Raw genomic sequence first — 72,089 nt, forward strand, 5'->3', positions numbered from 1 at the left:
CATTTAGAAACAGTTTGGCAGTAATTTTTTTGTGTCTTGAATCTAATAAGAAATTGGGACCTACATTTTTTAAAAGATTTCATTCAGATTAAAAATTTCATTGTGTTTTTAAAAATTGACTTGCGTATATGAAATAAAAATTGGTCCTTAGTTTGAGAAGTGTTGATCCAGTTAATCACTGTAATGATTTGTATTAACTGTACATTTTTTTCCATTTTCTTGTTTATGTATATGAATATATTGTTTTTTATATAATATTTGATAGATTGCATAAGACTTAAAAATTCTAAGATCTTGCTAAATTCACATGAAATTCCATTTTAGGGAATAAGGTTTGAGGAACCATGTAATAGAAAGCAGATAGTTTTTTAAGTTGTGGAGAGTTGTTAAGGCAACTAGTTTGTTTTAGTTATTATCAAACATAGCCTCCAGACAGAGAAGACAGGAAAATTGAGGGAAGGGAAGGACTAGAAACAAAATGCATATTTGGTTAATAGGGTTTCATTTTAAAGTTTGTAAGATCACATTAAAATTTGTATTTAGTTTTTTTAGTTGTTAGATTTGCCTTAAATTTTGAGGTCATCTTGCACTTTTAACGGTAAATCATAAACTGTCTTTGGTGATTTCTTAAAATACTGTGACGTCGTTAACTTGTCTGGTGCTTTATTATGAACATCTTTAATGTGTATATAGTTCAGCATGTATAATTCACGACTAAGATTTGTCCTTTTTCTCTTTCTAGGAAGATGATCCATATGATCTTCAAGACCTTTCTGCACAGAAATGAGGGAAATACAAAGAACCAAATGTAGTTCTGAAATGTGGGATCTGTATTTTGAGATGATTTTATTTTCAAAATGAGAAGTATATCTGGTTATCTTTATGAATGTAGAGACATGACAAGAGAGTTATGATGGCAAAAAACAAAGAGCCTCGCCCCCCATCCTATACCATCAGTGTAGTTGGACTCTCTGGGACTGAAAAAGACAAAGGTAACTGTGGAGTTGGAAAGTCTTGTTTGTGCAATAGATTTGTACGCTCAAAAGCTGATGAATATTATCCAGAACATACTTCTGTGCTTAGCACCATTGACTTCGGAGGACGAGTAGTAAACAATGATCATTTTTTGTACTGGGGTGACATAACGCAAAGTGGTGAAGATGGAGTAGAGTGCAAAATTCATGTCATCGAACAAACTGAGTTCATCGATGACCAGACTTTCTTGCCTCATCGGAGTACGAATTTGCAACCATATATAAAGCGTGCAGCTGCCTCTAAATTGCAGTCGGCAGAAAAACTAATGTACATTTGCACTGATCAACTAGGCTTGGAGCAAGACTTCGAACAGAAGCAAATGCCTGAAGGGAAGCTCAATGTAGATGGATTTTTATTGTGCATTGACGTAAGTCAGGGATGCAATAGGAAGTTTGATGATCAGCTTAAATTTGTGAATAACCTTTTTGTCCAGCTATCAAAATCAAAAAAACCTGTAATAATAGCAGCAACTAAATGTGATGAATGTGTGGATCATTATCTTAGAGAAGTTCAGGCATTTGCTTCAAACAAAAAGAACCTTCTTGTAGTGGAAACATCAGCACGATTTAACGTCAACATTGAGACATGTTTCACTGCACTGGTACAAATGTTGGATAAAACTCGTGGCAAGCCTAAAATTATTCCCTATCTGGATGCTTATAAAACACAGAGACAACTTGTTGTCACAGCAACAGATAAGTTTGAGAAACTTGTACAGACTGTGAGAGATTATCATGCAACTTGGAAAACTGTTAGTAACAAATTGAAAAATCATCCTGATTATGAAGAATACATCAACTTAGAGGGAACAAGAAAGGCTAGAAATACATTCTCAAAACACATAGAACAGCTTAAACAGGAACATATAAGAAAAAGGAGAGAAGAATATATAAATACTTTACCGAGAGCTTTTAACACTCTTTTGCCAAATCTGGAAGAGATTGAACATTTGAATTGGTCAGAAGCTTTGAAGTTAATGGAAAAGAGAGCAGATTTTCAGTTATGTTTTGTGGTGCTAGAAAAAACACCTTGGGATGAAACTGACCATATAGACAAAATTAATGATAGACGGATCCCATTTGACCTCCTGAGCACTTTAGAAGCTGAAAAAGTCTATCAGAACCATGTACAGCATCTAATATCAGAGAAGAGGAGGGTAGAAATGAAGGAAAAATTCAAGAAGACTTTGGAAAAAATTCAGTTTATTTCACCTGGGCAACCATGGGAGGAAGTTATGTGCTTTGTAATGGAGGATGAAGCCTTCAAATACATCACTGAGGCTGATAGCAAAGAGGTGTATGGTAGGCATCAGCGAGAAATAGTTGAAAAAGCCAAAGAAGAGTTTCAGGAAATGCTTTTTGAACATTCTGAACTTTTTTATGATTTAGATCTTAATGCAACACCTAGTTCAGATAAAATGAGTGAAATTCATACAGTTTTGAGTGAAGAACCTAGATACAAAGCTTTACAGAAACTTGCACCGGATAGGGAGTCTCTTCTACTTAAGCATATAGGATTTGTTTATCATCCCACTAAAGAAACGTGTCTTAGTGGCCAAAACTGTACAGACATTAAAGTAGAGCAGTTACTTGCCAGTAGTCTTTTGCAGTTGGATCATGGTCGCTTACGGTTGTATCATGATAGCACCAATATAGATAAAGTTAACCTTTTCATTTTAGGGAAAGATGGCCTTGCCCAAGAGCTAGCAAATGAGATAAGGACACAATCCACTGACGATGAGTATGCCTTAGATGGAAAAATTTATGAACTTGATCTTCGGCCTGTTGATGCCAAGTCGCCTTACTTTTTAAGTCAGTTGTGGACTGCTGCCTTTAAACCACATGGGTGCTTTTGTGTATTTAATTCCATTGAGTCACTGAATTTTATTGGGGAATTTATTGGAAAAATAAGAACTGAAGCTTCTCAGATCAGAAAAGATAAGTATATGGCCAACCTTCCATTTACATTAATTCTGGCTAATCAGAGAGATTCTATTAGTAAGAATCTACCAATTCTCAGGCATCAAGGGCAACAGTTGGCAAACAAGTTACAATGTCCTTTTGTAGATGTACCTGGTGGTACATATCCTCGTAAATTTAATGAAACCCAAATAAAGCAAGCTCTAAGAGGAGTATTAGAATCTGTTAAACATAATTTAGATGTGGTGAGCCCAGTTCCCACCAATAAGGATGTATCAGAAGCTGACTTGAGAATTGTCATGTGTGCCATGTGTGGTGATCCATTTAGTGTGGATCTTATTCTTTCACCCTTCCTTGATTCTCATTCTTGTAGTGCTGCCCAAGCTGGACAGAATAATTCCCTAATGCTTGATAAAATCATTGGTGAAAAAAGGAGGCGAATACAGATCACAATATTATCATACCATTCCTCAATTGGAGTAAGGAAAGATGAACTGGTTCATGGTTATATACTAGTGTATTCTGCCAAACGGAAAGCATCAATGGGAATGCTTCGAGCATTTCTGTCAGAGGTTCAGGACACCATCCCTGTACAACTGGTGGCAGTTACTGATAGCCAAGCAGACTTTTTTGAAAATGAGGCCATCAAGGAGTTAATGACTGAAGGAGAACACATTGCAACTGAGATCTCTGCTAAATTTACAGCACTGTATTCTTTATCTCAGTATCATCGGCAAACTGAGGTCTTTACACTGTTTTTCAGTGATGTTCTAGAGAAAAAAAATATGATAGAAAATTCCTATTTATCTGATAGTACAAGGGAATCAACCCATCAGAGTGAAGATGTTTTCCTGCCATCTCCCAGAGACTGTTTTCCCTACAACAACTACCCTGATTCAGATGATGATACAGAAGCACCACCTCCTTATAGTCCAATTGGGGATGATGTACAGCTGCTTCCAACACCTAGTGACCGATCCAGATATAGATTAGATTTGGAAGGAAATGAATACCCTATTCACAGCACCCCGAATTGTCATGACCATGAACGCAACCATAAAGTGCCTCCACCTATTAAACCTAAACCAGTTGCACCGAAGACAAACGTGAAGAAATTGGATCCAAACCTTTTAAAAACAATTGAAGCTGGTATTGGTAAAAATCCAAGAAAACAGACTTCTCGGGTGCCTTTGGCACATCCCGAAGATATGGATCCTTCAGATAACTATTCAGAACCCATGGACACAATTTTCAAACAGAAGGGCTATTCTGATGAGATATACGTTGTCCCAGATGACAGTCAGAATCGTGTTATTAAAATTAGAAACTCATTTGTAAATAACACCCAAGGAGATGAAGAAAATGGATTTTCTGATAGAACCTCGAAAAGTCATGGAGAACGGAGGCCTTCAAAATACAAATATAAATCTAAAACCCTGTTTAGTAAAGCCAAGTCATACTACAGAAGAACACATTCAGATGCAAGTGATGATGAGGCTTTCACTACTTCTAAAACGAAAAGAAAAGGAAGACATCGTGGAAGTGAGGAAGATCCACTTCTTTCTCCTGTTGAAACTTGGAAAGGTGGTATCGATAATCCTGCAATCACTTCAGATCAAGAGTTAGATGATAAGAAAATGAAGAAGAAAACCCACAAAGTGAAAGAAGACAAAAAAGTAAGTTTAATTTATGGTTCATAATGTTTCTAAAGATGTTTGTTTTGACTTTTAAAAAATTATTTTTTTAAGATAACGGATTTGACATCAGTGAGAAGTTAGGCTGTCTGTCATTTAGTAAGTGTAATTGGCAGCTCTTTAATTTTCTGAATATTTTGTGAGGATGATTATTTTTTGTTACTTCATTTTATTTACTTGTGCTTTAACTTATTTATTTCGTAGTCAAACATGACTGGGCAACCGAACAGCAAAAAGCTTATTTGGGGTGGGAGTTTGATTTTGTATTCTTCAGCATAAAAATTCTAGGTGAATATGTAGATTCTGTCTACAGAAATTTAGATATAAAATGCTTTTGTTCATTTTCTCTGTTTGTAAGCATCCTATTTGTCTGTTTTTCCCTTTTGACTTAGCAGTTTTGCAGCTTGATTTGTTGACATAAATATATTAATTTGATGTATTGGCATATTTGATACATTGTTTTCTTGCACTTTGCTTTTTGCGCTTCCCAAATACTGCATTTTTTACAAATTGAAGGTTTGTGATAACCCTGCAATGATCAAGGCTTCATAGCACCATTTTTCCAGTAGCATTTTCTTACTTCTTACTTGCTTTTGTGTTACATTTTGGTAATTCTCAAAATATTCTAAATGTTAAAATTATTATAATATTTGTTACAGTGGTCAGTGATTTTTGATGTTACTATTGCAAAAAGATTACAACTCACTGAAGGCTCAAATAATGATTAACACATTTTAGCTACATTTTAAAGTTGATGTACATACATTGTATTTTTTTAGGCATAATGCTGTTGTACACTTAATAGACTGCCATATAGTGTACATGTAATTTTTACATGCACTGGGAAACCAGAGAATTTGTGTGATTCACTTTATTGTGATATTTGTTTTTAGGCAGTGGTCTGGGACTCAACCTGTATTATCTCCAAGACATGCCTATATAACATTGCTTTAAATTTTAGATTCATTGTGTTACGATACTTGAACTTAAAGAGAATTGGAAAACCTGATATTTTGGAAGTTTTTAGATCTATAAGTGATTTTTTAATCCTTCAGTGTTTAACCTTAAATGTCACTTAAATGTTTGAACCTCTGTTCTTAAAAAGATAAACATAGGTTATAGTGCAGCTTTATATAGTTTCATGCTGCAGTTATACTTTAGGGCTTTGTATTATATGTGTACAGTGAAGTGCCTTGGATGTCTCCAGGGCTATTTATTATCCATGGTATTTTTCCTTTAAGCATTACAGAAAAGCTGGAGCATTTTAGTGCAGCTTTTGTTTGCCTGGAAATTATTTTCATTGTGTAAGCTGGACTTGAGTAAGTTGTCTTCTGTTTCAGTTTAGTGAGCATTCACTAAAAACCTGCTGAATGCTTAAGTCTGTACAAAAAGCTGTTGAAGGATATAAAAGAATTGAAGATGCGCATCCCTAAAAAAGCTTAAATGTTAGTTTGAAAGACAGTACCCTGTTTTTGGAACAGTGGTAGAAGAGTAATACTAGAGCACTGTAGGGAAGCATAGTGTAATAGTTAAGAGCACATGACCTAAAGCCAGACTGCTAGGATTTGAATCAGCTTACTAGCTGTGTAACTTCTGTATACTCCTTTCAAGGAAGATGGAAGTAAACATATTTCCCTATGAGAAATACGTTCATAGTTATTTAAAATAGTGCTTGCTGCTGCTAAGTCACTTCAGTCGTGTCCGACTCTGTGTGACCCCATAGACGGCAGCCCACCAGGCTCCAGGCAGGAACACTGGAATGGGTTGCCATTTCCTTCTCCAGTGCATGAAAGTAAAAAGTGAAAGGGAAGTCGCTCAGTTGTGTCCGACTCTTCGCGACCCCATGAACTGCAGCCTACCAGGCTTCTCGGTCCATGGGATTTTCCAGGCAAGAGTACTGGAGTGGGGTGCCATTGCCTTCTCTGAAATAGTGCTTGGCATGTGGTAAATTGATTAAATAAAAAAGTATATACATTATTTTGTGATAATACTGTCAGATACATATATTAAGTGAACACAAGATGAAAGATCACCATAGGGGTATAGAGTTAGGGTCACAAAACTTCATGAAAAAGGTAAATCACCAGTTTTGAGTATTTTGATTGGTTTTTAGGAAGAAGAAAAGATATTTTAAGAGGGGGAAGTCATTTGTACAGAGGTGTAAGATTGTGTCTAGGCAAATTAAGATACAATAGGAAACTGTCCCAGTTGAAGGTATTGTGCAATATCATTGCCTTTATAGGGAGTTGGTGATGGACAGGGAGGCCTGGTGTGCTGCAGTCCTCGGGGTCACAAAGAGTTGGATACAACTGAGCAACTGAACTGAAACTTATGAGTCTGCTAAACTGAAGAGCTAGTTCAAATCCAAAAGCAGTTAGTTAAGCAGGGCCTAAGCAGTAAGAAAATTGTTTTGTACTTGAGATTCCAGATAGGAGGAAATTGGCATCAGGTAGTCTAGCTAGGAGGCTGATGTACATATTCAGTTTTGAAGTGATGAGTACAGAGACCAAATGAGAAATCAACAAAACTAAAAAGCTTTATTATATGAAAAGACTAGAAACATAGACAAAAATCTGGCAAGATCAGGTAAAAAGAGAAGGTGTAAACCCTGAGAGTGAAAAGGGGAATATAATTACAGATAGATCAGATTAATAAGTGGAGCAAGCAATGGTACCCCACTCCAGTACTCTTGCCTGGAAACTCCCATAGATGGAGGAGCCTGGTGGGCTGCAGTCCATGGGGTTGCTAAGAGTTGGGCACGACTGAGTGACTTCACTTTCACTTTTCACTTTCATGCATTGGAGAAGGAAATGGCAACTCACTCCGGTGTTGTTGCCTGGAGAATCCCAGGGACGGGGGAGCCTGGTGGGCTGCCGTCTATGGAGTCACACAGAGTCAGACACAACTGAAGTGACTTAGCAGCAGCAGCAGATTAGTAAGATAGTAGAAAATACTGTCAACAATTTAGATCAATAAATTTGGAAGTTAAGCAAAGTTGAAGTCCATGACAAGAAAGCTTAGAATAATCCTGTAACTGTTAAATAAGTTGAAGTAGTAGTTACATCTTAGCACAAAAACACCAGGCCCAGGTAATTCTACAGGAGACTTTTTAAGGAACAGGTCATTCCAATGTTCTACAAATCCAGAAAATAGAGTAAGAGAATTCATTCATTCTCTGTGAAGTTATCTATTCTTAGTCCCAGAGCCAGTCAATGATAATATAAGAAAGGAAAATTATAGTCCCGTTTTACTTATGAGTGCACATGCAAAAATTTTAAACTGCAAGTCCACAGACCGTTAACTTCAACTTTGAAATCCATAACCTCTGAAAATCAAAAATTTTTGTAGAAATTTGGCAGCATGATCTGATTTACCCTGTTCTTGGGAAAATCCTACTTGAACTGGTGTGTGAGGCTACATATAATCATTGTTCGTCCTATTTAAAAAAAAATCCATGTAATTCACTGCAGGTATATTCATGTATTTGAACACAGGGTACTGACCCACAGTTTGTTGGGGTTGTTAGATGTATTTAAGAACAAAAAAAATTAATATATAGAAACTACTTGATAAAATTTATTTCATTAGCTCCCTACTAATTTAGTGGAAAGCTACTAAATTATGAACAGATGAGAGCTTACTTGAGAGCAGGTATCTATAAATACGCAAACAAGTGAAATCACTTTAAATAACATCCTCATGAAGGAAATGAATTCCCTTTTCACCCAGAAACAAGATAGAATGTTTATAATATCACCACTTCCAGTCAATATTATACAGAGATCCTAGTTAAAGCAGAAAGATAAGGAAAAAATAATAAAAGCATGAGTATTGGAAAGAAACAAAATTTTTATTAGTGGCTAATGATATGATTGGCCTATGTAAAAGCCAAATAGGATCCACAGATAAATTATAAATAAAAGAGCAGAGTTAGTTCCATATATCATCAGTAATCAAGTCAGTTGCATCTCTATACATCAGCAATAAATAACTAGAAAAAATAATTAGAGAAGACACCATTTACAAAAGCATAGCAGATTATCTAGTGCCTGGGAGTAATTGTAACATGTGCAAACCTCTGTGTTGAAAAGCATGAAACATTATTTTAAGTCATTAAAAAGTATCTAAATAAACGGGGAACGGGGAGCTGTTGCCTTCCTGTCCCTGAATGTGGCTTGTCATAAAGAAGTTATTGTTCTTCAGGCTCTACGTCTCTAGATTGTGTTGTTTCACTCAAAGTGTCAAAAGATTTTTCAAGAAATTTTACACAGATTCTAATACAAATATGGAAGAGTAAATAGTAAATACAAATATTGAGCAGCTAGGACACTTCTGAAGAAGAAAGGCAGAGGTGGAGTGGTGATATATGTGCTTATTCTGTCAAATTGTGTAGAACTTTAGTATTTAACACAGTGTGGTATAGAGACAGTCACATTGACCAGTAAAATAGAAAGCTCCCAAATATACAGACCTCTAACTCAGAACTGTCCTTCCGAGTCACCTAAGGCTGTTGAACACTTGAAATGTGGCTAATCTGAATTAGGATAAACTGGTCTACAGGGTAAGTAAAGGCTTCCCTGAGACTTGTCATTTTTTAGATCTGATAGATGAAGAGAACTTAACTAGGGGAGTGGTTGGGTGGATGGAAGAATATTTAATCCTGAATGAAAAGAACATGTGCATATTCTTAACGGAGCTCACTGTGACTAGTCAGTGATCGAAAACAGTTGTTGACAAACTTTCTGTAAAGAGCTAAATAATAAATATATGAGACTTTGAAGGTGTAGTACATCCTATATCATAACTGCTCAGTTTTACTGTTGCAGTGCAAAAGCAGCCATGGACAATACGTAAATGAGTGAGTATGGCTATTTTCAAAAAACAGGCAACAGGGTAAACTGGTCCGCTAGGCCATAGTTGGCTGATACCTGATCTATGGGAGAGAATGGTACAAGGAGAGATTTGAGAGTGGGGACTGGACTCGGACCTTTTTAGTACTGATGGACATTTTGTTATTGAGCCTAAGAGTAAATTGAAATGAACAGAGTTAGTGAATCTGGAATCACTTGGTTTCAGTGTGTAGTATGGGTTGAGTGATATGGAAGACCAGTAGGCATTTACAGTAGCCCAAGTGAATAATGATGAAAGATTTGAATAGTTGGAGTCGGGAGGGAGAATGGTGGCAACAGATAGAATGGGGTGGATTTGGTGAATATATGGCATATATGAGGGAAGGGTAAAGACGATGAATGAGAGAGGAAAGATACCACCTTGGTTTCTAGCTTGTGCAGCTTAATCAGTGACAGTGCTGTTCCTTACATGAAGTGAAGTGAAGTCGCTCAGTTGTGTCCGACTCTTGCGACCCCATGGACTGTAGCCTACCAGGCTCCTCTGTCCATGGGATTTTCCAGGCAGTAGTACTGGAGTGGATTGCCGTTTCCTTCTCCAGGGGATCTTCCCGACCCAGGGATTGAACCCAGGTCTCCTGCATCCTAGACAGACACTTAACCGTCTGAGCCACCAGGGAAGTTCCTTACATAGAGCTTTGGAAATTTGCCAGGTTTGGAGTTGAGGGGTAGAAGGTAGAGTTCAGGTGGAGGTGTCAAGTAGGCATTTAGATATGCAGATCTTCAGAGAAGAGGTCTGAGTTGGAGATACATATTTAGGAGACAGTGAAGCAGACATGGCAGTAGATGAAATGACATAGGGAGAGTGAATACAGTTGTCTAACACAGCCTTGAAGAGCTACCAATGTTGAATGGCCAGGTAGCAGAGATGATCCTTAAAGGTAGGGAGAGTAAACATAGATCACATACCCTTTCTTAGCTGATGGTCTCACCTGTAAATTCAGAATTAGAATATTTTCCTTGGAATAGTGATAGAAATTGGAACTATGTGTTTCAAATGCTTGACATGTAGCAATGCTCAATGAATGCTATTATAATGTGCTTCATGCCTGAAATATCCCAGTATACTCCATCTGTATTTTAGAATAGTCCTCTATCCCATTTGCTGGATTACTTTCCTGACTCATTTTTAAATTAAATACTCCTAAGTTTTGCACTTAGGTGATTTCTGTGATTTCTGATCCTAAGTTTATGCACTTTTCTTTCTTTTATTTTCTCGCTAAGAGAAAAGTTCATTCTCTTAACCTTTGTTCTTTGATTCCAGCATGGGAGCTATAGTCTAGGAATACTTTCTTAGGTTCCTTGACATCTGGAAAATCATAACATTTGGGCATTAGCGGCATTTAAAAGAGGCTCAAAGACCTGATTCTCCTAATGTGGGCTTTAATTGTCATTTCTGCCAATCAGAGATGGCTTTATGCTTAATCATCTTTTGTTCTGTACCCCAAAAGGAGTTTAGTATTAGTTGTGGGAACAAGAGCTGCAAGCTATTTCTTGATTTGGAAAGATTTGTAAGGATTATTTTCTTAAATCATGGCCCATTATACATATATATCTGTGTAAAGGAAATTTTCTAAAACAATACCTACTTTATAAGTTATTTTGATTTTCTAGCCTATTATAGTGAAAAAATAGGTGCTGGTTGTGATCTATTAAATTGAGTTTGTAACTTACGAGCGCTTGTAAAACAGTGCTTAAGAGAATGAACTAAGTGAGAAATTTTGAGTTGTATTGATAAAATTGCCAGTTTTTCACACGTGCATGCAGTGAAGTGAGGTACTTGTCTTTTCTTCAGTATCCATTTTGGTGCTATCCTCTTGATTCAAATAGTAAATAGTAGAATACTTGGTGAATTTTGTGGTGCATTAGAATAAGCTGGTATTCTAATGATTTTTCATTTTTAGCCTTTTTAAAAGTTGTTTTCCTGTCGTTTCCAGGTTGTGAATCTTTTCATTTACTTATTTTTATTAGTAACTACCAACTGGCATTTTACTTTCAGATGTTCCTTCCAATCCATATTATTATTTTTTTTTCTATTTTATTGCTGTTTTCTTACTAAAACCCCTCTATCAGTATCTTAGAAGATTCTGCTGCTTTAGCTGTTATACTAGGGCTTAGAGCCTGTTAAGGAAAGAATACCAAAGTAGGTATGTTTTCTTAAAAAAAAAAAGGAAGGGTTATCTATATGAGTCAGAAGATGTTAATTTATTATTAGTAAGTAGTGAATTGATACCAAGCTATTACCATGGTAGATCTTTTAGAATAGTAAATCTTAAGTTTAGAATTATTAGACTCCTGACTTCTAGAACCTCAGTCTTTATTAAGTAAAATGCCCAGTTTGAAAAGACTGTCAAGCCAAACAGTGGTAACAAGAATTTTCTCTTGATCTAGAAATTGTTCATCCCAGATACAAAAGTAATGAAATATGTGAAAATATGTCTGTGTTGAACTGCTGTTTGTCTATATCAGAATGTATAAGTTATAGGGTAAGTTCCGTTTTTTTTTTTTTTTTAATGTGTATCACTTTTTTTAGTGTAATCTTCTGACGGTTGCTTAAGTGACTGTTGGTGTTCTCATCTGAGAGAAACTAGAGTCCTGAAAGAATTATATTTAAGGCTAACTGAAACTTGGATGCTTGAAACACTTACTATAGAAAGAGGAGTTCTTAGAGGTCAGATACAGATAATGTAGTTTGTACCTGTTTAATGAACAGGGTCATTTAACCAAGTCTTGAAGTGCTTGACAGTTTCAGATTTTCTATTTTTTACCTATTTTTTTTTTAATCTAAAGATTTCTGGGCAGTTGATATAGGGTGCCCATTGTATCTATTATTACCTTGCAGACACTTCCTTAAGGGAGAGAATAAGGGTCACTTTTGTAAAGGAAGTGTGTTCAGAAGAATGAGAAAGCTGGTTTCCCAGATTCCTCAGTCAGCATCTTTTCCAGTTTCATTGCTGTGAGTTGGGTCCTGTCTCCATTCCTAACCAGTGAAGTCTGGCCAGGAGAGTAGAATTATGCTGCTGAATGTTGACCTGAGCCCTTAGAGCTCTGGGTGAGGTTGGCTTCCCCCAAATTAGGGTAATTTCTAAGGGATGAAAACCAGTGTCTACTGCAGGCTGGATTTATATCTTGTTCATAGTTAATCTCCATGTCCTCGCACAATGTGTTGTACTATGATCAATTGAAGTCAGTGTGAGTATATGACTTTTTTTTGTAGTGATAATAAAACAACCATTTATATATATATTTTAATAATTGCATATATTTGACTCAAGGAAATTGTTTTTTTATCCAGTAAGCCTCTTACTGAATGCTTGCTATGACAGAGGAACGCTGTCCAAAGTTATGACTTGGTCGTGGGCTCTGCTCTCAAGAATTCAGTCTAGTAAATTTGGTTTTGTTGAATATTAAGCATTTTTTATATAATTCATCAAGGTTAGTAAAACTTCTGGTATCTCTCATTTGGAAAGCATTTACTTGGGTGTCTTTAGTAAAAGCTTTTATTGCTTTCATACTGGCTAATTGGCTAAATATGTTCTGCTCTGAATGATTAGTTCTAAAGTGTTTCAGAAATTTCTCATGAAGTTAAAATTGGTTTCTTTAGTAGCATTTCTGGTGCTGGTGACATCAATTAATGGTATGACATAAGTGTTGTTTTTTTACTAATTTAAGAGCAAATGTTAATGTCTTCAGTGTGTTTCTATTCAAACTTCGTGTTTTTTCTTAGCTTTCATAGTAGTATGTTGAATGTTTAGCAAAACCTGGCATAGCACAAATTATTGAAATTACTCTTAGTTCTGTAGCATTATAATTTTTAGAATATGTTTAGTTAATGAAACTGGAGCCTATTACATGAAGTGAAGTAAGTCAAAAAGAATAACACTAATACAGTATATGAACATATATATGGCATTTAGAAAGATGATAACGATGACCCTATATGCAAGACAGCAAAAGAGATGTAGATGTAAAGAACAGACTTTTGAACTCTGTGAGAGAAGGTGAGGGTGGGATGATTCGAGAGAATAGCACTGAAACATGTATATTACCATTTGTGAAACACATGACCAGTGCAAGTCCGATGCATGACGCAGGGCACTCAAAGCTGGTGCTCTGGGACAACCCAGAGGGATGGGGTGGGGGAGATTCAGGATGGGGGGACACATGTACACCCATGGCTTGATTACTGTTGATGTATGGTAAAACCACCACAATATTGTAATTAGTCTCCAATTAAAATAAAGAAATTAATTTAAAAGATAAAAAAGGAGGCACTTAACTCCTATTACACAGAATGTGTGTTCTTACTATAATTTTATATCAGTAGGCAGTTGTTACTCTTCCAAGACTTATGAGTCTAAAGGGTTATCAATTTTATGTGCTCCAAAGTTTTATGTACTGCAAATTGTCCCGCTCAGCCCTAGAAGAGTTATTTCTACAGTAGGTATTGTTTTATTATTTTTAGCTCTTAACTTTTTCTTATCATCATAGTCGGTGTGTTGAAAGAGCCATCAATAGGACTTAATCTGTGACTATGTAAAGAGACGCCTCAGGGGAAGGACAGCTGCTTTTTAAAAGTAGTAATTTCTGATGTTTGTAGTTCTTAGAACAAAATATCAAGGGTATGACAAAAGTGGTTTTGAGAAAGTAACTTTGTCCAAATAAAAGGTACATTTTGCATATGCATGTGTAATTGTTTTGCGCTTTCTGGAAATTGTTCTTAGCCTTTGAAAATCTAAGGAAGGGTTTGGGAAAAAGGAAAAACGCACATTTGCAAAACTTTAGTGGCATTTTAAAGGTTTCTTATGTAGTTACTAAAACTGGACTCAGAACCTTTGTTGATGTAAGAGGAGAACACACTTGAATTTTTCTTCATTTTTTACTGATGTTCTGATTGTTGGATTGGCAAATCACTATAGTACCAGAAAGAACATAACAGATGACATGAAAAGCAAAGGGAGTCGTGGTTTTAAGAATAAAATGCTGGGTATAATATAAAACTTATTTTCCTTTTAATACACTTGAGAATAACTATTTAGGGAAGCTGGGAAGAAATCTACTCATCGTTTACTGGAATAGATTTTGCTAGGTCCCTCTCCTGGTGGTGGTGTTCAGTCGCTGAGTTGTGTTCAGCTTCCTCATCCTTCACTATCTCCTGGAGTTTGCTCAGATTCATGTCCATTGAGTTGATGATGTGACTCCAGATTTATTTTTTTTTGTAATAAAGTTGTTAATGGCATTAATAAAATGCCTGCCAGGTAGATAATATATGTGGAAATGCTTTATAGGAAGATGTCATTTTAGAGATTAATCAATGTGAGAACCATTTTGTCTGATTAGTATATACAAGAACCCAGACCAAATTTTATTTGCTGTCAGTTATTTTCTCTTCCCTCTTGAGGGAGTATTCACAATATCTCTCATTTGTCAAGTATTCAGAGTCTCAGCACCTAACATTTCTTACAGAACTGGTTTTTTTCTAAAGTATTAAGTAGATCTTCACAGAATACTGCTGCTGCTAAGCCGCTTCAGTCGTGTCCGACTGTGCGACCCCATAGACAGCAGCCCACCAGGCTCTGCTGTCCCTGGGATTCTCCAGGCAAGAACACTGGAGTGGGTTGCCATTTCCTTCTCCAGTGCATGAAAGTGAAAAGTGAAAGTGAAGTCGCTCAATCATGTCCAACTCTTCGCGACCCCATGGACTGCAGCCCACCAGACTCCTCTGTCCGTGAGATTTTCCAGGCAAGAATACCCACTAAAGTCTTCTTTCTTATATTGGTGTGTTACGCTATGGGCTTCCCTAATAGCTCAGCTGGTAAAGAATCTGTCTGCAATGTGGGAGACCCAGTTGGATTCCTGGGTCAGGAAGATCCCCTGGAGAAGGGATAGGCTCCCCACTCCAGTATTCTTGGGCTTCCCTGGTGGCTCAGCTGGTAAGAAATCCACCTGTAATGTGGGAGACCTGGATTTGATCCCTGGGTTAGGAAGATACTCTGGAGAAGGAAACAGCTACCCACTCCAGTATTCTTGCCTGAAGGATCCCATGGACAAAGGAGCCTGGTGGGCTACAGTCTATGGGGTCGCAAAGAATTGGACATGACTGAGCGATTAGGCACACACACACATGCTATGGTGTAGTATTCTTCCAGCATAATCACTTTATAGTAGTTTTACTGCTTTGTAGTTCGGTAAGTTTTATTTTTATTATTACATTGTAAGCTTTTTGAGGGCTGTTATGATTATCATTCATCTTTGTGTACCCTATAGTAGTGATTCTCAGTCCTGAATTTAAAAAAAACTCAGAATTCTCAGGGCTGTGTTTATAGCCATCTCCCAAATTTGAATTCTCAGTTCTTGTTATTAGCCTAGCACAATGGTTCTCAACCAGGGTCAGTTTTGACCTGTAGTGAGCATCTGGCAATGCCTGAAGACATTTTTGGCTGTCAGAACTAGGGTGGGGGTTTGCTCCTGATAGCTGTTGGGTAAAGGCCAGGGATGCTGCTAAACACCCTGCAATTCAAAATGTCAATAATACTGAAGTTGAGAAACTCTGTCTAGCTGAATGGGTCTTTAAGGAAATTCCTGTGTGTTCTAGAAGTTGATCATACGAGGCATGTTTGTACCTGCTCATTAGGAGAGGCAGGTTTTTCCTCACAGGTCATAGATATTACTTCCCTATCCTCACCGTGATTGGTTAAGAATGTATTTCCATGAAGGAGGTACTCTGGGTCTAAGCTACATGCTATTGCTATTTATTTTAGTTGGCTGATCTTTATTCTGCCATAAAACATGGTTCCATTTCATTGTCACAGTCTTAGTTGAGGTGGCTGTTAATTCTTCTTGTAGTTTTATGATAGGAATCACTATTTTGTATGAATCTTGATTTTATTAGGTTCAAATACTTAAGTTTAGGTATGAATCTTGATTTTATTAGATTCAAATACTTAAGTTTAGGTACACCTATATATAATGACTCCCATAGGAAAAAAAAATTAGGTATAATGAAACTATTTGCAAAACTGGTAAATAAACCAACAGTACTTTTTCTGTTTATTAACAGAAACATTATATAGTGAATGCTTTTTCAGTCTCCTGTTTATCATTTTGTTTGCTTCTTTTAGTGTTGACTGAGCACCCAGGTGCCAGATACTGTGCTAAGGTATAGGTAATAAAAAGGAAAATTACCCTTTAATAAAAAGGAAATACTCTAGGACAATTTCTAGAGTATTTTGGAAGTCCTACCAATAGGGCTTCTTATGCATTCACTGTAGAGAGTAAGGGAAAATCAAGGTTGGTTATTAATTTATGGTATAAGCAACGGTATAAACAATGGGTAGGTTTAGATTTGCTGGGATAGTGAAGAAGACTAAGCTAAGGGTGAAAAGTTTCAGATCAGAGAGAATCGGGACATCTGTTTTGTGCCTTTTATATTATGTTAAAATATCTGTGTTGACATCCCAGTGGAAGTATAAAGGTTAGATGTATGAATCTGATACTCAGAGGAAAAGTTTTCAAGATAGAAGAACATTGAAAGCCATGAGTTTAGATAAATTCACATAAGGACAGAGAATGGGTGGAGAAGGGAGAACTTAGAACTGACACTGGGTAAACCAGAAAGAGTTACAGTAGATGAAACTGAAAAAGGAATTCTTGGGGAGAAAAGAGGAAAAACTAGTAAAGAGTTGTGACATGGGAGCCAAGAGAGCAAGTGTTTAAGGAAGAAGTGATCAATCAAGAAAGTTGCTGAGAGCTCAAGAGGAATGAAAAGTTTCTTTTTGATTTGATGGTGTAGAGGTATCTGATTTTAACAAGCATTTCAGTGGAACGAGAGAGAAAGCCAGATGGAAGTAGGTTGAAGAGTGAATGGGATGTGGAAAAGTAGAGATTGTAAATGTAGATGACATCTTCAAGCAGTTTTTCTGTGAAGAGGAGCGAGAATTGGGACAGTAGAGCTCAATATGGGATCAAAGGAGGGTTTTGTTTTTTAAAATGAGAGATAGTATATTTGTATATTCATAAGAATGACCCAGGAGAGGGATAGATGGATGAAATGTGAATTGAGGACATGAGGAAGAGAGAGGGTAGGTAGTGCTTGTAGTTACCTGAGTTCTTTAATTGCCCAACTTCTCAATTGTTTAGCATGCTGTGTGATACATTGAGAATCTGTGTGGGACAGAGTATGTAAGAAGGAGAGAAAACACAAATTGGAAGCTACTGGGGAAAAATTTGATTTCCTATCTCTTTCCTTTTTGAAAACAGGATTACAATTTATGTATTGTAGACAGTTTTTTTTCCATAGGCATAATTTTTAAAATCTTTTATTTTTTTTTTTCCTGGTTACACAAGTAATCTTTATCTTCTCAGAAAGCATTTTCTTTACAAAAGGAACTGTACAACTTAGAGTGAAAATTCTGTGTTACCTCATCCCAACCTTTTCTTTCTTTCCTTTTTTACCATCCTCTAAACTTAGAGGATTGTTGTCAGTACTTTAGTATTTGTTTTTTAATTTTTTCTATAATATTAACATAAATGATTTACTTTGGAATGAAATTATACTATTTATCCAGTTCCTAAACTTTAACATATATTAATATATATAAATCTGTTGAAATCAACCTTTTTAATTCATCTTTGTTATCCATAATTTTGGTATACTTGATCTGACAAGAATTAGAGATCATTTAAAATTTTCTGTTTCCTTAGAGGTACATATTTCTGCTATAGTTTGTTGTTGGCTACTTGATGGGTTGAATTCTGGATAATTGTCATGTGAGTCTCTTTTGTATGGTTCACAGCTTTTTGCTTTGAAGACAGCAGCAGAGTTAACATTGCTCTTGTAAAAACAAAAAATCATTCTTTTTTCCATCATTTTGTTTTCAACTTTTAGGAGTGTCAATTAAAATGACATGTGGTTAGTCGCGTTTAGTTTTTTTTTTTTTTTACCAAGTCTGAGAATCTTTTATAACTTACCTGATCTTATTCCATTTAGATATTAAAAAAATTTTTTTTAATCTTCATTTTTGGCTGTGCTAGGTCTTGTTGCTGCGTGGGCTTTTCTCAGTTTGCAGGTGGTGGGGCTACTCTCTAGTTGCAGAGCTTGGGTTTCTTCATTGCATTTGCTTCTCTTGTTGCTGAGCTTGGGCTCTAGGGCACGAGGCCTTCAATAGTTGGCGGCAGTAGTTGTGGTTCCTGGGCTCTATAGAGAACAGACTCAGTAGTTGTGGCGCACGGGCTTAGTTGCTGCGAGTCATGTGGGATCTTCCCGGTCCAGGGATCGAACCTGTGTCTCCTGCATTGGCAGACGGATTCTTTACCACTGAGTTACCAGGGAAACCCTCATTTACATTTATTTTTATGTTTCAGTTTGCTTTTTTCTTATTTTCTATTTTTATCTTTCATCAGCAAAAAAATGAAGAGAAAGGAGCTATTAGTTTATTTGAGGCTTCTTTTTATCTTTAAGTTTATATTGAATCCCAACTTCAGTTTATCATCCTTAATCCTTCATAGTATATTGTGATACCCTGTTGCATATTAACATAATTACTTTATCTTTTACTCCCCACCACCTTTTTAAGGATAGGTTGAAGCTTTTGGTTCTGGCCTACTAGTTGTTTAATTTTTACTTTCTGTACATTGACTCACAAAATTACAGATAATATTCTGTTTAGTAGCTGTACCACTGTAACTCAGAATTAGTTTTAAGTGTTTATTTTTATGTTTTTCAAAGCACACATTTTCCAAATGTAAGTTCTTTAATACTAATAATGTTTCATTGTGGTTTAATTGAAGTATAGTTGATTTTGAATGTTTCATTAGTTTCACATGTACAGCAAAGTGATTCAGATATTATGTATGTGTGTGTATATATATACTTTTCACATTCTTATATCTTGTAGCTTATTACAAAGTACTGAGAATAGTTCCCTGTGCTATGCAGTAGGTCCCTGTTGGTTATCTATTTTATATATACTAATATATATATATAAATCCTGAACTCCTAATTTATCCCTGTGTCCCCTGCTCTCCACCCAATGATGTTTCATTATGTGATTAGGATTTGTAAGAAGGCAGTTTGAGAGTGCTGTCATTTAAATATTAATTATTACATATTTGAGAACTTTATAGTTCCTTTTAGAGTTGCTTATTACCCATATTTGGATGACACACTAAGTAAAGGATCCTTGACAAATCTTTTCCTCATGAACATTCCTATAGAAGAGTTTTCTGACTTTTTAGGTTTTCGTGAGACCTTTGAGGCTAGCCTGATATTTTTTCACCATTGTTGGTCATTGGTTTCTTTTACCTAAATGCTTTTTAAGATTTCTGAAGCTTACCAGTTCTGCAGCATATCTGTAACTTGATGGTTTATTCCTATTTTTTGTTTATCTTTCTTGGTGCATGATGAGATTATTCTATCTGCAAGTTAAATTCATTATTTCAGAAGAGACCTTGACTTGTACCTTGACTTTGTACCTTTCTCTTCTTTACGAACAGTATTCCATATCATTAAAGTATATTAATGAACAGAGCAGATAAAAATCCCTGCCGTTGTGTGGATCTTAAATTGTAGCAGGCATACACCAAAACGATGATGATACATGAGAAAATCATATAGTGTTGTGGATAGGAAAAGCAGTGTTAGAGGGATTGGAAGTTCTGGGCAGGAGATAAACCATAGATTACAAATTTTAATTGTCAGTTTTTAATAGTCAATGTAGGCCTCATTGAGAAGGTAAAGGGAACAGACTTTCCAGAAGTCCTAAACGTAGGAGCATGCGTTGCATGCTGAAAAAGCAAGTAAGCCTTGTAGTTGGAGGAAAGGGACTAAAATGAAGGAGAAGGTAGAGGAAAATAAGGTCAGAATAAAAAGAGGCAGAGTTCAGGCATGCAAAATTGTATATGCCCTTAAAGGCCATTATTTGTGGAGTCATTACCCTGGTTGCTTTATTAAGAATAGTTTGTAGGGAATGATGGTAGAAGCAGGGAGGATTGATTAGGCAGTCAACACAATAAGATGGTTAAGATGTGGGTAATTGCTGTATCATACATTTGAAAGAAGAATGTGAGAAGACAAGAGGTATCAAAGATGACTCCAAGATTTTAGTCTGGCAACTGAAAGGATGGAATTGTCAGTAACTGAGATGTATATAGAAGGCTAAAGATGGAGCGCATTTTAAGGAAATAAATCATTAGGAGTTCAGTTTTGCACATGTTAGGAAATGTCTCAGATATGCAAGTGAAAATGTCGGGTAGAATGTTCCAAATGAGTCTAGAGATCAGGAGAAAGAGCTGAGCTAAAGGTATTGATTTGGGTTATCAGCATATGGGTGACATTACCAAGAGGGTGATTATAGATATTGAGGGAAAAAAAGACAGACTGAGGCCTGGGGTGTTGCCAGTATTACAAGGTTGCCAAGAGGGACCAGCAAAGAAGACTAATAAGGGGAGAACAAGTGAGATAACAAAGGTAGTCTACTGAAGTCTGTTCAAGAGGATAACTGTTGAAAGGTTAAGAGGAGAGCTGAAAACTGACTGTTGCAGAACAATCATTTATAATATTAATAAGAGCAGATTTAGTGAAGTGATGAAAGTGATTAATTTCAAGTGAAGTCAAAGTCGCTCAGGTGTGTCCGACTCTTTGCAACCCCATGGACTGTAGCCTGCCAGAGTCCTCTGTCCATAGAATTCTCCAGGCCAGAATACTGAAGTGGGTAGCTGTTTCCTTCTCCAGGGGATCTTCTCAACCCAGGGTCTCTCGCATTGCAGGCAGATTCTTTATCATCTGAGCAAAAGATTAATTTCAGTACATATAAAAGGGAATGGAAAGAGAGGAATTGGAAACAACTAGTATAGGTGATTTATGTGGAGTTTATTGTTGAGTTGCTCAGTCGTGTCTGACATTTTGTGACCCCATGGACTGCAGCACACCAGGCCTCCCTGTCCTTCACCATCTCCCAAAGTTTGCTCAAACTGATGTGCATTGAGTTGATGAGGCCATCCAACCGTCTCATCCTCTGTTATCCCTTCTCCTTCTCCCCTCAATATTTCCCAGCATCAGGGTCTTTTCCATTGATTTTGTTCTACGAAAAGGAATTCTCATTCTGGAGCAGTTGCTCGCAGGGAGAGGAAGATTAAGACTTCTTTAAAGTGGTTTTTGGTGTGTGTCAGAGAAATGATATAGTAGAAAAGGGGACTCTGATGATCTTTTCCACTTTATTCTGATATTTTCAATCATTGAGTGTTTTACCAAAGAGGGTGTTCATTTCTTTAATGGGTTTTTTCTTCACTTTCTTTACATCTTACCTCTGGTTGTCTTATTTCTTCTTTCGTCTTTTATTTCAAGAATCCCAGCTTAAAGACAATAGAGAAGTCCAAAATTTCTTGTTTCCTAGATTTATTCTTTGTAAACTACCTCAACTGTTTCTTGGTACCAAAGTTTTCTTCAGTTGGTTGATTACCTGTGAATTGAGATATTGTGTTTTTTTTCAGTGTTATTGATTATAGTATTTACTGCAGGATATTGCTTAGTTTTTTCCTTTGTTGTGTTGCTGATACTGCTGAAGGGGAAGAGCCAATTCTGTAGAGAGCTATTTATATACCTTTTTCTGTTTACTTACTCTAATGATAGTTTTTAATATCTGCTAGACAATTAGTAACATTGTTTATATTATTCGTGAAATGGAATGTTTGTTTTACTAGATATGCTTTTGCAGACATGAGATTTACCAGAAAAAAAGACCGTGGGTATTTGTATTTAAGCAGAAATTGAGATTAATATGTAATAATCAGAAGTTTAATTGTCATAAATCAGATTTGTTTTCTTACTAACACAGTTATTTAATTGGGGGCTGCCACTTCTGACTAATGATTGGTCAAAAGCTATAGATGTAAATGACCAAATAACCATATGCCCCATCTTTTTTCTTGCATTTCAGAAAACCTTGATGGCAATAGAAGTTGTCATCATCTAGCCTTAGACAGTTTAATTTATGAAATAGATTTTATATTATACAAATTATTTTGAATTGGCATAAATTTGAAGCTATAGATTAGCAACTCTTAACTAAGGGTTGTATGTTAGAATTATGTAGTTTTTCAAAATTCACATTTTTAGAGAACTCTCTGAAGGGATTTTTGTGCCTAAGAACTGTCACTTTATAGAGCTTTCCTGGTGGCTCAATGGTGAAGATTTCGCATGACAATGCAGGAGACATGGGTTCTATCCCTGGTCTAGAAACATCCCACATTCTCTGGAGCAACTAATCTTATGCACTACAACTACTGAACCCATGTGCCACAACTGCTGAAGCCTAGAGCTTCAGTACCTAGAGCCTGTACTCTGCAACAAGAGACGTCTCTGCAGTGAGAATTCCTTGCACCACAACTGGAGAGTAGTCCATGCTTGCAGCAACTAGAGAAAAAGACCAAATGCAGCCTAAATAAATCAATAGAAGAACTGTCACTTACAGAAAAAAGTTAGACATTTTTCTTCATCATGAAAGCTAATATAGGAGTGTCCAATTCAAAACTACTTTCCTACACAGTTTTATTTTGTAGCGGTATAAATTAGTAGAAAAATTGGTAAAGTCTCGTAAGTTTTTACGCATTTTTTTCCCCCACAGTGTGTGTAACCTGTAACTTGACTGTCAAGCGGTTAGATGTTAGTAAATTATCCCTTTAGAGTTTGCCAGAAATTCCATGCTATAAGCCACCTAGCCTTTCATTCCCTGAAATTAGTGGTGTTGAATCTGCAGAATTGAGTAACTTGCCCTTGTACCTTTATGGACCTTGGGAGATACCCCTCAGCATAACCCGGAGAAATCTAACCCCAATTCTAGTAAAGTGTTCAGAATTTAGATTGTTTCCTAAAGGGTAGTATGAAAAGCAAATTTCTTAAGAGTTGATTGGAGCAGTTAGGACTAGCTAGCTTACGTTTCTTACAACTTTTTCCTTTAGTTGACATTGCAGATTAAGATCTTTTATTTCTATTGCTGCTACCAAAGGCTAGGCATTGTTGTTATCATTAATCTGCTTAAGTATAGTCTTTTTTCACCACTTGTATTATCATTCTAAACAAAAACACCCATCATTGCCTTAGTTTTTACTTTTCTAATCAAATGGTGCTTCTAGTAGTTTGCAGACTAGAAAGCATCTTAATGCTCCTCCTAAGAAGGACGACAACCCAGCCACTGTATCCCTACCTCAGCTCATTTCTGCTTTCTTGCACTTTGTTTTGTTTTGGTGGTGATGGTTAGTGGAAGGATTCTTTACGGAGTAGGAAGAATCCGCACTACTTGACTTGATGGGCCAGGTCTTGAGCCAGGTCAAGTACTCCAGTGCTTTGATGGTGACCTTCCAAACACCTAGTTATACTGTGTGTAATCTGTATCACCAGAGTGATGGTATATGAAAATTTAGAAGTTGGATTTCATGAACTCTGGATGTTGCTAGGTAGAGCAGCCTCAAATTGAAATGAAAGAAAGGACTTAATTGACTGTGTTAGTTGCTCAGTTGTGTCTGACTCTTTACAACCCCATGGACCTTAGACCACCACGCTCCTCTGTTTGTGAAGTTCTCCAGCAAGAATATTGGAGTGGGTTGCTGTTTTTCCCTCCAAGGGATGTTCCCGATCCAGGGGTCAAACCCGGGTCTCCTGCATTGTAGTTGGATTCTTTACCATCTGAGCCACCAGGGAAATTGCGTAACTCAGAACTTGAAAGAATATTGAAAGGTTAATCCATCCAAAGGAGAGATTCCGCTGGGAAGAATCGGAAATTAAAATGAGGGCTGTTGCTTTAAGCATTGAAACCTCAGCCTGTGCTCCCTTTCTGCCCCACCTCCCCCCCCACACACATTTTTCTGATTAGAAATAGCATGTTTTTATCTGATTTGTAAGTCAGTTACAATACTTATGACAGATATAAATACACCCTACTTAAGAAAGACTGACTCAGAATCTGCTTAAGGGTTGAATTTCAGGCAGTATTTCCTTCATTTTTGAAATGTTCACTCCCTGTTTAAGAAGCTATTTTCTCCCAATGCAAGATTGAAGTTAAACTTTGAAAATTGTTATGTAACTTTTTACTATTGTGAACGTTTTGTTCATTGCTAATAAAAATTACCTTTTTGGGTGCCTAGTAAAATGTTTTTAATAGAACTAAATTAACATCTCATTTCCCACTGGGATGTTACCTTCTTTTATAAAAAATATCTTAATGTTTAAGAAATATTCAGTAGATGCTGTGGAAGAAAATGGGGAAATAAGACGTAAATGATGAAACTAGACACTCATAGAGTTGCATAGCTTCATTATATAATCAATAATTAAAGCTATGTTATGCTTACTAATATAGCTATGCACAAAAATCTCACTTGGAACTTCCCAAGGACCAAATAACAAACGCAGCAATTAACATACCACACTTGAACTGTGAATTGTGCGATGCTTACTCCTTTCAATGGCATTGAAAAATGATCTTTTCTAATTTTCCTGCCTATCCAGTTTTCTGTTATTTTCCAAAGAGAACAGTTTCTTCTGTTCAGCTGTTTTTTGTCTGTTCACTTTTGTCTCTTTCTCTTGGTCAAGTTGCTGTTTATAGCAGAAGTTATTTATTGAATCCCATATTGATGGACATTTAGGTTGGATGTACATTTAGGTTGGATGTAACATTTTAGATACTGCTTTTGATACAAATTGTGTATTTATATTGCTTGATACTAATGTTATTTTAAAGGGAATTAATTAAAATACTTTTATCTTAAATATGTTTTCTTATAGCAGAAAAAGAAAACTAAGAACTTCAATCCACCAACACGTAGAAATTGGGAAAGTAATTACTTTGGGATGCCCCTCCAGGATCTGGTTACAGCTGAGAAGCCTATACCACTGTTTGTTGAAAAATGTGTGGAATTTATTGAAGATACAGGTAGGATAGAAGTTATCATTTCAAGAGGTTTGATTTGAAATTTTACTTTAGGTACACCAATAGTTTGTCGGATGTTCCTGATTCAAACTAAAATTTGAAAAAAGTATGTCATTCTCATTAGGATTAATTATCTTGCATATTTTAGACATAACCATCAGATATTTGAAAGCAGTTTTTTTGTTAGCCAGTCATGCTTTTATTAGACTTCTCTTTATTAAATGGCAAAGTCAGATCCTAGAATGTTAAATTAATTCTGGAATTCAAAATAACTCAGTTAAATTATGCTACTATTTAATCATAGGTATGATTTAAGGTAGTTTGAATGTTTTCAAAATGTTTAAGTCTGATACTATTTTTTAACTCATTTTACACATGAATTTTTCCTTTTAAAAGTCATAGCAATATTTATGAATACACAGAATTAGCTTATTTGTGATGTTATTATTTATTCAGGAGCATTAGCTTCATATGGTTTATATGATTTGAGTTGTATTTGTAAGGCATGTGTAGATATCCTCACTGTTTTAAAAACAAGCCTGCTCTTATGTCTATTTCATCCAATCAATGTGTTACTGAGGGTTGGACTAGTCACAGTTGAGGAATATAGACAGAATATTATGTTTATGTGCATTTAAAATGAATACAAGTTAACCATGAAACTGTAGTGATCTGAATAGACTACAAAATTTAATGGTTTGAAAACGAGCTAATTTCATTACAGCTCTATTTATTCTTAATGACCTTTTGATAAGCATTTTTTTTTAAATGAAAAGTTAGGCGAATGTCCTATCTAGAAAGCTCATTTTTACTTCAGTGTAAATGGTGAAATTATATTAATTGATTTTTAAATATTAAACTAACCTGAGATTCCTGGGATAAATATAGCTTGGTCTATGTGTTACTGCTGGACCCAGTTTGCTAAAAGTAAGGATTTCTGCATTCTAAGAATTAACAATTTATAGTTTTCTAGCAGTACCTTATATCTGGTTTTGGTATCAGGGTAAAGCTGGCGTCACAGACTGAGTCTGTTTTCTGGAAAAGATTGTATAGAATGGTAATAGTTCTTTATTAAATTTTGGTAGAATTCACCAGCGAAACTATCTGGACCTGGAATTTTGTGAGGAGGCTTTTAAGTATAGATTAAATTTCTTTAATGGATATAGGACTGTACAGATTTTCAGTTTATTCAGTAAGCATTGACTGTCTTTCAGGGAGTTTGTCCTTTTCATTCAAGTTGCTCTAAGGTGGTTTATAAAATTCTGTATCATACTTTTGATGCCTCTTTTGTTTTTGGCATTACTAATTTCTTTTTTCCCTCTTGTTAGAAGTTTGTCCATTTTATTGATCTTTTCAAAGAACCAGCTTTTGATTTTTTTGATTCTTTTTTCTCTTTTGTCCATTTCTAAATTCAGTGAATTCTACTTCTTCTTGCTTTCATTTGATTTTTTTTTATAGTTTCTTAAAGTATAAACCTAGATTAATGATTTTATCCAGTCTTCTATACTGTTTAGCATTTAAAAATTTCCTATAAACATTATTTTAGCTGTACACCACGGTCTTAATGCTGTTTCCATTTTCATTCAGTTCAAGATACTTTGTAATTTACCTTTTGACTTTTTAATTTAACACATTAATTAAGTTTTATTTCAAATGTTTTCCAGATAACTTTGTTATTCATTTATAGTTTAATTTTGTTGCAGTTGAAAACAGTTTGACTTCAGTGTAACTTTATTGAGACTTGCTATTTATAGCCCAGAGCGTGGTCTGTTTTGAAGAATGTTCCTTGGGACCTTGAGCAAAATGTTTATTAAGCTATTGGATGAAGGATTCATCCAATGTCAGGTCAAGTTCTTTGAGAATATTGGTCAAGTCTTATCTGTCCTTACTGATTTTCTTGTTGACTTGTTTTTTTAATTGAGTACTGTTAAAATCTTTAATCATGATTGATACTTGTCTGTTTCTCCTTTGAATTGTGTTAGTTTTTGCTTCATGTGTTTTGAAATTTGTTTAGTTTCACATATATTTAGGATTATGTCTTTTTTTATGAAATAGTATCTTTATGATGCATTCTCCTTGTTTTGAAACCTACTTACTCTAAAATTAATGTAGCAAACTGCATTTTCTTTTTTTCTATGTGGTATATCTTTTTTTAATCCTTTTAATTGTATCTTTTTATTTAATGGAGTTTCTCATGGACTGAGTCTGACAACCCACTCTTCTAAGTGGAGTATTTATTAGATCATTGGCTTTTTATGTAATTATCAATCTAATTGGTTTTAAATCTTCTGTCTTGTTTTTATTTATTTTTTGTCTCATGTAAACATTATTCCTTTTCTGTTTTTTGCTTTCTTTTGGATTAGCTGAAAACTTTTTACTCTTATTTTAACACCAGCATCCAGTTACAATGTTTATCTGTTAGGGTTATTTTAAGTGGTACTCTCGAATTTTAAATATATATCTTTAATCACAATTCCTCTTTAGACAACATTATACCAGCATAATGTGTAGCTTAAGAACCTTGGAACAGTACATTTAACCCTCCTGTCCCTTGTTCTATTGTATGCTTTAAATTTACAATATGTTTTAAGTATCATAGTATATGTTCATAATTTTTACTTTAAACAAGTAATTATCCTTATTTTCGAAAGATTTTCTTAAGTTATAATCCTCTTAGAAAACAGCTTTATAAAAATATAATTCACATACTCTACAATCTACCCATTTAAATTGTACAGTCCAGTGGTATATTTGTATGTTCACAGAGTTGTGCAAGCATCAGCACATTCAATTTTAGAGCGTTTTCATCACTTCCAAAGTAAACCCCATCCATTAAGCAGTCAGTTCCCCATTCTCCATACTCATCATCCCTTAACTTTCTGACTTTATAGATTTACCTATTCTGGTCTTTTGTGACTGTCGTCTTTGCTTTAACATAGTGTTTTATAGCATCCATGTTAGCATCTCTCAGTACTTCATTTTTTAAAATAATTTTTATTTATTTTTGGCTATGCTGGGTCTTTGTTGCTGTGTGGACTCCTCTCTAGATGTAGGGCATGGGCTTCTCATTGCAGTGGCTTGTCTTGTTGTTGAGCACTGGCTCTGGGGCACGCAGGCTTTAGTAGTTGTGGACGTGGTCTTAGTAGTTGCAGCTCCCGGGCGCTAGAGCACAGGCTCCGTGGTTGTGGCGCATGGGTTAACTCAGCAGCATGTGGAGTTTTCCCAGATCAAGCCCTGAATTCATTTCTCCTGCATTGGCAGACAGATTCTACCACTGAGCCACCAAGGAATCCCCATTCATTTTTATTGTTGAATTTTCCTGTGGTCATGTATGGATGTGAGAGTTGGACTGTGAAGAAGGCTGAGCACTGAAGAATTGATGCTTTTGAACTGTGGTGTTGGAGAAGACTCTTGAGAGTCCCTTGGACTGCAAGGAGATCCAGCCAGTCCATTCTGAAGGAGATCAGCCCTGGGATTTCTTTGGAAGGACTGATGCTAAAGCTGAAGCTCCAGTACTTTGGCCACCTCATGCGAAGAGTTGACTCATTGGAAAAGACTCTGATGCTGGGAGGGATTGGGGACAGGAGGAAAAGGGGACGACAGAGGATGAGATGGCTGGATGGCATCACTGACTCTATGGACGTGAGTCTGAGTGAACTCCGGAAGTTGGTGATGGACAGGGAGGCCTGGCGTGCTGCGATTCATGGGCTCGCAAAGAGTGAGACACGGCTGAGGGACTGAACTGAACTGAATGTTCCCTTGATGGGAATTTGTGTTGATTGCCGCTTTTTGACAACTCCGAATATTGCTGCAGTGAACACTTATTACCAGTTTTTTGTGTGGACACGTTTTTCACTTCTTTTGAGTATACATAACCTAGGAACAGAATTTCTAGATCATACGGTACGTATGTGTTAATCGCTCAGTCATGTCAGACTCTGCGACCCTGTGGACTGTAGCCCACAAGGCTCCTCTATCCATGGAATTCTCCAGGCAAGAATACTGGAGTGGGTTGCCATTTTCTTTTCCAGGGCATCTTCCTGACCCAGGGATCTAACCCAGGTCTCCTGCATTGCAGGCAGATTGTTTACCATATGAGCCACTAAGGAAACCCCTATGTTTAACCCTTTGAGGAATTTACCAGACTGTCTTGCAAAAAGTGACTGTACCATTTACATTCCCACCAGCAATATTCAAGAGTTCTAGTTTCTCCACATCTTTGCTAACATGAATTTTCTGATTTTTTGATTATAGCCATATTAGTGGGTGTGAAAGTCTCATGTGGTTTTGATTTGCATTTCCCTGATGACAAATGATGTTGAACATATTTTCAGTTGTTTATTGGCCATTTGTATATCTTTGGAAAAATATCTATTCATATACTTTGCCATTTTTAAGTTGAATTGTTTATCTTAGTGTTGAGTTTAGTTCTTTATATACTCTAGATACAGTTCAGTTCAGTCGCTCAGTTGTGTCCGACTCTTTGTGACCCCAGGAATTGCAGCACGCCAGGCCTCCCTATCCATCACCAACTCTCGGAGTACACCCAAACCCCTGTCCATTGAGGGGTGATGCCATCCAACCATCTCATCCTCTGTTGTCCCCTTCTCTTCCGGCCCTCAATCTTTCCCAGCATCAGGGTCTTTTCAAATGAGTCAGCTCTTCACATGAGGTGGCCAAAGGATTGGAGTTTCAGCTTCAAAATCAGTCCTTCCAGTGAACACCCAGGACTGATCTCCTTTAGGATGGTCCGGTTGGATCTCCTGGCAGTCTAAGGGACTGTTAAGAGTCTTCTCCAACACCACAGTTCAAAAGCATCAATTCTTCAGCGCTCAGCTTTCTTCACAGTCCAACTCTCCCATCCATACATGCCCACTGGAAAAACCATAGCCTTGACTAGATGGACCTTTGTTGGCAAGGTAATTCTCTGCTTTTTAATACGCTATCTAGGTTGGTCATAACTTTCCTTCCAAGGAGTAAACATCTTTTAATTTCATAGCTGTGATCACCATCTGCAGTGAACAAGTTGCTTTCAAATATGATTTGCAGTTTTTTTCCCCCAAATTCCTTGTTGTTATCATTTGAAGCACAAAATGTAAATTTTTATGAAATCTAATTTTTTTTTTGGTCACTGTGTGCATGGTATCATATCTAAGAAAGCTTTTCTGAAGCCAAGACTACAAAAATGTATTCCTATATATTCTTCTAAGAGCTTTTTTGATTTTACCTGTTACATTTAGGTCTGTGATTCATTTTGAGTTAATTTTTGTGTATGGTACAAGGAGGCATCCCAGCTTGATTCATTTGCTTGTACATATCCATTGTCCAAGCACCATTTATTGAATTACCTTGGCATTCTTTTTGAAAATCACTTCTCTGTAAATGTGAGTAGTTCTTCCACTTATATTCCATTGATCTATATGCCTATTCATTTTTGTCGGTACCACTTCGATTTCAATATTTTATCTCTGGGGTAATTTTTGAAACCAGGAAGTATAGTCCTCCAACTTTGTTCTTTTGATTTCTAGGCTGTTAGATTCTTTCCTTTTCAGTTTTTTTAAAGATTGCTCCTCGTCTTCTGCATTACCAAAAAATCTGTTTTTCTTACCAGTATTCCTCTGTATATGGTGTGTTACCCTCTCTCCTTCAATTCCCAATTGCTTTTGAGATTATTCTCTCTGTTTTTTGCTGAATTTTTTTATTAGCATATTAGGGTTTTTTTTTGGTGTGGGTGTGTATTCTTTGGGATTTTCTATGTATGTAAGGTCATATCCAATGTGAATAGGGATAGCTTTACTTCTTCTTTTGAAATTTGGCTTTTTGTTTCTGTGTCTTGCTCTGACTTGAACTTCCAGTGTAATATTGAATACCTGTGGTGAAAGCAGGCATTGTTGATATTCCTTACTTTAGAGGAAAGCTGTCTTTCTTTCACCATTATCATGTTAGCTCTGAATTTTTCATAAATATTCTTTATCATGTTACAGAAGTTTCCTTCTGTATTAGTTTCCTGGAGTTGCCAGAATGAACTCCCACAAACTGGGTAACTTAAAACAATAGAAATGTATTTGCTGACAGCCTAAAGGCTGGAAATCTGAAATCAAGATGTCAGTTGGGTCATGCTCCCTTAGAGACTCTGGGTAGAATCCTTTCTTGCTTCTTTCTGGCTTCTGGTGGTGTCTATCAATCCTTGATATTCCTTGGCTTACAATAATGTTATTCCATTCTGTCTTTGGAGTTCTGGGTGTATCTGCCTTCTTAGAAGGATGCTAGTTGTTGGGTTAGGACTCAGCCTCATCTTACCTGACCTCATCTTATGCTAGCTGATTGTAGTGGTCTTGTTTGGAAGTAAGGTCCCTTCCTAAGGCATTGGGGGTTATGACTTCAACATATCTCTTGGTTAGACTAAGTCAATCCATAAAACATTATATTCCTAGTTTGTAGAGTATTTTTTATTGTGAAAGGGTATTGGATATTGTGAAATGATTTTTCTGTTTCAATTGATACAATCATGTAGGATTTTTTGTTTCATTCTATTAATGTGAGTTGCGTTATCTTTTTGTTATGTTGAACCACATTTGCATTCCTGTGATAAATCCCACTGCCTCATGGTATATAATCTTTTTAATGCTGTTGTACTCAATTTGCTGTGTGGGTGCTCAGTTGTGTCTGACTCTTAGCCCACCAGGCTTCTCTGTCCAAGGAGTCTCCAGGCAAGAATACTGAAGCAGGTTGCCATTCCTTAATGTAGGGGATCTTCCCAGCCCAGGGATCAAACTCGCATCTTTTGCATCTCGTGCATTTGCAGGCGGTTTCTTTCCTACTGTGCTACCTGAAAAGCCCTTCAGTTTGCTAGTGTTGTGCAGAAGTTTTTTGCATCTGTATTCCTAAAGAATATTGATACATACCTTTCGTTTCTTTTGGAGTCTTTGGCTTTAGTATTGGGGTAATACTGACCTCATAGAATGAGCTAGGAAGTGTTTCTTTATCTTTTTATTCTTTAGAATATTTTAATGCTAGTTTTCTGTTATTAAAGAGCTATCGTCAGGAACTTTTGAAGCATTTCTATGTTAGAGATTTTCTAAAATTGTTTCTAAATTTTAGTCTTTCAGTTTTCTGTTTGTTGCCAGTGTATCTTCTGCTGCTTGTAATTTTATTTTGCATTTCCAGTGTACAATTTCTAATTTGTTGTGAGTCAGGAAAACATATAGCAGAGTTGGTCAAAGTTGTGTTTTGGTTAGGTTGAATAGAATCTGTGGGAAAACAGGAGGTATTCCTCCTATCAAGAAAACAGTATATTTTAGTGCAGGGGTTTGTAACATCTTTTTGGCTATTTATAATCCTTTTTATTTGTGTTTTTTCAGTTATGATAGGTTAGGGGATGAGATAACCAAGTTCCAGATAAATGAGGAATTTCTCTTACTGTCCTAAAATTTATATTTGCATGTAGATGTAGTTAATCTGAAATGCCCTCATTATTACAAATTACAAAGAAAAGATTACCTCTAAAGCTTAGAGGTTATTTTTCTGCTCAGATTATGTTAAAAGCATGAGTGTCTCAGTGAGGTTCTTTAAATATTGGTCTGAAAATTATGTTGTTCCAATACACCAATGATAAATAATTGAGGTGAAATGAGTAGAAATGAATCTTTTATTGCTAAAATAAAGGTCACTATAATTTTGTTTTTATTTATACTTCATCATTCCCATTTGCCTTTTTGAAGAACTCCTACTCATTTCGTAATCTAAATAACACTTTTTTCACTGAATGTCATTGCCTTTTATTTTCTGTGCTTCCTTGTCCTACGTATATATCAGTCCATTTTTATATTCACTCCTTTGCATATCTCATCAACCCTCACCATGTTATTCTCTTGGCAAACCTCAACTTTGGTTAAACTAACTCTCTGCCTACTCTGCAGTTGGACGAGAAAAGTAGATCATGGCTGTAGAAAAACATAAACCATGCATTTCACGTTAAATATGTGACCACAAATCTGAAGTAATTATTCCATGTTTTCTTTATTTCTTCACATTTTGAAAAATTTTTGAACCTTCAGAAATGTTACGAGGATAATATTATGAAGCATCCATACAACTTTCATCTAGATATACCAGTTTTGGGGGAGGAGGTTGCCACATTTCTCCCCAATCTTTTTTTTTTTTCTTTGGCTAAACCATTTGAAAGTTACAAATATCATGTACTTCACTCTTGAATCTTTTAGCATATATCTCCTAAGAACAAGAACATTGTCTCCATATAACCACAATATAAATATCACCTTTGGGAAATAAAACATTGATAAAATCTAACTTTTTAATATTTTTTTAATAAGCAGATTTCCATTATTATCCCAGTAATGCCCTCTTACAGCTTCTTTGTTCTTTCAGTTTAGGATCCAGTCAAGGATCGTGTATTTGCATTTATTGTTATGTATGAAGTATGTCTCTTTATCTTTCCTTGATCTAGAATAGTTCTCTAGCCTTACTTATATTTTCTTGACACATGTTTTGAAAATTCTTAAGTTTTTTTTTCCCAGAATGTTCCTAAATTTTGTCTGATTCCTGGTCAAATTCAAGTTAAACATTTTTGGCTGGAATTCTACATAGGGTGGAGTTATCTTTCTTTGATGCATCACACTAAGAAACATATGATGCTATTTCCTAAAGGACTTTTTAGGTTGCTTTTGAAATTCTAGACTTAATAACCTTAACAGTGTCAGATAATGCTTAAAGTTGTGATCATTGACATCTGACTTTAATGATTCAAGAGTGACTTGTTTATTCTTGATCTAGCCGAGAATTATAAATTAGCCCTTAAAGCATTTCATTAGATAATTTTAGTATGCCTGTGTCTAGCAGAAATTCCTTAAGGATTTCTAGTATATTAATAAATTGCCTTTTTTGTTTTCTGGCTTTGAAACATATTTTTTATCTGTTAGCAAGAACATTTCTTCTTGAAGTAGCTGGTCATTGGGGTACAGCTAATCCTTTCTTTTTGTTTTTTTGAACACCACAGCCATTAGACCATAATCTCTAAGAGATTAAGGACCCGTAGCTCCTAAAACTGGGGGCACATATGATTAAATCTTTATTTAATAAATGTTTAAAAAAGGAACCCTAGTTTCTTTTAATAACCCTACATGTGTGTCCTTGTGCCAATAGTAACACAAAAGTGATATCTTTTTAAGTCTTTATTTTCCAAAGTAGAATTAGCATTTATTATTTTTTCCTACAACGCGTGCATGACCATTGCAAAAGATAGTGTGACTTCTTATAATTTAAATTTATATCAGTTCAGTTCAGTCGCTCAGTCTTGTCCAACTCTTTGCAACCCCATGAACTGCAGCATGCCAGGCCTCCCTGTCCATCACCAACTCCTGGAGTCCACCCAAACCCATGTCCATCAAGTTGGTGATGCCATCCAACCTTCTCATCCTCTGTCGTCCCCTTCTCCTGCCCTCAATCTTTCCCAGTATCAGGGTCTTTTCAAATGAGTCAGCTCTTCACATGAGGTGGCCAAAGGATTGGAGTTTCAGCTTCAAAATCAGTCCTTCCAGTGAACACCCAGGACTGATCTTCTTTAGGATGGACTGGTTGGATCTCCTTGCAGTCCAAGGGACTCTTAAGAGTCTTCTTCAACACCACAGTTCAAAAGCATCAATTCTTCTGCACTCAGCTTTCTTTATAGTCCAACTGTCACATCCATACATGACCACTGGAAAAACCATAGCCTTGACTAGATGGACCTTTGTTGGCAAAGTAACGTCTCTGCTTTTTAATATGCTATCTAGGTTGGTCATAACTTTCCTTCCAAGGAGTAAGCGTCTTTTAATTTCATGGCTGCAGTCACCATCTGCAGTGATTTTGGAGCCCAGACAAAGTCTGACACTGTTTCCACTGTTTCCCCATCTATTTCCCATGAAGTGATGGGACCAGATGCCATGATCTTAGTTTTCTGAATGTTGAGTTTTAAGCCAACTTTTTCACTCTCCCCTTCCACTTTCATCAAGAGGCTCTTTAGTTCTTCTTCATTTTCTGCCATAAGGGTGGTGTCATCTGCATATCTGAGGTTATTGATGTTTCTCCCGGCAATCTTGATTCCAGCTTGTGCTTCCTCCAGCCCAGCGTTTCTCATGATGTACTTATAAGTTAAATAAGAAGGGTGACAATATACAGCCTTGACATTCTGCTTTCCCGATTTGGAACCAGTTTGTTGTTCCATGTCCAGTTCTAACTGTTGTTTCCTGACCTGCATACAGGTTTCTCAAGAGGCAGGTCAGGTGGTCTGGTATGCCCGTCTCTTTCAGAATTTTCTACAGTTTATTGTGATCCACACAGTCAAAGGCTTTGGCATAGTCAATAAAGCAGAAATAGATGTTTTTCTGAAACTCTCTTGCTTTTTCGATAATCCAGCGGATGTTGGCAATTTTTTCTCTGGTTCCTCTGCCTTTTTTAAAACCAGCTTGAACATCTGGAAGTTCACAGTTCATGTGTTGCTAAATCCTGGCTTGGAGAATTTTAAGCATTACTTTACTAGCGTATGAGATGAGTGCAGTTGTGCAGTAGTTTGAGCATTCTTTGGCATTGCCTTTCTTTGGGACTGGAATGAAAACTGACCTTTCCCAGTCCTGTGGCCACTGCTGAGTTTCCCAGATTTGCTGGCATATTGAGTGCAGCACTTTCACAGCATCATCTTTTAGGATTTGAAAGAGCTCAACTGGAATTCCATCACCTCCACTAGCTTTGTTCGTAGTGATGCTTTCTAAGGCCCACTTGACTTCACATTCCAGGTAATTGTTATTGTACTGAGCTGTTACATCATTAAAAATCCAGGCTTTACCTTGTGATAATAGTATTTGATGAAGGTAATACACAATGTGCAAAATGCTCTGGTTAATGCAGGAAAAGAAAGGCTGTTCTTAGGAAAAAGCTATGTCAGATACTTTGTTATTATGTTAGATGGAAACATGGAATTGTCATTTTTGTGATTGACAGTCAGAAAAATTGTGATCACACCTGTAGCTCTTTTGTTTTTTTAATGGTGAAATTCCTGCAGGAAAATTAATGTTTGCAAGTCTGATGAAACACACTGGCCCTTCCTCTTTTTATCCCCATGGGGAAATAATTAGTACTGTATTCAGACATTCAATATGGCAGTTATCCTTTTGTTTACATATTTGCTTATATTTTTATTTTCTAGGAAAAATGTCTGGAAATGAAATTATTATGCCAACCTCAGTGATAGAAAGCATACAGAGAGAGGAAACCACCTACCATGAAACAAATGGGGTGGCATGTCAAAAAATATTTCCTTTATGTATCAAATGAGACAAAGTAATGACTCTGGCTTGCCCAATGTCTTACCTTTAGCAAGTCAATCCACTTTTCAAAGCTTGTCTCCTTATCATTAACATAAGGCCTCTTGTCAGTTATTTTGAAAATGAAATGAAAACAAATATGTAATATTTACTTAATATGAATTTTTAAGCATTTTATGTAAAGAAAGTAGCAAAATGAAAGGTTGAAGTACTGTTGTTGGTTTTTCTCAGATAGTAAAGATATAATGGCTAGAAAGTAGTGGTGTGTTTTAATACAGTGAATTCCAGGTATAGTAATATTCCCCCCCATATTTAAAATTTACTATTTTTGATTGAGGGGGAAAAATACTGCCGTTAGCCTTATTAATTGTTGTAGTATTCTTGTCCCTGAAGTGTCACTTATCATTGCTAAAAGACTTACTCCATTGATTTTACTTCCATCCTCATAACATTTTGATATCTATTTCTATATATTTATATCTTTAAAAAAATTTTTTTTAGATTTATAGCAGAATCAAGAGAGAGATTTCCCATTTACCCCCTCTCACACATGAAACTCTCCCCAGCCCCCATCACCAACATCACTCCCCAAAATGGTACATTTTTTGCCAAGGATAAACCTGTGCTGACACATGATAATCACCCAGAGTTCATAGTGTACATTAGTATTTACTCTTGGTGTTGTATATTTTATTGGTTTGGACATATGTATAATGACATATCCATCACTACAGTAGCATAAAGAGTGTTTTTACTGCCCTAAAAATCTTCTGTGCTCTGCCTATTCATCTCTCTCTACCTCCCCCACCCCTGGCAGCCACATACCTGTTTATTGTTTTACCTTTTTATTTTACCTTTTCTACAATGTATAGTTACAATAATCCAATATGTGCCCTTTTCAGATTGGCTTCTTTCACTTAGTAATATGCATTTAAGTTTTCTCTATGTCTTTTCATGGGTTAATAACTCCATTCTTTCTTGACATTGAATATTTCATTGTCTGGATGTACCACCATTTAATTACCCATTTACCTTCTGAAGAACAGCCTGTATGCTTCCATGTTTGGGCAGTTATGCTATAAACATAGCTATAGCTACAAAATAAATGCTGTAAACACTGGTGTGCAGATTTTTGTGTAGACATTTTTCATTTTCTATGAGTAAATTAACAAAGAGCATTATTGCTGGATGGTATGGTAGGAGTGGGCTTGCTCTGTGGTTCAGCAGTAAAGAACCTACGTACAGTGCAGACGCGGCTTCAGTGCCTGGATTGGGAATATCCCCTGGAGGAGGAAATGGCCACCCACTCCGGTATTCTTGCCTAAAAAATCCTATGGACAGAGGAGCCTGGTGGGCTACAGCCCAATGGGTTGCAAAGTGCTAGACGTAACTTGAGTGACTGAGCATACGTGGTGAGAGTACCTTTAGGTATTTTTGTTTTTTTGGCCTACCTTGAGGCTTGCAGGATCATAGTTCCCCAAACCAGAGATTGAATCCAGGCTCCTGGCAGTGGAAGCTCAAAGAGTACATTTAGTTTTGTTAAAAAACATCTTCCAGAGCATCTGTACCATTTTGCATTCCCAGCAGCAGTAAATGAAAATTTCTGTTCTCCACATCTTTGTCAGCAGCTGGTGTTGTCATTGTTCTGGATTTTTACATTCTAATAGTGATGTCTCATTGTTTTAATTTGAAATTCCCTAGTAACATATGATATGGAGCTTCTTTCTATATTCATTTGCTATCTATATATCTTCTTTGATAAGGTATCTATCTATCTGTTAAGGTCTTTGGCCCATTTTGCAGTGGAGTTGTTTTCTTATTACTGAGTTTTACGTGTTGTTAGTATATTTTGAATAGCAGTCCTTATCAGATACGTGTTTTGTAAATATATAAACTCTAGAATCAGTTTGTTGATAACCATAAAATAATTTCTTGGAAATTTGATTGGGTTGCTTTGAATCTGTAGATCAAGGTGAGAAGAATTGACACCCAAATGGTATTTGTCTTCCTATCCAAGAACATAGTATATCTTTCCATTTACAGTTGATCTTTGAACAGCATGAGTTTGAACTGTGTGTGTACACTTACACTTGGATATTTTTTCATAGTAAATAATATAGTACTAAACACAATCCAGGAAAAGGCAATGGCACCCCACTCCAGTACTCTTGCCTGGAAAATCCTATGGATGGAGGAGCCTGGTAGGCTGCAGTCCGTGGGGTCGCTAAGAGTCGGGCACGACTGAGCGACTTCACTTTCACTTTTCACTTTCATGCACTGGAAAAGGAAATGGCAACCCACTCCAGTGTTCGTGCCTGGAGAATCCCAGAGACGGGAGAGCCTGGTGGGCTGCCGTCTGTGGGGTCACACAGAGTTGGACACGACTGAAGCGACTGAGCAGCAGCAGCAGGAAACACAATCCGTGTTTGGTTGAATCTGTGAGTGTGGAGCAACAGTGGATACAGAGGACCAGCTATAAGTTATACATGGACTAGCTCCTGCATTGCTCAAGGGTCAGTTGTATTTAGTCCTTCGCTTTCACTCATTAGTCTTGTAGTTTTTCTCATAGAGATCTTGTATATATTTGTTAGATTTGTACTTAGGTATTTGTGTTTTCCATACTGTTTGTGTTCATGGGGTTCTTGGAGTGGTTTGCCATTAATTACCTCCTCCAGCCAGGGGCTCATCACTTCTTTACAAATAGCTGAGGAAAGAAGAGGAAAGCACGGGAGAAAGGGAAAGATACACCCAACTGAATGCAGAGTTTCAGAGAATAGCAAGGATAGATAAGAACGCCTTCTTGAATGAACAATGCAAAGAAGACTATAGAATGAGAAAGACTAGAGATCTTTTCAAGAAAATTGTAGATATCAAGGAAACATTTCATACGTAGATGGACATAATAAAGGACACAGACAGTAAGGACCTAGCAGAGGCAGAAGAGATTAAGAAGAGGTGGCAAGAATACACTGAAGAAATATACAGAAAATCTTAATGACCCAGATAACAACGATGGTGTGGTCACTCACCTAGAGCCAGACATCCTGGAGTGTGAAGTGCAAGTGGGCTTTAGGAAGCATTACTACCAACAAAGCTAGTGGAGGTGATAGAATTCCAGCTGAGCTATTTAAAATCCTTAAAAAACGATGCTGTTAAAGTGCTACACTCAATATGTTAGCAAATTTGGCACAAGACTAGAAAAGGTCAGTTTTCATTCCAATCCCAAAGAAGGGTAGTGCGAAAAAATTGTCAAGCTACCATGCAGTTGGATGCATTTTGCATGCTAATATGGTTATGCTCAAAATCCTTCAAACTAGGCTTCAAAAGTACATGAACCAAGAACTTCCAGATGTACCTGCTGGGTTTAGAAAAGGCAGAGGAACCAGAGATCAAATTGTCAACATCTGCTGGATCATAGAAAAAGCAAGGGAATTCCAGAAAAACATCTATGTCTGCTTCATTGTCTATGCTAAAGACTTAACTGTGTGGATCACAGCAAACTGAAAAATTCTTAAAGAAATGGGAATGCCAGACCACCTTACCTGTTTCCTGAGAAACCTGTATACAGGTCAAGAAGTAACAGTTAGAACTTTATGTGAAACAACTGACTGGTTCAAAACTGGGAAAGGAGTACAACAAGGCTGTATATTGTCACTCTGCTTATTTAACTATATGCAGAGTACATCATGAGAAATGCTGGGCTGGTTGAATTACATGCTGGGATGAAGATTACCGGGAGAAATCAGCAACCTCAAATACGTAGTCATTTCTCTAATGACGGAAAGTGAAGAGCAACTTCACTCTTGAAGGTTAAGAGAGTGAAAAAGCTAGCTTAAAACTCAGCATTCAAAAAACTAAGATCATAGTATCCAGTCCCATCACTTCATGGCAAATAGATGGGGGAAAAGTGAAAACATTAACAGATTCTGTTTTCTTGGACTCCAAAATCATTATGGATAGTGACTGCAGCCATGAAATTAGGACACTTGCTCCTTCCAAGGAAAGCTATGAAAAACCTAGACAGCGTTAAAGGCAAAGACATTAATTTGCCAACAAAGGTCCATATAGTCAAAGCTGTAGTTTTTTCAGTAGTCATGTACAGATGGACCATAAAGAAGACTGAGTGCTGAAGAATTAATGCTTTTGAATTGTGGTCCTGGAGAAAGTCCCTTGGAGAGCACAGAGATCAAACCAGTCAATCCAAAAGGAAATCAACCCTGAATATTCACTGGAAAGACTGATGCTGAAGCCAAAGCTCCAATACTTTGGCCAGTTCATGTGAAGAGCTGACTCCCTGGAAAAGACTCTGATGCTAGGGAAAGACTGTGGACAGAAGGAGAAGGGCAACAGAGTATGAGATGGTTGGATGGCATCGCAGACTCAATGGACATGAGTTTGAACAAACTCTGAGAGATAGTGAAAAACAGGGAAGCCTGGCATGCTGCGGTTCATGGGGTTCTTGGTTCACATGCTGTTTAAGCCTGGCTTGAAGGATTTTGAGCTTTACCTTGCTAGTATGTGAAATGAGCACAGTTTGCAATAGTTTGAGCATTCTTTGGGATTGGAATGAAAACTGACCTGTTCCAGTCCTGTGGCCACTGCTGACTTTTTCCAAATTTGCTGGCATGTTCAGTGCAGTGTTTTAATAGCATCATCTTTTAGAATTTGTATGTATTAATATTCTTCATTTTTTAAGTCAGCATTCTCCTGGTTTTCTTTGCTTCTTTGTATATGGCTTCCTATAGCTCTTCGTGCATTTTTAAAGGTTAGTCTTTGTCTAATAAGTACAGTGACTGGGTTCCCCATAGGCAGTTTCTGTTAATATTTTTTCCTAGAATGGACCATACTGGCTTTTCTTACTATGCTTCTTAAATTTTTTGTTGAAAATAAGATATTTAAATATTTTAGCACAGTGAAACATAGGCAAGCCCTTGTGCTCTTTCTTCTAGGAGTCACCAGACAAGTTAAAATTTACAACTCTAGTTCTTTGCGGACAAGATCTGTGTTCCCGCCTCTGACACTTGCAGCCTAAACCCCAAGTGCAGACTACCTTCCTCATGGTCGTTGCCAGTCTAGGGTATGGGGAGTAGTAACTGGGCATTTTAAAGCTGCTTTCTTCTCCAAAACTTCTAGTGGTGGTTGTAATTTTTTAAGTAGATTCCAGGGTTCTGCAGAAGTTGATTCTGATACATTCTGGCTGCTCCTTAGTTGCTTTTGACTTCCCTGCTGGCTCAGACGGTACAGCATCTGCCTATGATGTGGGAGACCCAAGTTCGATCCCTGGGTCAGGAAGATCCCCTGCAGAAGGAAATGGCAATCCACTCCAGTACTCCTGCCTGGAAAATCCCATGGATGGAGGATCCTGGTAGGCTACGGTCCATGGGGTTGCAAAGAGTCAGACATGACTGAGCGACTTCACTTTCACTTTTAGTTGCTTTTATTGGGGAACCAAGCTCCAAAATTCGTGTCTTCATCTCTTTTGCTGATGCCACCTCCCATGGAAACAATATAATTCGTGGATTATCTACACAGCTTGCTTCTCCATTACTGTTGGTCATGTGTTTTGTGACTTTAGTGAAACTCAATCTATTATCAACTCAGATAGAACTTAGACCTTTTTAGAACTTCAGATATCGTGAGTTCTGTGCAATGTAAGGGTTAGTTATCTTTCTAATGGAAGAAAAAAAGGCGAAAGTACTTGGTTAAAACATAGTTTTGGAATATTGGTATAGATTTCTAACGCCTGTATTACTTGGAGGCCCAGGATGGATACTTTGGACGATTTAATTCACATCTAGATTATTAAGTTGCTGTTGCTGCTGCTTTTTAAAAAAGAAAAAAATACATCACTCAGTTATCAGTGAAAGGAAGGCAAGGTTTTTAGTATGGATGATTATACATGTTTCCTTTTTCATGTAGCAAATAAATGCATGTCACTATGTCAGGTTGGTCTATCATTTTTATTATGTCTATTGATTGGTGTTTTACTATACAAATAAACGTTTTCTTTCTCCATCAATTTGAGGTTTCTTTTCCTCATTATTGGATTCAAATTATGCATTTTAGTTAGAAATACCACCAAAGTATTGTTGTATCTAAGTGCATCATATCTGTTGGTATTGTTGTTCAGTTGCTCAGTCGTATCCGACTCTTTATGACCCCATGAACTGTAGCACGCCAGGCTTACCTGTCCTTCATCATCCCTCCCAGAGTTTGCTCAAACTCGTGTCCATTGCGTCCGTGATGCCTTTCAACCATATCATCTGTCATCCCCTTCTCCTCCTGCCTTCAGTCTTTCCCAGCATCAGAGTCTTTTCCAATGTCAGCTCTTTGCATCAGGTGGCCAGAGTATTAGAGCAGCAGCATCAGTCCTTCCAGTGAGTATTCAGGGTTGATTTCCTTTAGGATTGCCTGATTTGATCTCCCTGCTGTCCAAGGGACTCTCAAGAGTCTTCTTCAGCACCACAGTTTGAAGGAATAAATTCTTCAGCACTCAGCCTTTTTCACTGTCCAGCTCTTAACATCCGTATATAACAACTGGAAAAACCACAACTTTGACTATATGGACTTTTGAGGGCAAAGTAATGCCTCTGCTTTTTAATATGCTGTCCAGGTTTGTCATTGCTTTTCTTCCAAGGAGCAAGTGTCTTTTAATTTCATGGCTGCAGTCACTGTCCACAGTGATTTTGGAGCCCACGAAAATAAAGTCTGTTACTGTTTCCACTTTTTCCCCATCTATTTGCCATGAAGTGATGGGACTGGGTGCCATGATCTTCGTGTTTTGAGTGTTGAGTTGCTGGGCTAGGATGTTATTTTGTCCCACAGTAAATGATTATTTTGGTTATTTGGTGGTGTCTGCTGTGCTTTATACCCACTCCAGTGTTCTTGCCCGGAGAATCCCAGGGACGGGGGAGCCTGATGGATTGCCGTCTGTGGGGTCGCCCAGATTCGGACATGACTGAAGCGACTTAGTAGCAGCAGCTGTGCTTTATTGAAGTTAAAACTTTGGATTTAATAACTTTGACCCATGAAACTTTTGTCAGTGGATTTTTGCTACCTTTGCGTGTTTGTGTGTGTGTGCTCAATCGCTCAGTTGTGTCCAACTCTTTGCAGTCCTGTGGACTACAGCCTGCCTGGCTCCTCTGTCTGTGGGATTTTCCAAGCAAGAATACTGGAGTGGGCTGCCATTTCCTTCTCCAGGGGATCTTCCCTTACCTTTATGTTCATGAATTTCTCAATGTTGCTGTGTTTCCTGCAGTGTGCGGTACATTTTTTTCCCCTTTCACATCTTCGTATGTAAAGATGTTTGTGAAATTTAAAAAACAAAATATTAACAAAATAATTTAACCTGATGAAAATTAGAAGGGATTAATATATTGTCCCATACAAGCACCTTTGATATTGCTCTGGAACTAAGTTTGACAGAATCCGCTATTCTATTCTTTTTTTTCCTCCTTGTGATCAGAAGAATACAATGCCTTATGAAATTGAGTCTCTTTTAGAAGTTTCCCATTGAACATAGGGATAGGTTTGGGGCTGATGATACAAATCTTGGTTCTTCTGTCGTCCCACAAATCACTGCAGCTCATCTTTCGTGTATGTGTGTGTGTCTAATTCCTTTATGTTCTTTAGAGTAGATAATTTCTGTTGTTTGTCTTCAAGATCACTTGCTCATTTCTCTGTCATCATTTGTCTGTTGATTGCATTCAGTGAATTTCTTGTTTCTGTTACTGTATTTCTGGTTCTAAAATTACCATTTTGTTGTTCCTTATATTTCTGTTTCTTTGCTGAAACTTTCTGTTAGGAAGTTTGTTTCAAGTGTGTTTATAATTGTTCACCTAAGTGTTTTATGGTGCTCTGAAATCCTTATCAGATAATTCCACAACTGACATCTTTGTATTGGTGTCGGTTAATTGTCTTTTCTCATTCAGGTTGAGATTTTCTTGATTCTTGAAATGATGAATGATTTTCATTTTATTATGGTTTTATTCTAGATTTTGAATAGTATGCTGTGAAACTTTGAGTCTTATTTAAATGTATTTTTAACAGGCCTCCTCTGACACTGTACTAGCCGGGGAGGAAGGCTGCCTCATTACTACAAAGTGAGGCTAGAAGATTGGACTCCCCACCCTGCTTGATCTCCACCAGCCTCTGTTGACCACTGTGGTGGAGAGAGGAGGGTACTTCTTACCTCAAGGTGGTGGTTAAAAACTTCAGACTTCAATCAGCCCTTGCTGGCATCTTGAAAGGGGAAGGACACCTTTGTTACTGCTGGCTAAAGTAGAATTCTACTTGGTTACCATTGTTGTGAATGAGGAGGAGTAGGTTCCACGGTGTTTGGCTGGAGTAGGGCAGTAATTAAAAAATGATTTTGCTTGCTAGTCTACACCTTTCCCAGTCCTTTCACCAAAGAGAGCAGCTCTTCTTGTTGGTTTTCTAAGTGGTGGTTTGTTGTTGTTTTTATTTTTTTGCCTGTGTTCATCAGTGTTTCTGGGTTGCAGGCTTCTCTGTTGCCTGGTCTAGGATATATAAGGCAAAAAGAAAACCCAGAGAACTCAGTCATGGTGTTTTTCAGAGTTGCTGTTAATTCACTTTCTCTCCACCTTTCAGTGTCTTTTGAATTTTTTCAATATATCACAGTCAGGAAATTAGATGTATTTAGTAAAAGAAATAGGAAGAATGTTTCTTCTCATTTTTTGCATGGAACTGAGTAGCCTAACTGGTTTAAAATTAGTCCATTGTGAACTTACTTTAAATGAAATGTTCAAAATTATTTTATTCCTAAAAATATTTACCACCATATTTTATGTCATCAAGTTTACATAAGGTTAAGTATATTCTCTGTTGTACCTATATATGCATGTACAAAAGTCTCTTTTTTTATTTTAGGATTATGTACTGAAGGACTCTACCGTGTTAGTGGGAACAAAACTGATCAAGACAATATTCAAAAGCAGTTTGATCAAGGTAAAAAGATAATTATATAAGACAAAATCATCATTTTGTTAGTTTTCTTATTGAAATTTCATATGAAAACCTCCTTAAGATTATATATTATGGGAGAAAGTTTTGAAGTAGTATTAGGAGTATTTAATCAAACAGATACCAGAGTCAAGAAACAGGAGAGCTGTAAATCCATTACCAGAATTGGAAGAGCAGTAAATTGACTTATGATGCATCGTCATCTTTGTGTATACAGATTTACCTTTAAGTGCAATTTGAAAGTGTTTTTTTCCTTTCATGATACTGTGCCAACTGACTAATTAGGGATTTTTTAAAAAGCTGAATTTCCTACTCAAATTAACTCTATATGAGATCAAAGATTTAATTGAAAAAAATGGAAACTGTATGTACTAGGGAGAAAAATGAGTGAATATTTTTATAACGTTGGAGTAGGGAGAGGCCTAAACTTCACATGAAACCTAGTAAGCATGAACAAGATGATAAACTGGACTGCTTAAAAATGTAAAAACTTCTATATGGAACAGTGGATAAAACAAAATCAGGAGAAAAACTGCAAATCTAGGGGGGCTATGGAATTTCTTTGCTAGATTAAGCAATTCATTTCAGAAGAACAACATACATATGAAAATATGCTCAGCCTCTGTCAGTTATAAATAAATAAAAATTTAAACAAAAAGGTTATATTTATTATGAGAATGGAAAAGATTATTGGTAGGGCATAGGCAAACAGGTATGTTGTATATTATTGGTTGTGGGTGCTTTAGATAGCTTTTGCTGGAGAAATTCCATTTGTAAATATTTATGTTACAAGTCTTAGTGTAAGCCTACCAAGAAACTTATTGCAATGTTGTTTGTATTTTGTTTTAAAGGTGGGGAGTCTACTCATGTTTACAAGCAGAATACTAGATAACCATATAGAATAATGAAGATTATGTATGTTGAAATGGTAAAATTGTTGAGTGCTGGAGAAAGGGTTGTATGTGCTTTGTTTTGAAAGAGTATTGTTAGTGTTTCACTTTTAAAAAGTATTTTCTTACAAGAACTGTGTAGACTTTATCAAATCCTTACAATTTTACTTCTAAATAATAAAGGAAGAATAGTCAGTACCAGGGCCTCTTGATTTAGACTTTCTGGTTTTGTTTTCTAGTTCTACCACTTAACTGTGATAAGTTGATTCAGTTGTGTCCAACTATTCGCGACCCTTTGGTCTACAGCCCGCCAGGCTCCTCTGTCCATGAGATTTCCCAGGCAAGAATACTGGAGTGGGTTGCTGTGCCCTCCTTCAGATCTTTCCAACCCAAGGATCAAATCCACATTTCTTACATCTCCTGCATTGGCAGGCAGGTTCTTTACCACTAGCGCCACCTGGGAAGTCACTTACTGTCTTTGTGACCCCTGGAAGTTAATCTTTCTAAACAGCAACTTTTTCATAATCTAGAATGGGAGTGATAAAAATAACTGAAGAATAATGAGATAATGCATATGATGAATTTTCTGTGCCAGACACTATGTTAAATGTTCACTGGGTAGCTTATATTTCAAGGAATGTAGCCTGCCTAAGGAAGTAAGCGTTAGTAAATACAAGTTTTTAATCATAAACGTCTTTATAGTTTTTTTTTAATGAAATAAATCTAAATCTTCTAATAGAATATTATGTAAATTTTATGTCTGGGAGAATGTTTTATAGTTGTTAAAATTGTTTATGTGTAGGACAAAATGTAAAGATTGGTGATTCTTGGTTAAGGGTATGTGAGTTCTTTGTATTTTTATTATTGCAGAATTTCTACAAGCTTGAAATAGCAATGAAATGTTTCCTGCTCCCTCAAAAAATTTTTTAAAAGTTGCTGGTGAAATTTTAATAACCTTGGATAATTCCTTAAAAATGAAATTCAATATAAAAAATATATATGATTTTTTTTTTTTCAAATGAGCAGAAAAAGGATGAAAGGAAACATGCTAAAGTAGAAACAGTGATTATCTGTTGATTATGGGGGTACTTTTTTCTTTATCATAAGTATTCATTGTATTTATAAAAGGAAAATAAGACTTTAAAATAGCAAATTAACCTTATAATACACCTTTACTGTGTTCTGTTATTGTTTATTTAAAGTCAGAACTTCACTGATAAGTGTTTAAAGTGTTATATTAAAGTTTTTAAAGCAGAAGTTAAAAAGTTGAAGCTTGAATTTATATGTATGATTCCTATCTTTGTGTCTCTGTTTCCTTATGACCTCTTTTAAAAATAGCTTACATTAAACAAAATGTTTTAAGAGAAGAGAGATGTTAACTAATATTACCTGTATACTAATAAGCCTAATAGGTTTTTTTTTATTATAACAGAAAATGCTCCTTGCTTGGTTTTCTCTTTCATTGTCTATAGTTTTATCAGGCAAACTTACATTAAAACAGTGGGGGAGAGATGAATCTGCTTTTAAATAAAGGTGATCAATGAGAAGACTTAAATATCTTTGGCTCTTCAAGTACCACTTAGCTTACTTCTCTTGTAATAAATTTAAATTCATTATAATTTTTTATTTCAATTTTTGTCTTGTAGATCATAATATCAGTCTAGTATCAATGGAAGTAACAGTAAATGCTGTAGCTGGAGCTCTTAAAGCTTTCTTTGCAGACCTACCAGATCCTTTAATTCCATATTCTCTTCATCCAGAGCTACTGGAAGCAGCAAGTAAGTATAAGCCTCTTTTTTTTTTTTGAGAGGGATATGGTAGTGCGGTTCGTACATTGGTTGCTATGTGTTAAAAGAAGTCATTCAGTAGAATGTGTAGCAAATAAAAATGCAGCTTCTAGAGCTGTTTATTAAGGTTCTTTCCGTTTAAATACTTTTAGCTAGCCTCCTGGATGACTAGGTCCTCCTAGAAGTTAGATCATAGTGCTGGAAGTTTGAGGTTTAGGAAGAAGAAGTTAATTCTTCAAATGAATGTATCTGTAATGTACTTTAGTAAAATATGTTTTTTTTTAAATATAAGTTTTAAGTCAAAGAAATTAACTTTGGCCTCATGTCTTAAGTCAGTTTTTGAGAGAGTTAGGAAAATGAATACCTATTCAGTATTGATTCTTAATTGGCATCATCATTCATCCAGATGTTTCTACTTAGCAGATACTCATTTGTTATCTGGAAAATGAAAAAAAAAAAAGGTCTATTTGACTGTCAGGTAGAAAGTAAAGTGAAAGTGAAGTAGCTCAGTCGTGTTCGACTGTTTGTGACCCGTGGACTGTAGCCCACCAAGCTCCTCCGTCCATGGGATTCTCCATGCAAGAATACTGGAGTGTATTGCCATTTCCTTCTCCAGAGGATCTTCCCGACCCAGGGATCAAACCCAGGTCTCCCACATTGCAGGCACAGGCTTTAACCTCTGCACCACCGGGGAAGCCTTATTGTGTTCTCAATATTTAGTTTCTAAATGTTTCTCTTCAATGTGTCCTTCTGATTCCAAGTCTTCAGGCTCTTTAGAGTGAAGTTACTTTCTTACAATTTTGATTGTTAGAGGTCTCAGTTAATTTTCTTTTAATTAAAATCCACTTCAATATATTGGCACACGATCCAGTTGCCTTATACATAGTCTCATATATAAACTGGAAAATGGTCCATTTGATAGCTTAGATTTTCTTACTTTCTGACTGTAAACAATAGCCTTAGAACTTTCCTAGTTAGGAAATTACTGAGGGCTGATTTAGAAGTAATACGTGGCAAATGAGAAATTTGTTAGTACTTGGTTTTTGGGCTTCCCTGGTGGCTCACATGTTAAAGTATCTGCCTGCAGTGTGGGATATCTGGGTTTGATCCCTGGGTCAGGAAGATCCCCTAGAAAAGGAAATGGCTACCCACTCCAGTATTCCTGCCTGGACAAACCCATGGACAGAGGAGCCTGGTGGGCTGCAGTTCATGGGGTCGCAAAGAGTCAGACACAGCTGAGTGACTAATACACAGTAAGTGGTATTTGACTACCTGCCATGAGTTGCTATGCAGATTGGACCCCTCCAGAGGAACCCACTGTTATTTTTGAAGAAAGAAGTGAATGAGGAAGAGAAGCAATAAGGATGCTCTCTTCTCTCCTGCTATTTACAGCAGAACCGCCTTTCAGTTATCCTGTTTCATAATTTGCATAAGTTTGAGAAGTAACTGACTGCCGTAGTGATTGTGAAAAAAGATGTTTGATAAGCTAAGTGAATTATAAATAAGTATATGATGATGCTTTAAATCAGGTGCTGACAAACTGACCTGTAGGCCAAAAATTCAGCTTGCCATCAGTTTTCAGAAGGCTTGCAAGCTAAGAATGTTTTTTTACATTTTTAAATGGTTGAAAATGTTAAAAGAAAAAATTATATGATATGTTAAAATTATATGAAATTCAGATTTTTTTTTAAGTTCTATTGGAACAAAGCCACTCTTGTTGCATATTGTCTATGACTGCTTTTGTACAACTGCAGAGTTGAATAGTTTCACCCACAAAGCCTAAAATATTTACTCTTTGTACCATGAATATTACGAGCTTAACAGATTTATTAGTAATTAGTTGATTCTAAGTCAGTATCTATCTAGTTAGATGTTGCTTTAAAAAATTACTAATACACAATTTTGCCATCCCCAAGTTATTCAGTTATTAGCTTTGTGAAAAGTCTTACTATAATAAATGATAACCTATTAATTAGCAGATTGTTTACGTTTTCTTTGTTTTTGTTTACCTCTCCTAACACATTTCATATACATTCTTGATTGTTTTATACAATAAGCATAGCAAGAAGCTTTATCAATATTTTTTAATATCTGTGTTTCATACAAATTCCTCACTACTTTTACAGAAATCCTGGATAAAGCAGAACGTCTTCATGCACTGAAAGAAATTGTTAAGAAATTTCATCCTGTTAACTATGATGTATTCAGATATATAATAACACATCTAAACAGGTATTTTTATTTTTTTCTTTTTGCAAGTAAAATGCGCTACAGATTTCAACATGTAACTGTAAATTGGATAATTTTAAGATAGAGACAAACTAAACATACAGTTCAATTTTGAATCTCTAGATCATTTTTTCCTGGATTTGTAAAATAGGTTTTTCATGAACCTTTTTAAAGAAAGATATATGACCCTTTTAGTATACGTAATGATTTTATAAAAAGTAAGTGTGGTGAGTACTTTTTTTTGGTCATTGCTATTCTTTAACAGTTCTTTTCTGTAGAATCTTAGATTTTAGTTACAAAATGACACTTAGATAATTAACCAAATCAACCTGTTTGAAGTTGGAAAAATTGAGATTTAAAGAGAGAAATCATAGGCTCAAGTGACACATCTTATGATTAGAATCCAAATTTTATTAAGTGGTTTAATTCCCTCTTCTTTTGTACTATTTCTTTTGTATATCTTGCTTGTTTTGTTTAGATAGTCTTCATAGTGAAAGTCTATTAGAACCTTGAATTCATATCACCATCCTTCTTGACTGAAATGTATAACATTATCCAATATAAAAAACCTTAAATAATGTAAAGCTTGAAGTTCATGCTTTTCTCTATAAAGAAACTCTTGCCAATATCATTCATTAAATGAAAGAAAATATTGATATTGTATAATGGGATAAACTGTAAGACTTTGGAATTATAAATAGTTTTGGTTTTGAAACATTTTTAGTTCTGTGGCCTTGGACAAATTTTTTAACCCTTCCTAAGTCTTGATTTTCTTGACTGTATAAGAGTGAGAAGAGTAACACCTCACAGAGTTGTTATTGAGACTGAGAGTCCACCCTTCACAGTATTTTCTACTAACATTGTAAAGAACTCATGTTTGGTTTTTTTAAGCTAATAATATCATTGTCCAAAACAAGTACATTTCAGTCTGTACCTCTTAAAAGAGAATATTAAAGTTGTGTTGTTTTCAGTGTAGCATAAAATTATAAACATTTCTAGTAACTTCTCTGAAGTCTCCCTGTCTGAGAAAATACCAGCATAGATAACATTGCAGTATAGGTAGTGGAATTTCCTCTTTTGAATATTACCATACAGATGGTTCATGCTTTAACAGATGTGTACAGAGTACTAGAAGAGACGTTGTCTTGTATGGAATGTTGGGATGGTATATGAACGTATTATTTTATAGTTTGATTGAAGTGCTGAAATAAGAATTGAACTTCGTTAAAAAATAATACGGAAAATGGACAAAGGAAAGAGCATGTTCAAAGAATCATGTGCTGGTCTACCGTCAGTGTTATGTTAGACACTTACTGTGTTTGACTCCAGTGATACAACAGTTAGTGACAACAGGCACATTTGATACATTGAGGAATAGCAAAGAAGCATACGTTGCTTACTACTCAGAGTGTAACCTATTGACTAGATTTAGTCCTCAAAATATTTTCACAAGGAGGTTGCTTTCATGTATATCACTAATTTCAGTGTTGATTTCAACTGACATTTATAGGGGTTGGGATGGGGAACAAGTGTCAGTGAAAAAAAACATTGCATGGTTGTTTCTCTGAATGGTATGGGGAGCCACTAGAAAGTAGAATAGAGAAATTGTATCATCAGACTTAAATTTTAAAAGAAATACTCAGTTATTAACGAAAATGGGTTTACTCTTTGTGCCAGGTATAAGTGCTATACAAACATCAGTAAATAAAATAATCACACATTTCATGGAACTTACATTCTAGTATAGGAAATAAATGATAAATGTATAATGGGTGATTGACAGATTGCAAAAATTAATCCATAGAGTTGTTCTTTAAATATATTCTCTTTCACCTTTCATATTCAGTGAGTTACTGTGGCAAATTAGTTTTTTCTCCTAATTATTTTTCCTGTTCATTCCTCTGCCACTGCTTTAGTTTTAATTTCATCATTTCTTATTTAGGGAACTCTAGTTTTTCATTGAGCTCTCTCTGCCAGTTTTTCTTTCTCCTTTGATCACAGTACCAAAGTGATCATTCTGAAAACTCTCTCTGTAAAGATCACTTATATCCTGAAGAACAAAATCCAAATTGTTTAACATTAAGTGGCCTGCTGCTGCTGCTGCTGCTGCTGCTAGGTCGCTTCAGTCGTGTCCGACTCTGTGCGACCCCAGAGATGGCAGCCCACCAGGCTCCCCCGTCCCTGGGATTCTCCAAGCAAGAACACTGGAGTGGGTTGCCATTTCCTTCTCCAGTGCATGAATGTGAAAAGTGAAAGTGAAGTCACTCAGCTGTGTCAGACTCTTTGCGACCCCATGGACTGCAGCCCACCAGGCTCCTCCGTCCATGGGATTTTCCAGGCAAGAGTACTGGAGTGGGGTGCTGTTGCTTTCTCCTGGTTCTAACTTATTCTGTTAAATTTCCGTTCCATTTACACCACGTTATTATTACAGTGCCACTGTATTAATTAAATTGATAGCATTTAACAAAAAGTATCAATTTGTACCTGGCTCCTTATCACATCTTAACATGACTGCCTTCAGTTCAGTTCAGTTCAGTCGCTCAGCTGTGTCCGACTCTGCGACCCCATGAATTGCAGCACGCCAGCCCTCCCTGTCCATCACCATCTCCCGGAGTTCATTCAAACTCAAGTCCATTGAGTCGGTGATGCCATCCAGCCATCTCATCCTCTGTCGTCCCATTTTCCTCCTGCCCCCAAACCCTCCCAGCATCAGTCTTTTCCAGTGAGTCAGCTCTTTGCATGAGGTGGCCAAAGTACTGGAGTTTCAGCTTTAGCATCATTCCTTCCAAAGAACACCCAGGATTGATTTCCTTTAGAATGGACTGGTTGGATCTCCTTGCAGTCCAAGGGACTCTCAAGAGTTTTCTCCAGCACCACAGTTCAAAAGCATCAATTCTTCGGCGCTCGGCTTTCTTCACAGTCCAACTCTCGCATCCATACATGAGCACTGGAAAAACCATAACCTTGACTAGACAGACCTTTGTTGGTAAAGTAATGTCTCTGCTTTTGAATATGCTATCGAGGTTGGTCATAACTTTCCTTCACAGGAGTAAGCGTCATTTAATTTCATGGCTGCAGTCACCATCTGCAGTGATTTTGGAGCCCAAAAAACTAAAGTCTGACTCTGTTTCCCCATCTATCTCCCATGAAGTGATGGGACCAGATGCCATGATCTTCGTTTTCTGAATGTGGAGCTTTAAGCCAACTTTTTCACTCTCCTCTTTGACTTTCATCAAGAGGCTTTTTAGTTCCTCTTTGCTTTCTGCCATAAGGGTGGTGTCATCTACATATCCGAGATTATTGATATTTCTCCCGGCAATCTTGATTCCAGCTTGTGCTTCTTCCCGCCCAGCATTTCTCATGATGTACTCTGCATAAAAGTTAAATAAGCAGGGTGACAATATACAGCTTTGACGTACTCCTTTTCCCTTTTGGAAGCAATGTGTTGTTCCATGTCCAGTTCTAACTGTTGCTTCCTGACCTGCATACAGATTTCTCAAGAGGTAGGTCAGATGGTCTGGTATTCCCATCTCTTTCAGAATTTCCCACAGTTTATTGTGATTCACACAGTCAAAGGCTTTGGCATAGTCAATAAAGCAGAAATAGATGTTTTTCTGGAACTCTCTTGCTTTTTCCATGATCCAGCGGATGTTGGCAATTTGCTCTCTGGTTCCTCTGCCTTTTCTAAAACCAGCTTGAACATCAGGAAGTTCACGGTTCACGTATTGCTGAGGCCTGGGTTGGAGAATTTTGAGCATTACTTTTACTAGCATGTGAGATGAGTGCAGTTGTGCGGTAGTTGTCTTAGTCTTTCTCAAAATTCAGTCCTCAAACCAGCAGCATCAGCAAAACCTGGGCACTGGTTAGGAATGCAAATTAACAGACCCCATCCAAGACATAATTATCAATCTAGTGTTTTAACAGGCCCTCCAGAAGATTGTGATAGACACTGAGAACCACTGGGAGGTATTTTGTTTTTTTTTTTAATGCTGATTTACAATGTTATGTTGGTTTCAAATGTTCAGCATAGTGATTGAATTACATACTTTCTCAGATTCTTCTCCATTATAGGTTATTATGGAATATCAAATATAGTTCCTGTACTATACAGTAGGGCCTTATCGTTTTTTGTATTTTATATGTAGTAATGTGTATCTGTTAATTCCAAAGTCCTCGTTTATTCTTCTCCTGCCCTTTCCCTTTTAGTAACCATAGGTTTGCTATGTTTGTGAATCTTGTTTCTGTTTTGAACAAATAAGTTCATTTGTATCATTTTATTTTTTAGATCCCAGAAGTGATACTGTGTGGTATTTTTCTCTTTCTGACTTAACTTTGCTTAGTATGTCTCTAGGTCCATGCATTAACTACAGATAGCATCATTTCATTTTTTTTATTCCATTGTGTATATATATTTACCATATTTTTATCCTTTTATCTTTTGATGGACACTTAAGTTGCTTCCATGCCTTAGCTGTTGTAAATAATGCTGCTGTGAACACTGGGATGGATATATCATTTCAGTTTAGAGTTTTCATCTTTTCTGGATATATGCCCAGGAGTGGGATTGCTGGATCATATGGCAACTCTAATATTTTTAAAAAACTCCATACTGTTCTCCATGGTAGCTGCACCAATTTACATTCCACCAACAACAGTTTAGGAGGGTTCACTTTCTGCCACACCCTCTTCATCATTTATTATTTGTAGACTTTTTTGATGATGGCCATTCTGAGTAGTATGTGATGGTATCTCAGTATAGTTCTAATTTGCATTTCTCTAATAATTAGTAATGTTGAGCATGTTTTCATGTGCCTATTGGTCATCTGTATGTCATTGGAGAAATGTCTATTTAGGTTTTCTGCCCATTTTTGATTGGGTTTGTATTTTTTTTGCTACTGAGTTGTATGAACTGTTTGTGTATTTGAAATTAACTCCTTGTCGATCATACTGTTTGCAAGTACTTTCTCCCATTCCATAGGTTGTCTTTTCATTTTGTTTATCGTTTCCTTTGCTATGCAAAAGCTTGTAAGCTTGATTGCTAAGTCACTTCAGTTGTGTCCAACTCTGTGCGACCCCAGAGACAGCAGCCCACCAGGCTCCCCTGTCCCTGGGATTCTCCAGGCAAGAACACTGGAGTGGGTTGCCATTTCCTTCTCCAGTGCATGAAAGTGAAAGGTGAAAGTGAAGTCGCTCAGTCGTGTCCAACTCTTAGCGACCTTGTGGACTGCAGCCCACCAGGCTCCTCTGTCCATAGGATTTTCCAGGCAAGAGTACTGGAGTGGGGTGCCATTGCCTTCTCCAGTAAGCTTGATTAGGTCCCATTTATTTTTGCTTTCATTTCTATTGCCTTGGGCAGCTGACCTGAGAAAGCGTTGCTGTGACTTATGTCAGAGAATATGGCTTCCCAGGTGGCTCAGTGGTAAAGAATTTGCCTGCCAATGCAGAAGACACAGGTTTGAACCCTGGGTCAGCAAGATCCCCTGGAAAAGGAAATGGCAACCCACTCCAGTATTTTTGCCTGGGAAATATCATGGGCAGAAGGGCCTGGTAGGCTGTAGTCCATGGGGTCACAAAGGAGTCTGATAGAACTTAGCAACTAAATGACAATGTCAGAGAGTGTTTTGCAGATGTTCTTGTCTAGGAGTTTTATGGTGTCATGTCATACATTTAAGTCCTATGCCGTTTTGACTTTTTTTTTTTTTGTATAATGTAAGAAAGTGTTCTAACCTCACTGATTTACATGTGGCTGTCCAGCTCTCCTACTTGCTGAAGACAGTCTTTTCTCCATTCCTTTGTTGAATATTAATTGTCCATAGATGTGTGGGTTCATTTCTGGGCCCTCTATTCTGTTCCATTGATCCATGTGTCTGTTTTTATGCCAGTACCATGCTGTTTGATTACTTTAGCTTTCTAGTATTTGAGAACCACTGTTGTGACTGAAGTACTCTCCTAGTGTTTTACTAACACCTATTACCCTTTGCTCAACTCACACATTACCTCCCTTTTGTTTGTTTTGACTCAACGATTAGACTTGCCCCGGTTCGTGTCTTTCAGATTTATAGGCATTTTCAGAATCTTTATTTGACTACCACATAGACACACCTGACTGGGCCCCACTATACACTGTATTTTAAGAAAAGGTTGATTTTATTCTGAGTATTCTTATTTAGTCTCTTAACAAAAGATAATGCTTTTTTACCACAGAACACATGTTTTTAGTGCATTTATTTTACCTCGGATGAACAATTCCTGTGTTTGGGGATGTGGGCCCTTTGGTTAAAGTTTTAAACTTTTTGATATGCACAGTTAAGTATAAAATTTTCCTGCTACTTTGCATATTGAGCTATTTCTTTATGTGTGAAATGAGAGCGTTGGATAAAATATCTAAAACTTCCTCCCCATTTAATAATTCTGAGTTAAAATTCAAGATTTGATTCTTCTTGATTTTTATATATGGTGGCAGTAATGCTTGCTCACATATTTAAAAGACTGTAAGTGCAAATTAGTAATATAGGGTCATTTGTAAATTATTTATTGTTAAATAAATGTGCTTCTGTGAACTGTTGTCATTGAAATTAAATTTCTGATGATGTGCAAGGTAGTTGATGATTATAAAGGTTGTTTTTTCAGAATACTAGGAACTTAATTTTTTTTGAAAGTTAAAAAGTCTGCTGGTTGGAAGTAGAATAATTTTTCTGGAAGTAAAAACCATCTTTGATTCTCATAAGGAATGGATTTTACTGCTGTCTTCTGTTATTAGAATGTAGTTGAACATGGAATGCACAAGAAGAAAATGTTTCAAATTTGAACTTAAGATTTAAAAAAAAAAAGTAAAGCCAAATCATCTGAAATAATTTCCAACTCATGAATTCTTTAATTGTAATAAGTTTTGACCGGTTTCTAATTGTTCTTTTATATCGTAATTTCAGGGTCAGTCAACATAATAAAGTCAACTTAATGACAGCAGACAACTTATCCATCTGTTTTTGGCCAACTTTGATGAGACCTGATTTTGAAAATCGAGAATTTCTGTCTACCACCAAGATCCATCAATCCGTTGTTGAAACATTCATTCAACAGTGTCAGTTTTTCTTTTACAATGGAGAAATTGTGGAAACTGCAAACACTGTGGCTCCACTGCCTCCTTCAAACCCAGGACAGTTGGTAGAACCAATGGTACCACTTCAGTTACCACCACCACTGCAGCCTCAGCTGATACAACCACAGTTACAGACGGATCCTCTTGGTATTATATAAGTAAAAAGGATTGCAGACAGCCTGAAATTGGACAAAAGAAAATCTAGACATGCATGTTTCAGGGTTCAGTAGTATACTTCATGTTTCTTACACATAATTCACATTCAAAATGATGAGACATTTCCTCTTTGAACTGTATGGTATTCCTTACTCATTTACATTACAAATCTAAGACCATGTGATAAGCATGACTGAGAGGTTTAATTTTTATAAACAAAAATAGCTATAAAATACAAAGCTGCTGTTGCATGCAACCTTATTGCAATCAGTATATCATTCCTGTGGCATTTTCTGTCACATTATATTGTGAATAAAATTTTTCTATAGAAATTAAATGATTTAAAAACTCACGTATATGAAACATTTAATGCTTTCCAGCCTGCTTTATGGTTGGTTTTGTTCTTTGATGTGTTAATTTGAGCAACTTAATTTACTTTTAGTAGTCTGTGTAGGTAACTAAAAAGCCCAGTTAAGTATTTTATTATTTCAGGCTACTTATGCCATGCTTGGGATGTTGTTTGAAGGAAAGCAAAATACATTTAACATATTTCTGCACCTTCATCTTCTAAGTAAAGCTGTGGACGATTTGATGGGGGTAAATGAAAATATTTCTTGTACACACATACCAAGGACATGCTTGTGGCTAAAGTGAGTTGATAATGTTGTGCAAAGGATAGTTGTCACCAACTCATTTCTTTATAGTCCATAATGAAACCAACATCTTGTATACTGTTAATTCTGTAAACAGATGCATGTTCAAAAGATCTATTATGGTCTTGTAATCTTAATCTAATATATTTTAGATATTTTAATTTTTTCCCTCTTGGGAAATACATTTAGTATAGTGTAGAAAATACTTCATGACATTTTCATATAAGGTTATATAACTTTTCATACATAAACATGAAATTTGTTGTAGAAAATTCTTTAAACCAAACATTTTAATCTAGGACTTCAATTTAATCTGTCCCTTGAATCTATTTTTATGTGGCCCTTAAAAAAACATATCCAAAAATCCATTGCTGATATAGCAATAAAAATACTTTGGGTACTGACAGCCTCTTTGGAGTATGTATATATAAAGTTGCAAACTTATATTCATATTCTTTTCTGTGATATGTTGTACTAAAATCCAAAGTGGCTTTTGCACCATTTTGTAAAACAATTATTTTCCTTTGATGTTGGTACCAGATTTGCTGTAAATGACTGCTGCTTTGGAGGTTAAACATTTTGTTAGCAAAGTTACAACCAGAACACTAAATTATGGATAAAATTTTCAGAATTAAGTGGCATAGGTAAATTTTGTTAGGATTTATTCAAAATTTGTTCATTATCAAACCATGCCCTTTTTTTCCCCCAGAAAGGAAAAAAAAAAATGTGTTTTTTTGTTGCTAGGTTATATTTTGTGTAGTAAAGAAAAATTTCTTCAGTCCATGTTGTGATCTTCATACTGCAATTTTAAGGTTGTCTAATGTATACTATAGTAAATAGATGATTTTGAGATTTGAGGCTCCTAAGAGTTTGATTTGCTCCATTTTTTCCTAAAATAAATACTGTCTTTCCCAACTGTTATGTCCTAGGTATTGTACTTCTAATTTTGACTTCAGAATCAAGATGTTGACATGAACCAGGCTGCTGTGGAAGTACATGTATATTATAAATTATCTTATTTGTGTTATACTCTTACATGTTACTATCTTTTCTAAGAAAACAAAGTCCCTATTATTCCTATTGCAAAGCACACAGGAATTAAGAAAGTACAGTAATTTTTAAAAAGAAAAATCTGGTAAATGTAGTATTCTTGTTCTGTATTACTTATAACTATTGTCTCTATAGCTTTAATTTATAGCTGTCAGTTTAACATCAGCATGTCTGGCAAAGAAAATTAAACTGTAAGAGTTTTATAAACTGTTTCTAGGTTGCTAAAGAATTTATTTTTCTACTATATATGGTATAGACAAAGCTCAAAACTATGTACAGGAAAAAAGCCTGACTATTTCTTTTGGAAGTAGGCTGAAAAGAGAATTTTCAGAACTGTTCATGTCTTCAGTTCATTCGGTCATAACTTTGCTATTGTAATATGTGAATCCCAGTTTATTTAAGCTATTCTCTTTTATACTGTGTTAATTTAACTTTCATGTACATTTAGTGCAACTTTTGTTATTAAAACTAGCATTTACCATTTTCCACACTTACTACCTTACACCTTCCCCAAAATTTATCTCCACTTTTCTATGCATTCTATAATTGATTTGAAAAGTTTCATAGCGGATCATTTAAAATTCTACTTTTGGTTCAGTTAACCAATAGGTTACAGTTAATTGATAATTAAAATACAGTTTAAAGCTCAGTCTGTTACACTGAATTGATTGCGTTTGTTTTTGCCAAGGGTTTAGATATGTTTTTTAATGTTAGAAAAGTAATTCTACAAGCAAAATAATATAATGAAACTTTTTTCTGGTAAGTTACTAGAAGGTTTCACTGTTTTAGGGACCTGTCATATATGAAACTTCTTAAAGGATGAAAAGAATATTAGATAGTCTCATAATTATGGGTAAATATTAAGGCATTATATTTTACAGTTTTAAATAAAATTCCATCTACACACATGTTGCCATCGTTTCATTTAAGCTTCAGTGCTTAGTTCAGTATTGTACTTAACACTATCTAGATTAGCAGTATAAAGCAGCATAGTGGAACTGTCTAAATTTTCGGTAGATTTATGGGAAATCAAATTCTCTTCAGCAGACACTTATTTAGGATATACAGTTAATTTTAGAACAAAATTCCAGGCAAAATATATTTTCATTTTAAATGGTATTTGTTAGTAGTTTCTCCCTCTAATATTTACAATGTAAATAATGTAGGTACCAGCAATCTAACTTAGACAAAAAGCAGCTTTTATTTTCCATACTGTATGTAAATAATGTAGACCTTTTTTTTTTTTTGAGGTACTGGAATTTAATTTCTTATATCTCTTAGATAGTAACAGAAAGGAACAGTTGGATTAAGAATTTAGGCCTTAGCTTACATGGTGATTTTTAGTTTTTTATACGGTAATAATTGTGATGCTATTTGTCAACTGGATATAAATATATATATAATTTTAAAAAGTCAAAAGTGCTTTGTTTCTTTGTTTATAATGTAATTTTTTGTGCTTCACCAACAGGATGCTGCAGTAAATTTAATATCAGTGAAGCTTCTGTGTAAAGAATGCTATGAATAAAACATTAAGAAGCTATGTGATTATAAGTTATAGTTGCCTCTAATTTTACCATTTCATTGGTAAAAATCAACTTTTTTTTCATAAAATGGGAAAATATTTTTTAAATTATGTCAGTATGGTGACATAATTTACTTTGAGAAGTGTGTTATTGAGCTTTTACTGTACCATGAGAGGAGATCCAAAATCTGTTCTGTATGTATACCTACAGATAATAATTTAATTTTAAAATGTTTGGAAAAACAAGGTTGCACAGGTTTCTTAAGCCTCAAATGTTACCTAGGTCTGAATTTTTAGCTGTGGCTAGACATTTTGAGCTACTGGAAGTATTGGAAGCCTATTCTAGTTTATAACAGGTGCTGACATTGAAGAATATAATAATTTTGTTTTCTTCATGGTTCATGAATATTACAAAGTTTATGGGACTGTGTTAACTAGATTCTATGGATCTGGTAAGGTCAGTGACCTGAATGATGATTGTACGTGTTTTGTCTTAAGTTTAATCCTTTTAACTACCTTAATTCTTAGGCTGAACAATTTCTGATTTACTTCAAAACTTTATATCCCATTTAAACTTTTTTATTGTATCTGAACTCTGGAAGTTCTCAGAAGCCTTTTCAGTTTATCAAATGTCTGAAAATAAAGTTTTCTAAGATTGAATAAGGGAAGGAACTACTCTTCAACATTGACTTCTTATGGTAGGGTCTGTGTTTAGTTGAGAAGACTCTTCAAGCATGAATAACATCTGATATCCAATGTCCAGTCATTAGAAGTGATCCAAGTACCATGATCTCTTAAGGTAGTTAAAGTCTACTGACTAATGAACTTTGGGGATATTCACTACTTAGGATATCAGGATTGCCGGGAGAAATATCAATAACCTCAGATATGCAGATGACACCACCCTTACAGCAGAAAGTGAAGAACTAAAGAGTACTTAGTTGATCTCATCATCATTCCTATGAGCATGATTCCATTTTTCCCCCCTTACAGTATTAGTTTTCTCTCTGTGCTGTTGGGATTGAGGAATTGGTAAGGTTTTATCTCTGGTGCAGGGCTAGGTGGGAAAGATCCACAGTTTTCATGTTGTTTAAATCTTAAACTGTTCAATATTAATCTTTTATAAAAATCTCTCAGGATCTTAGCTTGATATATTAAATTTTAAATCTTGGAATTAATGCATTGTTGGCAGTTCTGGTTTAGTTACTTTTACTCATCGTTGGAAGAGTGCCAAGACCTTCAGTAGAATGGACTTCTGCTGTAAGATGTCAGGGAATTTATAGTTTAGGAACAACCTGATACTTGTTTATTTCCACAGTATGGATTTTCTGTTCAGCTTTCTTTGCCTTGTAAAATTTATTCTGAACTATTTAATAATGGTTCTTGTTCTAATAGCTTGTCTGGTACTCCCCCCTGGTATTAAAACATATTTTTTCAAATTTCTTTCTATTTTGTATTAAATCTTAATCACAGTATACATGATGTTGGATTAGAAGTTGACATATTTACTAATTGCTTAGTAATTCATCCAAATTAGTTATGTATCAGTATTCACCAGAGCTTCCCAGGTGGCTTAGTGGTAGAGAATCTACCTTCTAATGCAGGAGCCCCAGGAGACACGTGTTTGATCCCTCAATGGGGAAAATCCCCTTAAGGAGGAAATGGTAACCAACTCCAATATTCTTGCCAGGATAATCTCATGGACAGAGAGAGGAGTCTGGCAGGCTACAGTCCATGGCATCAGCAAAGAGTCGAACATGGCTGAGTACCAGATTATTTTTTATGACCTTGAACTCAGTAGTCTGTCCTATTTAATATTTTTAAGTCCCTACCAGTTTTTAATACGTGAACTATGAACTTCCAGATGTTCAAGCTAGTTTTAGAAAAGGCAGAGGAACCAGAGATCAAATTGCCAACATCCGCTGGATCATGGAAAAAGCAAGAGAGTTCCAGAAAAACATCTATTTCTGCTTTATTGACTGCCAGAGCCTTTGTGGATCACAAATTGTGGAAAATTCTGAAAGATGGGAATACCAGACCACCTGACCTGCCTCTTGAGAAACCTATATGCAGGTCAGGAAGCAACAGTTAGAACTGGACATGGAACAACAGACTGTATCCAAATAAGAAAAGGAGTACGTCAAAGCTGTATATTGTCACCCTGCTTATTTAACTTCTATGCAGAGTACATCATGAGAAGTGCTGGGATGGATGAAGCACAGCCTGGAATCAAGATTGCCGGGAGAAATATCAATAACCTCAGATACGCAGATGACACCACCCTTAGAGCAGAAAGTGAAGAACTAAAGAGTCTTGATGAAAGTGAAAGAGGAGAGAGAGAAAGTTGGTTAGAAGCTCAACATTCAGAAAACGAAGATCATGGCATCTGGTCCCATCACTTCATGGCAAATAGATGGGGAAACAGTGGAAACAGTGTCAGACTTTATTTTTTGGGGCTCCAAAATCACTGCTGATGGTGATTGCAGCCATGAAATTAAAAGTTGCTTACTCCTTGGAAGAAAAGTTATGACCAACCTAGATGGTATATTAAAAAGCAGAGACATTACTTCGCCAACAAAGGTCCGTCTAATCAAGGCTATGGTTTTTCCAGTAGTCATGTATGGATGTGAGAATTGGACTATAAAGAGCTGAGCGCCGAAGTATTGATGCTTTTGAACTGTGGTGTTGGAGAAGACTTGAGAGTCCCTTGGACTGCAAGGAGATCCAGCCAGTCCATTCTCGGGGAGAACAGTCCTGGGTGTTCATTGGAAGGACTGATGTTGAAGCTGAAGCTCCAGTCCTTTGGCCACCTGATGTGAAGAGCTGACTCATTTTAAAAGACCCTGATGCTGGGAAAGATTTGAGGGCAGGAGAAGGGGACGACAGGATGAGATGGTTGGATAGCATCACCGACTCTGAGCATGAGTTTGGGTAAGCTCCAGGAGTTGGTGATGGACAGGGAGGCCTGGTGTGCTGCAGTTCATGGGGTCACAAAGAGTCAGACGTGACTGAGCGACTGAGCGACTGAACTGAACCAGTTTTTAAACTATCTTACCAGTTTTAAATTTCAAACTCTTACTTTCTCTTATCTCTAGATTCTTGGTATTTCATTTTATCCACATAAATATCTTTGTAGGTGTTTAATGAAGCCAGCTTCTATTTAATAACTTAAAATGATAAAGTTAGAAGCAGTGTTCTTGGTCCCTACTGTGGTTAATTATTGTATAAAGTGAATTATTTCAAATGTGTAGGTGAAAAGGTTTTTTTAAAACTAGCTATGTGAGAGATCACAGTCTTAGATACTCTTTTGAGATTTCTTGCAATTTTATTTCCAAATTTTTCATCTTTGTTGGCACTCAAAAGTACAGTTTTAGTTTATATAGAGAAACCATTATTAGCAATGTACTTTTTAAAAAAATACAAACTGTTTCATCCAGTTCTTCTTTACAAAATAACTGTTGTAAGTTACATTAAAATCCACTTATGGGCTTCCTGGGTAGCTCAGTGGTAAAGAATCTGCCTGCCAATGCAAGAGACACAGATTTAATCCCTGGTCCAGGAAGATCCCACATGCCATGGAGCAACTGAGCCCCTGCAACACAATTATTGAATCTGCTCTAGAGCCTGGGAACTGCAACTACTGAGCCCACACTTCACAGAGCCCATGATCTGCAACGAAAGAAGCCACCAGAATGAGAGGCCCACGCCACAACTAGGGAGTAACCCCCACTTGCCACAGCTGGAGAAAACCTGCACACACCAGCAAAGACCCAGCACAGCCAATAAGTAATTAAAATTTTTTTTAATCCACTTTAATAATTATGGTATAGATCAGGGTGAGCAAATTTGGTTAAAGAACAGGCATCAGATGTCTTTAGACTTAAGTCATACAATCTCTGGCACCATTCAACTCTTGTATGGTGCAAAAATAACCAGAACAATACAGAATTAAATGAATGTGACTGCATTCTAATAAAACTATGTTTATAAAGAGGCAGCAGACTGGATTTGGTCAACAGAGCTTAGACTGATCCTTGCCTTAGATGGTTAGTAAAATTAATCTTCCAAGTTTTATTCATGTTGAATAATGTATGATAGAGTAACTCAGAATAATGTAGGTCAGAGTAAAATTTTACAAAGGATAATGACAGTTGCCCTCTATTCATAAATTTCCCACACCCCCCCCCCCCTCAAACTGAATGATCTCTTTTTTAGTTGTAAATAAGAAGTAAATGAGAACTGTATGGAATAGTTTTTTTTGAAAGATCACAGTAGATTAATAAAACATTGCATCTAGAAGTTAGGAATGGTGATAGAATTTTATACATCACAAATGAATTGCTTTCACAGCTTTATTTCTGTTCTTAGTATTTTTGAGGGTAGTAATTTAATCTGTAATCATGACCATACAGTGTTTTCATATAGGTTAGTGAAGTGATTAATATCTTTAAAGTGCTAACCAAAAATAAATGTCCATACTGGACATCATCCATTATGTCCATTAAAGTGTGTGACCATCATTTAATGGGTGATCTCTTCAAACTATAGATCTTTACTTCTGAAATTTTTTTGGTTGGTTTATGTAAGTGCTATATGAGGGTTATGATGACAAATCCTAATAGATTCGTTAAATTGAAACAAGTTCCTTCAGGTGAAACTAACCTTTCTCAAGTTTTAAGAATGTGCTGGCTTTCGAGTGTTTTTCTATTTATAGCAGTGGTTTCCGTATATCAAAATCACTTGTCAGAGCTGCTTAAGCTATCCAAAAGCCATACAACTATACAATCTTAGGTGTGAGAGTAAGAGATTTATTCCCTGTCATGTGCCTTTATACTCCATGTAGAGAGGACAAAATGGGAGTTACCAAAGAAAAAATTTTATATGGTAGGAGTTGATCATAGGAAAAACCTGGGCATTCAAATTTAAACTCGTAACTTTATATCATGTAGGCTTGATAGATACAGCAGTTTTACAATCACACATTGTATTAAGCTAGTCAAAGCTAAGCTTTTTAATAGAGATCTGGGCATGTTAAGCGTTTTAATGCTATTTCCTAGAAAATTAAAGTTTACAATTCCTTCTCTCCCATTTTGTGAATAAAGGGTTCAATCAGAGAAAGGGAGAAACTGATAATAAAGGCAGTAGGACAAGGATTTGGGGGGAAAGGACAGTAATTTACATCAGTCGCTCACTCGTGTCCAACTCTTTGCTATGCCATGGACTGCAGCCTACCAGGCTTCCCTGTCCATCAACAACTCCTTGATCTTACTCAAACTCATGTCCATCTCATTACTGTAGGTTAGTCATAGCTTTTCTTCCAAGGAGCAAGCGTCTTTTAATTTCATGGCTGCAGTCACCATCTGCAGTGATTTTGGAGCCCCCCCAAAATAGTCTCACTGTTTCCATTATTTCCCCATCTATCTGCCATGAAGTGATGGGATCAGATGCCATGATCTTCGTTTTCTGACTGTTGAGTTTTAAGCCAGCTTTTTTACTCTTTTTCACTTTCATCAAGAGGCTCTAGTTCTTTGCTTTCTGCCATAGGGTAGTGTTATCTGCGTATCCGAGGTTGTTGATATTTCTCCTGGCAATCTTGATTCCAGCTTGTGCTTCTTCCAGCACTGCATTTCACGTGATGTACTCTACATAGAAGTTAAATAAGCAGGATGACAATATACAGCCTTGATGTACTCCTTTCCCGATTTGGAACCAGACTGTGGTTCCCTGTCCAGTTCTAAACTTGCTTGACCTGCATACAGATTTCTCAGGAGGCAGGTCGGGTGGTCTGGTATTCCCATCTCTTGAAGAATTTTCCACAGTTTGTTGTGATCCACACAGTCAGAGGCTTTAGCATATTGAAGCAGAAGTAGATGTTTTTCTGGAATTCTCTTGCTTTTTCAATGACCCAGCAGATGTTGGCAATTTGATCTCTGGTTCCTCTGCCTTTTCTAAACCCAACTTGAACATCTGGAAGTTTTGGTTCATGTACTGTTGAAACCTAGCTTGGAGAATTTTGAGCATTGCTTTGCTAACATGTGAGATGAGTGTAATTGTGTGTTAGTTTGAACATTCTTTGGCATTGCCTTTCTTTGGGATTGGAATGAAAACTGACCTTTTCCAGTCTTGTGTCCACTGCTGAGTTTTCCAAATTTGCTGACATATTGAGTGCAACACTTTAACAGCAACATCATTTGGGATTTGAAATAGCTCAGCTGGAATTCAGTCACCTCTTGCTGCTGCTGCTGCTGCTAAGTCGCTTCAGTTGTGTCCGACTCTGTGCGACCCCATAGATGGAAGCCCACCAGGCTCCCCCGTCCCTGGGATTCTCCAGGCAAGAACACTGGAGTGGGTTGCCATTTCCTTCTCCAATGCATGAAAGTGAAAAGTGAAAGTGAAGTTGCTCAGTCGTGTCCAGCTCTTAGACCCCAATATGTTAATAAGTACATTGAATTTTAAAACTTGTTCTAAATAAGTGATATGAGAATCAAACCAGATTTTTAAAATGACGAAATCATAAACATTTATAAGGGTCTCACCAAAAGTCTTCAGGATCAGAAATATTAAGAAAAAGTTGATATTATAAACCACTGATATCTATTAAAATGAATTTGTAATTTAAAAGTACATAGTGTACCTAGACCTACATGGTTTTGCTGATGAAGTTTACCAAGTGCTAACACAAATCTTACATAAAGTCTTTAGCAGAACTGAAAAATAGTAACATTTAATGAGGTCAACAGAATCTTGATAATTAAATTCAACAAGGACATATGGGGCAATCTCATGAATATAAATGAAAAAAATCTTTTCAGCATTTAGCCAAATATTAGGACGAAATAGAGTTGGTTCAACCTCTAAAAATCTGACTAATTTGCATTTATGGAATAAGGAATATGTATGACTATCAAAAGGTAGACATTTTATAAAAATACGCAAATATTAATAGCTGGTATTGTCATACTATTATGAGACAGTATAAGGCAAAAAACATTACTAGAGAGAGATGATATTTAATAATGATAAAAACTTTACTCAGTAAGAAGAGATAGCAATTCTAAATTTGTAGGAACCTAATAGCATAGTATTAAATAAAGCAAAAAAGAAATAACAGAAAAGTTTACAATCCCAAGTACATTAGCACCTCTTCATTACTGAAGCAAATATCCATAAAGGTATCAAAAATTTGAACATGGCAAGCAAACATGACATAATGGACCTATATTAGTCATTGTACCCAATAACTAGATATTTACGTGAAACAAAATTGAACATATGCTGAACCACAAAGGAAGTCTCACATTCTAAAGGATTTAAGTCACAAAGTTTGTTCTCCAGTTATATTAGAATTGAGATAAAAATCATTAACAAGATAAAATCCTGAAATGTTTGGATAATATATAAAAGTTCATGAGTGAAAAATAGAAATATTTTAACTAAAAGATACTGAAAATAGCATCAAATCATGTGGGATGTTAATTGTGAGAGATTGCTAGGGCCATGCTTAGGAGGAGATTCATGGCTTTGAATGTGTAGCTGATAATGCATATATTAGGAAACCTAGATTATCAGCAGGGAAAAAGTAAAAACTAAAGAAGTAGAAAATAGATGCACAGAGTAAAGTCACAACTCATCTTTTTTTTAATCTTTTCCCAAAATGAAGTAGTTAAAAAAGTTTTCTATTGAAGTATAATTGGGACTTCCTTAGTGGTCCAGTTGTTAAGAATCTGCCTTTCAATGCAGGGGACATGGGCTCAATCCCTAGTATGGGAACTAAGGTCCCATGTGCTTTAGGGCAACTAAGCCTATGAGCCACAATGGGCCTAGTACAGCCAAAAAAAGTATAGTTGATGTACAGTGTGTTTCAAGTGTACAGCAAAGTGATTCAGTTATTTTTCTGTGTGTGTGTATATATATATATAATTTTTCAGATTATTTTCTCTTAGATTATTGCTAAATATTGAGTATAGTTCCCTATGCTATACAGTAGGTCCATCCATGGTGGTTATTTTACATATAGTAGTGTGTATGTATTAATCACAACTCATATCTTTGAAAAGACAAGCAGAATTACATATATTTTTAGGTATGTGATGGGAGAAGACAACATGTGACATTTATGGGTTCCCCAACAGGAGAATCACAGCAGAGATTCTTAGGGCTTTGAAGCAATTCATGCCATCTGCAGCCAAAAATTACATACTTTTCAGAAAGTTCCTGGCATGCTTATGAGCCATGGACGAGACAGCAAGCATGATTATGGATTATCAGTGACCATGTGGCCAGAACTATTTAAGATGAGGTAGGTTCTGTCAAATCTATCAAGGCATCATCAGGTCGGATGGAGCCAGCAGCAGTCTCTCATAGAAGTGGTACATCTGTGAGTGGACCTCTGCAGGGCTGGAGGACCCAATCAAGTTGAATAAGCAAGTCATCCTGATTCCCATCTCATCACCTAGTATTGCCTTAGTGCCTCTTTCTCAGTTCAAAATTATGTCCATATGGTAACCATGGAAGTGCACCAACGCTCAGATCTTTGCCTCTAGGATTCCAATCAGCTGACAGTTCTCAGCTGCAACACTGTCAGAATCTACTGCAGCATTTAAACTCAAGACATACTATCCATGGGCACCTATAGCCAATGACCAACTACTGGGTGGTGGTCAACAGATACTGGGATCTAGACATTTCTGCATCCATCAAGACCAGCAGGAATGGACTTCTGAGAGGGACACCAGTTTCACTAAAGAGTGTAGTGGTGGCTTCTCTCATCTGCAGACTGGGGTTGATGATAGGAAAGTGGTCACAGAATTGAGCTAATTAATAGAACAGGAATGACGGCATCCCAAAGTAGGTGGCACGCTAAACTGCAAGAAGTCACAAGGCCAAAATTACAATAATGACCTGCAAGGTTGGAGGGAGTAGTCTCAGAGGCTTGACCAGGGAATTGTGGAGATGGCTAATAGAACATGTCATCTGTAAGGGCAAAAGAGATGGACATTAAGTGAGGATGCTGTTTAACATCTAAGAACAACAACAACAAAGTTTTAACCAAGTATGGAGAAACGAGAGGCCAAAGTCAGCCACTCCAAAAAAAAAAAAAAAAAAAGTGAAAATCCTTTACTTAGTTCCCTGATCTGTATTCACATCCAGAACCAACTGACTTAAAAGGTGAATGGGTCTCCTGGAGGAAGACTCCTACAACAACTCAGCAAGTATAATATTTTCTGTCTTTTCCCAAAACGACTGAGGCCATTACTTGATGGTACACTGGAGAAAGGAGAACCTTGGATTTCAAAGAACTTTAGACACAGGCTGAGTTGATATTTGATCCCTAGAGACCCAAAACATCATCCCCACCCGTTTGTTAGAAATTCACTAGTCTGCCCTCTGAAGAAACCAGATGGATCCTGGAGGATGACTGTAGGCTGTCATAAATTCAACCAAAAGGTGGTCCTAATAACAGTAGTGTTAGGCATGATATCACTGATGTGCTTGGTTACTCAGTTATTTCCGACTCTTCGTGACCCTATGGACTGCAGTCCACCAGGCTTTTCCGTACATGGGGATTCTCCAGGCAAGAGTCCTGGAGTGGGTTGCCATGCCCTCCTCCAGGGAATCTTCCCAACCCAGGGATGGGACCCAGGTCTCCCACATTGCAGATGGATTCTTTACCATCTGAGCCACCAGGGAAGCCCAATATCACTGATCAGTTAAGTCACTCAGTCGAGTTTGACTCTTTGTGACCCCATGGACTGCAGCCCGCCAGGCTTCCCTGTCCATCACCAACTCCTGGAGTCTACTCAAACTCATGTCCGTCGCATTGGTGATGCCATCCAACCATCTCATTCTCTGTTGTCCCCTTCTCTTCTGCCTTCAATCTTGCCCAGCATCAGGGTCTTTTCCAATGAGTTGGTTCTTCATATCAGGTGGCTAAAGTGCTGGAGTTTCAGCTTCAGCATCAGTCCTTCCAATGAATATTCAGGACTGATTTCCTTTAAGATTGACTGGTTGGATCTCCTTGCAGTCCAAGGGACTCTCAAGAGTCTTCCAACACCACAGTTCAAAAGCATCAATTCTTCGGCGCTCAGTTTTCTTTACAGTCCAAATCTTACATCCATACATGACCACTGGAAAAAGCATAGCTTTGGCTAGACAGACCTTTTGTTGGTAAAGTAATGTCTCTGCTTTTTAATATGCTGTCTAGGTTGGTCATAGCTTTTCTTCCAAGGAGCAAGCGTCTTTTAATTTCATGGCTGCAGTCACCATCTGCAGTGATTTTGGAGCCCACCAAAATAAAGTCTGTCACTGTTTCCATTGACTTTGCTAGCATGTGAAATGAGTGCAACTGTGCGGTAGTTTGAGCATTGTTTGGCATTGCCTTTCTTTGGGATTGGAATGAAAACTGACCTTTTCCAGTCCTGTTTCCAGTCCACTGCTGAGTTTTCTAAATTTGCTGGCATATTGAGTGCAACACTTTCACAGCATCATCTTTTAGGATTTGAAAGAGCTCAACTGGAATTCCATTACCTCCACTAGCTTTGTTCATAGTGATGCTTCTTAAGGCCCACTTGTCTTCACATTCCAGGATGTCTGGCTCTAGGGGAGTGATCACACCATCATGGTTATCTGGCTCATGAAGATCTTTTTTGTATATCAGTGATAGCATGTATTAATAATATACATATCATTGATTTGGCAAGTATAAGAGTATATTCCAATTAGGAAAGAGAAGGAGAAACAGTTTACTTTCAAGTGAAGCAGACAATAACATTGATTTACAATTTTACCTCAGAATGATGTCAATTCTCTTAACATCTGTTACATTTTGAAGAACTGAAAGTGTGGGCATCCATGATCCATTACACTGATGTCACACCGACTATGCAGGTGGAGTCCTTGATGAGACAGTACACTCCAGAGGAGAG

At 36.5% G+C, this 72,089-nt stretch overlaps 1 protein-coding gene across 1 annotated transcript; it reads left to right on the top strand.

Moving 5' to 3' along the window:
- The first annotated feature begins 910 nt into the window (after window positions 1-910).
- On the top strand, window positions 911-58,023 carry ARHGAP5 (Rho GTPase activating protein 5). The gene is made up of 6 exons (XM_052659995.1): window positions 911-4,630; window positions 25,334-25,481; window positions 45,686-45,763; window positions 48,315-48,446; window positions 50,582-50,687; window positions 57,614-58,023. The coding sequence occupies exons 1-6, from the start codon at window positions 911-913 to the stop codon at window positions 57,939-57,941; spliced, it is 4,512 nt and encodes a 1,503-aa protein (XP_052515955.1). The 3' UTR covers window positions 57,942-58,023.
- Window positions 58,024-72,089: the final 14,066 nt, after the last annotated feature.

Source organism: Budorcas taxicolor, chromosome 21 (assembly GCF_023091745.1).
Source record: "Budorcas taxicolor isolate Tak-1 chromosome 21, Takin1.1, whole genome shotgun sequence".
Lineage (NCBI taxonomy): Eukaryota > Metazoa > Chordata > Mammalia > Artiodactyla > Bovidae > Budorcas > Budorcas taxicolor.

Excerpts from the sequence above, each read along its gene's own strand:
- ARHGAP5 (XM_052659995.1), top strand. The coding sequence starts at position 911 with ATGATGGCAAAAAACAAAGAGCCTCGCCCCCCATCCTATACCATCAGT. Across the intron at positions 4,631-25,333 it reads AAGTGAAAGAAGACAAAAAA|CAGAAAAAGAAAACTAAGAA; the intron begins GTAAGTTTAATT and ends GTTTTCTTATAG. Across the intron at positions 50,688-57,613 it reads ATAATAACACATCTAAACAG|GGTCAGTCAACATAATAAAG; the intron begins GTATTTTTATTT and ends TCGTAATTTCAG.